This window comes from Euphorbia lathyris, chromosome 4 (genome assembly GCF_963576675.1).
Source record: "Euphorbia lathyris chromosome 4, ddEupLath1.1, whole genome shotgun sequence".
NCBI classification, from domain to species: Eukaryota; Viridiplantae; Streptophyta; class Magnoliopsida; order Malpighiales; family Euphorbiaceae; genus Euphorbia; species Euphorbia lathyris.
The window spans coordinates 16910650-16982738 of record NC_088913.1 but is presented as its reverse complement, the minus strand read 5'-3'; the positions used below and the strand labels follow the sequence as shown (position 1 = coordinate 16982738).

Genomic DNA, 72089 nt, shown 5'->3' with positions numbered 1-72089 from the left:
CTTAAATTTTCGGATATAGTTGTCATTGATACTGAAGGATTCAGTGGTGGAATTTGGTTATTCTGGAATTCAGACAAGTTGGCTATAAAAAGTTGTTGCTTGCAACAAGCAGTTTCTTCACACGTCAGTCACTTTCATTGGGGGTTCCTTGCATGATCTGACTTTTCTAGCTACTTTTGTTTATGGCCGACCGCAAATGGCTTTTAAACGAACCTTTATGTGTGATATGCCCGCTCTTCATGCCACTGTTCAGACTCATTGGGTTATATTTGGTGACTTCAATCGTATTAAAAATTTGGATGAGAAATAATAGAGTGTGTCGAGGGTCCTGGATCGATGCGCGTTCTTTGCTCAGTGGATTAATGATATGTAGCTTACTGATATGGGTTTCTAGGGCCCTGCTTACACTTTGTATAGAGGATCGTCACCGCGTGTTCTCCAGCACTTGCCCAGAAATCGATCAGATCAATACGTCTATTTTCCTTCCTTGGCTTGAAATTATAGGATACGGTTCTGATAGAGGTATTTTACCCCTATCTTTTAGCGTGATTTACGGTTTAATTTTAGAAGAAATAAATAAGTTTAATTACAAAAAAAGAGTGTTTTTAATAAAATAGCGAAATAAGAATAAAGTCTGTGCTTCTAGCTAATTTCCCTCGTTTTTTATTAGTTTAGGAAATAAAAACGTCAAGCTAACTCGGCTCTCAAGATTTGTATTTCAGGTACGAGCAAGAAGTGAAAATCTACTCAAATACGCAGGGCGTATCATCCTATACGCGGGGCGTAAAACATAGTGTCAGGAATAATTGCCTTATCCGCAGACACCACGTAGAACTGACTCAGCATACGCGGGGCGTATGACACCTTACGCGAGGCGTATGACATATGTCGGAAATGATTGGCCTAATCCTGAAAGTTAGACTGCACTGTCTCCTTGAGTCAACTCTTTTACGCGGGGCGTACTTCAACTACGCACGGCGTAAAAGCTCCAATTCAAGCAATAAAACTTCAGAGACTCAAACACGCGGGGCGTACTTTAGCTACGCAGGGCGTGTTTGAGACAACAAGACACGGAATTGGTCCACATACAGGAGATTTCTGACGGAATGGGCATATACGCGGGGCGTGCCTCACCTTACGCGGGGCGTATCATGGGATTTCTGCACCAAATAATGTTGCTCCATACTTGTACCTTGTGAAGTTACAATTCTACCCCTAGCTTGATGTATAAATAAGAGTGACTAGCACTCATTCAGACACCTTCTACCTCTACATCACTTGACACCTTGTACATAGCTATATCTTATTTCTTTTGATAGAATAGATTCAGTTTATGTAATAAAACTCTCCCACCTCGAGAGCTTGTTCGGTTATTCCGGCATTCCATCAACGTTCCGCTTCATCATTTCGTCACCAAGCTCGAGAGTTCCACCTCCAAGTCCTAAGAGACGGCCTTGAGTCCGGTTGGCTAGTTCCGAGGGCCGATTCTTCCCTCTTCGCTTGCTAATTAGCTTGCACTCTTCCTATGTACTAGGCTTGGTTGTATTCCTCATTTATGCTTTCCATATTTATAATACGTGATTTGCAATTTCCGTTTCTATATACGTGTTGATGTTTATTACTTGTTTTGATACTCGTAATTGACTATTGTGTAGGGGAACGCGATTTTCGACGCCATTCGGGCTATCTTTAGGGATTCATATAGGTGTTGCCTTACCGGAAGTGGCAAACCAGAAACCGTAGGAATTGACACACCACGGAACTTACGGGCCCTAGTTTCTGATCCCCAGCATTAGACACGCCTTGACTAGGAACCACGTAGTCTAAGTACATCACGGGTCGGTAGAACTACATGTAGTCGTCTTTGCAAGAGTAAATCGTCAATCGAATATATTTGGAGTCATTGCCTTTTACATTTATAACTTATCGTCGCCCATTTCATTCCGTGGAGTTTTCGTTACATAAATCTGTCTCGCCCATAGTTAGGAGTAGTTTGTAGTTGTGTCTTACTTTACCCAAAGTAATCACCGCTTAAATAACATACAAAACCGAGTCGTCTAATACTTGCAGTTATAAATCTCGTGGATTCGATACCCGGTCTTAACCGGATTATTACTTGATACGACGGGGTACACTTGCCCCTAAGTAGTCGTAGCGTCTAGTAGAGTTAAGAGCAATTTATAAAGATCACATCCATAGATATAGAGTCTACACTCAATACATATATATTTCGTCATAGAAACTCTACCACTAGACGTCGCGCTATCAAGTTTTTGGCACCGTTGCCGGGGATTTATAATATCTTGTAATATTAGACAAAAACGTTTTATTGTTAGTTTAAGCATTTGTAAATATTATTTTCTCTTTTTGTGAATAAATTACTTCGTTCTATGTTGTTACTAATGATTTGTTTCAGGGTATGATGCTTCATAGTCGTCATCGGTGGGACGACCGCATGGATGACGAATGCCCACACTCAACCTCACAATTCGATGTTGTAAACTCTTTGCTTAAAGATATTTATGAAGGATTATCTAACACTGAGACATATTTCAGGGAAATAGGAAATCTATGGGCGAGATTGAAGTCTCCTCGTGATTCCGCCGCGGATGAATCAAGTCGAGAGTCCAATTCGGTTTGTCAAAATGGGAAGCTCGAGTTAATCGGGTTTTCTCAAAAGGATTCCCCAAAGAATAAAAGTCGTCTCAGTTGCGAGGAAACGGACATCGATGAGCCGGTTGTGTGCGAACCCATGGAAATAAATCTAAAGCTAGAAGAGTCGGAGGTTCCTTCTACCTCGGAACATTTTGCTCCTTTTGAACTACCAAAGGAGTCAAATAGGGAGCAAACTAAACTCTTCGATAATTTCTGTACATATAGTTTTTGGTTTTTGTCAAATTCATTTGAAGCGAACAATCCGTTTTGCAGGTACGGGTTGTTTATTCAAGAATTTGAATTCCTAACGCGAATGGAAGCATACACCTAGGAGGAAATTCAAAGTCGAGCTACTTCGACTCAAAACGTAGCACCGGTTTGAATTCCTCGAACCACTTGTCTATATGTATTATAAACTTTATTTCTTTTCTTTATTTTGCATTGTTGTTATTCTATTTTCATCTTCACTTTATTTTACTTTCTTCTATTTTCTTTTATTTTTATAAAACCAAAAGAAACACGTTAACCCAAAAATTTTCAGGTACGCGGGACGTATAACCCCATATGCCCCGCGTATCTTACAATTAATACTAATAAATGCCACATAGAGGACACGCGGGGCGTACCCTAGGGTACGCCGCGCGTATCCTCGGGGAGTTGTGAATTACAACTCCCCATGGCAACTCCCTTTCCCTCAAACTTTCCATCACTCATCTTCCCCATACACCTTTTCCACTTCCATACTCCACCTTCCTTTCCATCCAATCAACTTCCACCTTTTCAAATTCAAACTCCCTCCACAATAAATTTTAACTACCTCCTTAATTACAATTTAAATAATAAATAAAAATATTAAGCAATTAATAATTAAACATAAAAATCATAAAAACTCATTAAAAACTCATAAAACTTAAAATTAAAAATCAGAAAACTGATCAAAAATCGAAAAAATCTTTCCACCTCCCCCTCTTACGCGGGCCGTATCTCCATATACGTCCCGCGTCCTAGCCCGTTTTTCCACCAAAAAGGGGCAGGAGGTGCGATACGCGAGGCGTGCCCTCTTTCACGTCCTGCGTACCGCACCAATTCTTGCGAAAAATAAGCTCAGGGGGAGGGATACGCGGGGCGTGGCCCCTTCACGCCTCGCGTACCCCTCTGGGAATCCGAGCTTTGCTTAGATTTCCCACTTTTTTCCCTATTTAAACCCCTCTTCTCCCTCTCTTTCTCACTCACACAACCTACCTACACCCTCTACCCCTCACCCACTCCTCTCCTATCTTTCCCACCATGGTTAGGCGAAAACATACCGCCGACATGCGTCCCCCACGGTCCACTAGGGCCCGTTCTTCCCGTTCCGCACAAAATCAACAACCACCACCATCACCCGAGCGGGAGGGGACACCACCACTTACCCGCCTACACCGGGCTCCTTTTCATCTCCTAACCGAGGGGGAGGCCGAGCACTACCAAACACTTTCCGCCGCCCACTTTATGGAGCTCCCATACATTGAGCGGAACACTCTTGACCGTTTCGGCCTTGGCGGGGCTTTTGTGGAGCGCCTCCGTGCCCTCTCTTGGTACGATCACTTTCTTGCACGGCACCACGTTTACCCCTCCTTAGTTTTGGAGTTCTACACCACCCTCACCTCTAACAACGTCCCCGGTGCCGCCCTCTTCAATTTTCGCCTTCACAACCACCCCTTCACCATTGATACCCAATGGCTCCGCAGTCACTTCACCAAACAAGCGGAAGATGGTATCTCCCATTGGCCCGAGGATGTTTTCGCTCATGATTTTTGGACCTCCATCACCGAGTCCGAGGATTATGATGTCTCCAACCTCCGCCCTTCTCTCATTCGTGATCCAATCCTCCAACTTCTCCACCGCTTCATCTCCATCTACTTTTCGGGGAAGTCGGAATCCACCAAGGTCAACAAGGACGAACTTTTGGCACTCTATTGTTGTGTCAACAACCGTGCCTATGACCTCTCCTATCTTGTGGCCATCCAACTCCACCACATCTCCACCCGAAAGCGGGGCAAGATCGGGTTGGGCCATCTAGTCACTCTTTTCGCCACTTCCGCTCTTGGCGAGGCTACCCTTGCTCGCCTCCCAAGCCTTTTGCCTCGGCCCGTGGAGAAAAATGCCTTCAAATCCCTTAAGCGCTCCACCTCGGGCCCGGGTGAAACCTCGGGGGCGGCTCGCTCTCACGAGGAGGAAGGTTCAGATTCAGATATGGGCCTCAATTTTAGTCCTCCGCCTAACCATGACTTTAATGTCATCTATGCTCGGTTGGATATCTTAGAGGATAACCAACGTCGGGACCGGGTTCATTATGACTCACAATTCGCCACCCTCAACACCCGCTTCGACTCCATCGAAGCACAACAACGGGAGGATCGGGTTCATCTCGATGCTCGCTTTGATGCCCTCACCAACTCCTTCGCCTCATACTTCCACCTCCACGGAAATCCGCCTCCACCACAACCATAGTTTCCGTTTTTCTTTCTCTTTTCTGTTTTCTTTATGTATTTTCTTTTGTTATTTCCTATGTTATTTTTCTGTTTTAATGTACGATGTTGTTTTTAGTTGAAATTGTTAAGTTCCGTTTGTGTTTTGTGCTTTCGTTATTTTCGTTTTTATTGTTTAGAATAACACCACGCAGGGCGTACCCCATGGCACGCCCCGCGTACCCATCATTTTTATGCTTAAAAAAGTTCAGAAACTCAAACACGCGGGGCGCCCTGTTCATGCGCCCCGCGTATTTGAGTCTCTGACCCCAAATGCAATAAAAACGCCGCCCTACGCGGGACGCCCCCCTGGGCACGCCTCGCGTAGGGCACCTGACCACTAAGGGTCTTCTTTTCCTTCCTTACCTTTATTTTATTTTTGTTTTTGTTTTAACTTCTTTTTGCGACGCCCTTGGAATAGGCGTCATTTTAAATAACGCGGAGGGTCGTGCAACCCCGCACTTTTAGTTTGTTTTGCACTACCAAAAATAAAAATAAAAATTTAATAACAACAAAATAATTAAACTCATTTATTGACTCTTTAAAATTTTCCCGACACGTTATCCCTCCTTCGGAAATTAATTAAAGTTCCATTATTTGTCATCAAAAATATAAAAGCGTCGGAACATAAAGGAATGGTTCAATTAAGAGATTTTAGTCTTGATCTCAAAGTTAGGAAATTTGTGCAAAACTTAGGATTAGTACTAAACTAAGACATTGAGTCTTAACTCAAATGTCATCTCCATAATAAACTTTAAAAAGGCAATAAAAACGGGATAGTTGAGAATTTAGCGAAAACTTGATAGTACACAATTTAAACCCGAATCTTTGTGAGGTATTCTTGAGCCTAAAAGAGTTCGTACGAGAACTCTAATTCTTTCACAATTTTTCGAGAGCTTTGACTTCACTCGACTCATAGAATTTGCATCCAATACCGGGTTAAGTACACTTATTTGTGGTAAAAAGGCAATAGATGATAAACCGAACCCACTTAGGCTAATTTTTCTCGTTTTCATTGAACATTAGGAAACCCCTTCGAGCCTATTAACCAACTTTTTTGTTAATACCTTCTTAACATTTAACCCTTTTTCCTCTTGTTCAATTACCGACATAATCAAAGTGCACCCGAATTACCCGAAATAAGTCACGGCCTTAGCAAATGAGCACCGTAAGTTCTCAAAATATTGTTTTTGTGCCTCTATCAAAACAAAAGATACAATAAAAATAAAAAGGCATTCTCAAGCTCCACTCGAGCAATTTTGAAGTATATTTTATAAAATTCGCCAAGGCCGAAATAAGCAATGATACGGTGCAATCACAAAACGGTATTTTTGAACTCGAGTTTCTTTAAACTAACCACTAAAGAAGCCACCCACATTACAACCCCCCTCCGGGTTCATTTTTAATATTGCCTAACCATATTTTAGGAGGAAAAACCTAGATAAAAATGCAAATTCAACATGATCTCGAGTAAGTGCAAAGAAGAGCGCTAAAACACCGACCCATCTAAAATTGAGCGTAAGAGCGAAATCCCTTGGTGAGGTACTATTGGGTTCTCAAAAGATAATCAGCCCCCGTTAATATTGCCTATTAAATCTTGATCATGGAGGTTTCAAACAAGTTCCATACTCAATTGTCTGCGTAGGTACTTACCGAAACCTTTGCACAAAACCATAACTTTGAAATCACGCACTTGGCAAAACCAACCTTCGGTTTGTTTCTTAATTTTCTCAATCCCTTGTCTTTCGACTTCTTTTACTTGAGGACAAGTAAAACTTTAAAGTCCGAGGAGGTTTGATAGGGGTATTTTACCCCTATCTTTTAGCGTGATTTACGGTTTAATTTTAGAAGAAATAAATAAGTTTAATTACAAAAAAAGAGTGTTTTTAATAAAATAGCGAAATAAGAATAAAGTCTGTGCTTCTAGCTAATTTCCCTCGTTTTTTATTAGTTTAGGAAATAAAAATGTCAAGCTAACTCAGCTCTCAAGATTTGTATTTCAGGTACGAGCAAGGAATGAAAATCTACTCAAATACGGGGGCGTATCATCCTATACGCGGGGCGTAAAACATAGTGTCAGGAATAATTGCCTTATCCGCACACACCACGTAGAACTGACTCAGCATACGCGGGGCGTATGACACCTTACGCGAGGCGTATGACATATGTCGGAAATGATTGGCCTAATCCTGAAAGTCAGACTGCACTGTCTCCTTGAGTCAACTCTTTTACGCGGGGCGTACTTCAACTACGCACGGCGTAAAAGCTCCAATTCAAGCAATAAAACTTCAGAGACTCAAACACGCGGGGCGTACTTTAGCTACGTAGGGCGTGTTTGAGACAATAAGACACGAAATTGGTCCACATGCAGGAGATTTCTGACGGAATGGGCATATACGCGGGGCGTGCCTCACCTTACGCGGGGCGTATCATGGGATTTCTGCACCAAATAATGTTGCTCCATACTTGTACCTTGTGAAGTTACAATTCTACCCCTAGCTTGATGTATAAATAAGAGTGACTAGCACTCATTCAGACACCTTCTACCTCTACATCACTTGACACCTTGTACATAGCTACATCTTATTTCTTTTGATAGAATAGATTCAGTTTATGTAATAAAACTCTCCCACCTCGAGAGCTTGTTCGGTTATTCCGGCATTCCATCAACGTTCCGCTTCATCATTTCGTCACCAAGCTCGAGAGTTCCACCTCCAAGTCCTAAGAGACGGCCTTGAGTCCGGTTGGCTAGTTCCGAGGGCCGATTCTTCCCTCTTCGCTTGCTAATTAGCTTGCACTCTTCTTATGTACTAGGCTTGGTTGTATTCCTCATTTATGCTTTCCATATTTATAATACGTGATTTGCAATTTCCGTTTCTATATACGTGTTGATGTTTATTACTTGTTTTGATACTCGTAATTGACTATTGTGTAGGGGAACGCGATTTCCGACGCCATTCGGGCTATCTTTAGGGATTCATATAGGTGTTGCCTTACCGGAAGTGACAAACCAGAAACCGTAGGAATTGACACACCACGGAACTTACGGGCCCTAGTTTCTGATCCCCAGCATTAGACACGCCTTGACTAGGAACCACGTAGTCTAAGTACTTCACGGGTCGGTCGAACTACATATAGTCGTCTTTGCAAGAGTAAATCGTCAATCGAATATATTCGGAGTCATTGCCTTTTATATTTATAACTTATCATCGCCCATTTCATTCCGTGGAGTTTTCGTTACATAAATCTGTCTTGCCCATAGTTAGGAGTAGTTTGTAGTTGTGTCTTACTTTACCCAAAGTAATCACCGCTTAAATAACATACGAAACCGAGTCGTCTAATACTTGCAGTTATAAATCCCGTGGATTCGATACCCGGTCTTAACCGGATTATTACTTGATACGATGGGGTACACTTGCCCCTAAGTAGTCGTAGCGTCTAGTAGAGTTAAGAGCAATTTATAAAGATCACATCCATAGATATAGAGTCCGCACTCAATATATATATATTTCGTCATAGAAACTCTACCACTAGGCGTCGCGCTATCAGGTTCCTATACATAAACCATTCCGGTTTTAGGGCATGTGGCTCTAGCATACTGTGTTTAAATCGTTTTTTCAATTGAACTGGCAATAAGATGTAGGTATATCAAGCAGGCTACACGCCCTTACCCCAAACTTACAATGTTGGAACAATATTATGTTTGGGACTGGCTCGGTTAAAACAAAAGTTGATGTTGGACTTGAATAATGTCCTTCTGCAAGAGGAAACATTATGGTGGTATCAGAAAGTTATGGGTTAAGTGGTTGGGATTCGGGGACAAGAATTCTGCTTTCTTTCATACTTACACATTGATCCGTAGGCATAAAAAGATTGAGGGGCTGAAGGATAAGTCCGGGTGTGGGCTTGGGATGGTAGTGCAGTGTAGAATCATGTTTCGAACTACTTTACGAAACATTTCACGGAAGAAGTTGTTGATCATCCTCTGCTCCTTACTGACATCATGTTTCCCTCGCTTCCTCCGACTGCTCGAGTGTAAGCTGCGTTATCTAGTGTCAAGGTTCGCTCAGTTCTCTTTGAAATGATTCTGTATAAGGCACATGGCCCTAACGAGTATCAAGTGGGGCTCTTTCAACGCCTTTGGCCGATTGTTGGAAATCAGGTAACTGCCTCGGTATTAGGAGTTTTGAATTCTAGTGTGCTCCCATCGGATTGGAATAATACTTTCCTTACGCTGATCCCTAAAATTGCTCACCCGGAGACAATAACCCAATTTTGACCCATTAGCCTTTGAACTATTCTTAATAAATTAGTGACTAAATGCATTGTAAACTGCCTCAAGTCGTACCTTTGGGCTATTGTTAGTCCTACCCATAGTAGTTTTGTGCCGGGTAGGCAGATTGCAGACAACGTTATTCTTTTGCAGGAAACCATACATTCTTTTAAGCGAAAGATAGACCACAAGGGGATAATGGTTATGAAAATTGATCTCGAGAAGGCTTATGATAAGTTTTCCTGGTCTTTCCTATAGAATACACTCACTAAGGTTGGTCTACCAGAGTCATTAATTTCCCGCATTATGTCTTGTGCTTCTGGTTCTAACATGCAGGTGTTATGGAATAGAGAGCCTTTGCATTTTTTCCATCCCTCTCGGGGTCTCCAGTAAGGGGGTCCTCTATCCCTCTATCTTTTTGTTCTCTACCTGGAGCGACTAACTCATATGATTACAAATGCAGTCATTGGTGGGGATTGGAAACTTGTTCGACTTTCAAGGGGAGGGCTCACTCTATCCCATATTTTCTTTGCACATGACATTGTGCCCATAGAAGAAGCATCAATCGAGCATGCTTATCCCATCCGACAGATTTTGTGTGATTTTTTGGATTGTTCGAGGCAACGGGTAAGTCTCTCTAAATCCAAGGTTTTCTTTTTTAATAATGTCTCTGATGTTACTATCCATGCATTGGGAATTGCTAGAACTACTAATTTGGATAAATACTTGGGGATGTCAATAATTCATGAAAGGGTTACCAAAAAAACATATGGTTCTATTCTTGATAGGGTCCACGTGAAGCTTACTGGTTGGAAATCGAAGTGTTTGAATTTTACAGGTCGGTTAACACTTATGAAATCTGTTATGCTTGTTGTACCTAATTATGCTATACAAACAATGATGTTGCCCCGTAGTATTTATGATAGGTTGGATAGGTGTAATAGGGGGTTCCTTTGGGGGTCGAATGGACGTGATAGAAAAATCCATTTAGTAAACTGGAATCTGGTTTATCAAAAGAAGAGTGAGGGAGGGCTTGGTATTCGACGAATGCATGACTTTAATTTGGCAATGATCACTCGATTGAGTTGGGCGGTTTTAACCGAAACTGGCCTCTTTCGGTGCAGGTTCTCAAGGTGAAGAGTATAGAGGCCAAAGTCGTGGATTGGATGTTTTCCAATAAAACTCGACTCACTCAACTACATGGAGGAGCATCACGGCTAGTAGGGTGGTGCTAACCAATGGGGTGGCTAAAATTATTTTTAATGGGTGTGATACGCGGTTTTGGAAAGACCTTTTGGTGCGAAAATTCGTTGCTATTCGATACGGCTTCTGTTGATCCCGGGGGCTGTTGATATGTGGAGAAAATGGTTAATGCGTACTGGGATGCTAGTCGGGATTGGTAGCAACTAGATGGTCTGTTAGATTCATCATTGCTGCTCCGATTGGTAGCTTATGCAGTCTGCTCCGAAGTGCATCAGGCAGATATACAGTAAAGATGGGTTACGAGATGTTAGAAGGTGCGGTAATAGGGCAACAGTCACAGAACTGGGTTGTAGTCTGGCACCGGAGAAGATTAAGGTCTTTCTTTGGTTGGTTTTACATGGTGGAATTTTGTTCAATAGGAATCATGTAAAAAGAAGCTAGATGGACAGACCTGATTGTGTGTGATGCCGAGAAAGAGAGACAGAACTACATATTTTGTGGGATTGTGGCGTGGCTCATGGGTTTTGGGTAGCGTTTAACCCTTGGAATCTTTAGTCCGTCTTTTTTAGGGAGATTTGTCAACTTTGGTGTTCCACAACCTGAACTATACTAAATCGGCTCGTAGTGTTCCATGGCTAACAGTTTTTGCTTACGCGGTTTGGTGGTTATGGAAAGGTTGCAATGAGTTTGCATTTATAGTGATTGGCAGACTGAGTAACGGATATGCATATGTGCTTTGGTTGTGTGATGAATTTTGTGAGGCTCAAGCTCTCTTGTCTGATACTCGCATGTCTGCTCTTCGTTGCATTTGGATTCAATGGTACTTGCTTGAAGCGGGTTGGGTGAAGATTAACACTGATGGTTCTTGCAAAGGTAATCCAAGACTTGCCTTTGCTGTGGGGGGGGGGGGGGGGGGGGCTGATTCTTGACACAAATGGTGCCTGGTTAGGAGGTTTTAGGGCTAAAATTTGGTTCTACATTGTTTCTCTCATTGAGCTTTAGGGTCTTTATTTTAGGTTGTGGCTAACTTGGGAGAAGGGTTGTCAGAAGATAATTGTGGAAGTTGACTCAAGAATTACTCTTCAATTGCTAACACGCATAGTGGGGATTCATCATCGCACTCATGGTTAATTGTCAGGTCTAGGAAACTTTGGGACATAAATTGATCTACCACTTTTAAGCATACTTATAAAGAAGGTAATCATGATGCGGACTAGTTGGCGAATTTCGCAGGTTCTTGCTCCTTGAGTCTTCATGAGTTTGAAGTGCCCCTGCAGACCTCCAGGAAATCCTCATTAATGATTGTCAGGGTTTGGCTCGTAGCAGAATTGTTCGTGTTTATTTTTTTTGTACTTCTCCTTCTCCCCCTTTTATTTACACATTTTTATATATATTTGTATATATTAAATCATTTTATATTATTATTTTTTAGATAGTATAATACATATTTTAAGCATAACATCTACCATATTTTAATTATATTTATATAATAATTTATTTATTAATAAATAAAAAATATAAAAAATATAAATTCTATCCATTTCTAATTAATTTCCAAAAACCTTGTACACCGAGTGAGTAAGACTTAGAACTTTTTACAATCTTGAGATTTGCATTTTCAAGGCATAAGTGTATATTAAATATAAATACTTTAGTGTAATTAGTTATTGGATTATGTATATATAAATCTTTGACATTTTGTTCCTAACAAAAAAAATCTTTTTTTTTTTTAAAAATTGCTTCTAATTTCATTAGATTGAAAAAAAAATATAACAAGCAAAATGTAAGGAATTAAACCTCACACGATTACAGATAAATACAATATATACGAAGAGATGAAAATGACTACAAATAGCAAAAAGAATCCATAAAATGCATAAAAATATAAAACAACAATATATTCCTCGTAAATCCAAATTTGTAGAAAAACATCTGCAATCAAAACTTCATCCTTTATACCATTCCGAACATTCCTTCATCCTCCTCAAAGTAGATCAACAAAATAGAAAGATTGATAAAAAGGAGATGACAAAGGAGGAAGATGAAGATTCACAGTTTTTTCTCCTACAATAACGGGTTGTTCCAAAAAATAAATTCTTAAACTTAGTTTTTATATAAATATGAAATCAATATTATGTATAATTAAATATTTATTTAATAATAATTTGGAATTAATCAATTGAATGTAATAGAAAAGCAATCAACTAAGGTGGTGTTCTATATATATATATATATATATATATATATATATATATATAAGTGAAATGAAACTTTTTCTGGCGTTTAGAAAGTTCGTTAGCTCAATTTAGTCGATCTGATAAATTCTATTTTTATTTGTCTGGGATTTCAGCCAATTTAAGGTGTGCGTTCTAACTTCTCTTGAGGCCATATGTCGGTTTATGAACGGCGGACGTTTGCTATAATCCAAATAGTTTGCATTATGTATAAATTGTATTTTTGGATTTTCGGCGTGAACTGGGGTCCTATTTTGGAGAGGTTTATAATGTCTCTTAGTAGTCCACGTGTTGGCGGTTACTCATTTTAGCATAGTTTGATCTAAAGGTTCTCCTTACATCATACATCCTTGATTTTGGATGCTGACATGTGTACGTTCGATATATTTACATGATATCATAGGTTCCTTCCTTCGATTTGTGAAGTTCTTTAGAGCTTTGACCATTAGTGATCTAAAGAATCTTTTGAAATTTTAAAAAGGGTTCAACATTTTATCGAAGCATAGCAGGATATGTTGTTCCTCGCATTGCACCTAATTCTCTATTCCTAGTAGGTGAGACGTCTCATCGCGCTTCCTAAGAATGACATCATTTCTATGTTACGTGTTATTTCTTTTGTAAGTGTCTTTTTTACATTTTTCCATTTTCACATAAAACACAAACATGTGTCTATGGGTGCCCTACCTATGAGTAAGTAGGCATAAAAACACTCTGAGTTTCAAAAAAGTGTTGTGCATTAATTATATATATCAAATTATGCCTTAACTAAGCAATATTTTACTTGTTTTAACATAAATACAAACATTCTAACCTCAATTCTGCTACAATTACTTAATAGAAAACCAGAAGCGGCCAATTGCGGGATTTCCGCAATTTCACTATTAAATGGATAATTATGCGGAAGGCTTGGACAACTGTATTGAGCGTGCCGCGAAAGCAGCAAGATGAATTTCGTACTGTCACCTTTATGGTGGTAGTTTTGTAATAGCTAGAGAAAGTATGACGCTTTTGTGGCAATCTTTAAAATATTTAAATAAAATTTTATCCTTCCTACAGGGCAACCTTGATCCAAAAGGGAATATATATTCGATTACTCAGTGTAATGCATATAATTAGTTTTCGATAGCACCTAAAAATCACCTTTTATCATTTTTGTAGAATTACTTTTTAACATCATCCTCCTTATTTTCACGAAACTTATTTTTTGCAATCTTTTATGGTAATGAGCATTAGAGATTCATCATGCATGACTTTAATCAATAAAGCCATGTGTGAGTAGTCGTATATACATGGTGAGGTGTCAGACGATAGAAGAAGACTTTTCAATTATCATGTTCAAGTCGTGTCTTTTTGGATTCGCGTTAAAAAGAGTAAATTCAAAACTTCATTCTCATAATCGTATGAACCTATTCGGATTAGTGTCATCATATTTTCGAGTAACATATAATTTTGTTATGCACATATATCTATATTAATGATCACTTTTGAAAATAAATAAAAAATAGTACGATTTTTAAATATTTTATGTTATTTTTAGATTAGTATGTTATTATTATCAAAAAGTCCGCTAATACCATATAATGTGTTTATAATAACTTAGGACGTTGGAATTATATTTGCAAGTAATAATTATAATTTTATTATCTTTATTAATAAAGTTACATATTTTATACGATAGAATATAACAATAATTTCAAATATTCGTATTGTAACTCAACTTAAAAGTTTACATATCAGTTTCGTGTCAACTCAAAAATGACATGTTACATATTAAGCAAAATCCAAATACTAAAATTACATATGAAATTACATATCGATTTCGTATTGTGTAATCAGATCCGTGTACTTTTACCACCGCTAGTAAAAAAACAATATTGGGCAAAATGAAATTAAAAAAAATAGAAAAAAAAAAAAAAAAAGAGAAAGGCAAGTGGGGTTCCAATCCGCCATAAATGTGGATGACAGTTGACTGATTTGGTGGAAACTAACAATTAGTTGAGACTTAAATAGTTGACCTGTAATTACGCTTTTGCCACTGTAATATCTTCTACATTAAGAAATAATTATAATATATTATCTTCTCTATGAAAATTAGTTTAAGATTCCTTCTTAAATACGCTTCAATTTACGTGCACATGAATTCAGCGTCGTTGGATCAAATCCCTTATTCCAATCAAACGGTTGGAAAAATGCTTGTACATATTGCACGGACCATTATGAATATTTTATACCCCATTTGGAACTATACTGTAATAACTTGATATCAACTACTTGTCCTAACAAAAAATATAATAAACATCTAATTTTAAAAGGGAAATTGCACATATAGTCACTAGAATTTGAGGATAATTTTAAAAGTTCACTGAATTTTATTTTATTTTGATAAAATTATTAAACTTTTTATTGGATAAAGTGCATCAACGATGACTAAAGTATGAGTACGATGTTAGTTTCAAAAGTACCATTAAACTTCATTTTGTTGCAACAAAATCGCTAAATTTTATTTTAATAAAGTCATTTCATTAATTTAAACAGAAAAATTATTAAAATAGTGATGTGACAATCATATTGAAAATAATTTTATCACATATAAAATGACAGTTACGTGGTAACTGCATAATAGTTTCAAGCGACCAAATTAAGTAACAACAAATACATTTTTTGATTTTTTTTAATGTCAATAATTTTCAATATAAATATCATGACAATATTCAAATAATTTTTTTCTGTTTGAAATGGGCGTAATGACTTTATTGAAATAAAAATAAAAGTTCAATAATTTTATTGAAACAAAATAAAGTTTGATGATCTTTTCAAAACTAAGTCCAAATTTTAGCGATCATCGGTGTTATTGATCCCAATAAAATCATGCACTAAAATAATGATGTGAAACTATGCTGGAAATGAATGACTAGTCACATGACAGTAAAAATAATTTTTTTATTGACTTAAGGATCAATTTCAAATAAATGCGGTTTTACATTTTTCTTTCAGACAGGTAGTTGTGGTTGGTAAAATTTTTATTTTTTCAAGATTTGACCGATAACAACCTTAAAATGAAAATTTTCAAGAATTAAATTTATTAAGTATCATATTTATTTACTATATGAAACCACAATTTTAATGTTTCAAAAACATCATTTTTGGAGTTTTCTTTTTCTAAACATTAATTTTCTCTTTCATAACAAACAATATCTAAATGATCTAAAACTCAAAAGTTGAAAAATTAAAATTGCTTAAAATATAATTTAATTCTTAAAAATATTCATTTTGAGATCGTTATCGGTCAAATTTGAAAAAAATAATTTTTTTTACCAACCACAAGTGCTAATCTGCAAAAAATGTGAAACCGTATGGTTTTATTTGAAATTGACCTTTGACTTAATTCAACTGCTTCAAATTGCCACGTAACAACTGATTTTTTTTATACATGATATACACATAGTTACAAAAGCAAGTTTTTTCTAATGCGACGTCATTATTTCAGTGACTTCTTTTAATCCGAATAGACTAAAATAACTTAGTTGAAATAAATGAAAATTCAACGCTTTTATTAAAATTAAATTAAATTTAGTGAGCCAATGAATATTAATCCAAATGGTATCAAGATTTATAGTTTATCCTGATATTAGAAGTGGATAAATCTACCATTTCCTAAACTTTTTATAAGAAAAGAAATATATATAAAAAAAAATCTTTCACTAGTTAGAGTTGTACCCGCATATAAAGATGAAGGGATAAGAAAGGAGAAAACCCACGTTTTAATCACCCTATTTAGGGTGGTTCATGATGATTGGGGGTGTGTTGATATTTTTTATTTTTTAAATCCCTGCTCTTCTTTTTTTTACTCAAATAAAAGTTTTGTGTACCTGTATTTAGATTTACAAAATTAGAAATTTTTCTGATAATATGTTATTTTTCACCTTCAGCATCTTAAAATTTCATTCGATACTTTAGTATGTTGAATGCTTAAAAACTAAAAATAGATGAATAAAAGCATTTAATAAAGAAGTTCAAAGGTTTAAACTCATAACATTTTATATTAAAATATTTATTCTAACCAACTCAACCATTTAAAATATTAAAATTACATTAAAAAATAACAACATAAACTAAAATTAGAACAATTATAAAGTACCGAACTGATATTACTTAAAGATGGAAATGGATGGACCAAAGTCTCTAACCCCATGTTGGTTCCACTCCAATATTATATAAAATGAAGTTGAGAATTTTTATAAATAAAATGTTAGTATATTAGTTATTTTGATACATGCCATCCAATCATTTTGACACATGTTATTTTAAATTAATTTAATATCAAATTCAACTTAAAAAATTAAATTGATACCTAAACTTAATTTTTAATTAAATTAATACCAAGCTTAATTTTACGCTAAATTAATATTATTAACCGATTTAAAAAATGTATCCTTTATCCTTAATTTAATAAATTGGATAACATATAAAAATACTCATAATGTTTACAGTCAGGAGCAATTTTATTCCTAACGTCTAAAATGATGTAATTTTACCTTTTAACATTGGCAACCAAGAGTAATTTTACCTCTAACATTGTTAAATTGAGTCAATTTAAGAAATAATTCATCAAACTGTCTTTTTGGTTATGAATCTTATCATATACACTTCACATGTTAGTGATTTTTTTTATCAGTAACATATCATAATTACGCCTGATTTTTTTTCCTAAAAAAAACCTATTTTTTTAAAAAAATTATAAAAATATACCGTCTATTGAACAAATTGGATAAAAAAATTTAAAATATTTCATCGAATTTTTAAATATTAATCTCAAATTCTATAAAATATGAAACAAAATATATGTATTTTATAATAATATCTGAATTTAACATAACTTGAAAATATTTAAGGTAAAATTACTCTTAACTGCCAATGTTAAAGATAAAATTACACCGGGGTGTTTGTTAGAGGGGATAAAGACACGAAGACAGGGATAAAAAAAAAATATTATGTATATGTAGAATGAAAACTCTCATGCGATTTTAATAGAATGAAAAAATCTATCTTATCATTTAAATTAATGTTATGTGTATATATATTTTAAATAAGGTTAAAATAGTAAAATATATTATTTTATTCTTATCTCTATCCCAATAGAATATCAAACATTCCTTTATTTCTATCCTAATCTTTATCCTTATCTCTGTCCCAATAGAATGACAAACGTTATAAAAATAAAATGGGTGATTATAAAAAATGAAATGTTATTTGCATCTTATCCCTTTTAATAAATACATAAAACATGGAAAATGAAAAGAATGTATCACGGCTTGAGTGATTAACTTGGATTTAGGGACGTTGATGTTTAATACCTACTGGCGAATAAATACACAGATAAAAAAACAAACAAGTTCACGCAGTAGGAACACGAAGAAACATACAGAGCCTTCCCTATAGTACACATATACATATATACCTATTTCCTGTACAACGATCAATCTCACACGCAATTCATAACCCACTCAACAAGAAATACAAATCAATTCCACAAAAAGAACATACCCACATCTTAGATTTTCTTCATTTCCAGAATCACAATCCTAATCAGAAAATGATAACAACCCCCTTCCTCCAAATTAGTATCTTCCTTTCTTTAGCTTGATTTATTGATCCCCAAAAAGCATAACCCACCCAAGCTTTTTGCGGTTATTATTAACTGTTTTTCTCTGGAGGAGATGGAAGAGCTTGGAGGGAAGTCGGGTTTTAGTTTCTGTTTAGGGTTTTTATTTATGTGTTTGATTGTGACTAATTGTGTTGGTAGATTCGTTGTTGAGAAGAATAGCTTGAGGGTTACATCGCCTGATAAAGTCAGAGGGACTTATGATACTGCAATTGGGAATTTTGGGATACCTAAGTATGGTGGAAGTATGGCCGGCGCTGTTTTATACCCCAAAGACAATAAGAAGGGTTGTAAGGAGTTTTCTGATTTCGACATTTCGTTTAAGTCCAAACCTGGTTCTTTACCATCATTCGTCTTGCTTGATCGTGGAGGTAACGGGTTTCGTCGTTTTAGTTTGTTTGATTTGCTTCTTCTGCATTGGAATTATAATTGATTTAAATATATGCTGTCTTTGTCTTTTTTAAGCTGTTTTGATTATTTTTTATTCAGTTTTGAATCAAATTGTTTGGTTTTTTAGCCCGTTTTAGTCATCCTTACTGAGATTATCTTTTAGCCGTCCTCAGCAGTGCCTTTTCATCCTTTTGTCTGATTTGACTGATTTTCCGATGTTTTGAGCTTATGTTTTACATTATTAGTTCTGGGTAGATATGGAATATGCTTAATTTTTATGTAATAGGGGTAATTGGACATTGATTTCATTCGGATGGGTCAACCTGTGTTTTGTTAGGAATTCGCAGCTCAATCGGCTCAGTAATTCAATTGATTTTCTCTTTATTATGTGGTTCCTTGACTGGTGTTTGGTTACAAGTTACAATTATTTGTTGAATGATTGAGGAGCTAGTTCATTTTTAATTAGAGTTCAGTGCTTTTTTCTCATTTTGGTCCGAGGTATAGATGAGTTTTGTTTAGCTTTACTGGGTAGTCACCTTCTTTCTTCACAATTGAAGAAACTTCCTTTGGTTTTGATTTTAGTTGATCAGAGACACCTTAAATTTTTAAGTTTGATCTATCTGAATCATTGCTCGGGTTCACCTTTAGTTTCTTGAGGCATAAGTGGTATCCTTTTGAGTTGTTCTAAGTTCCTCACCCTTGGCTCGTGAAATATTTAAGCGTCATCGCTACAATTTGGAGTCTGCGCTGTTTTTCATTGCAATTTTCAACTGCTTTCTCTGCTTTTTGTAAGATTTTGTATGCGTTAAACATACTCATATAGTGTGTTTTATTTTGGATCGAACCAAAGGCTGGATTGAGTAGATTTCTCTTTTTCCTTATCACCATAATCTTTGACGCGATTTAATTGAGTTGTGAATGCAACTGTTCTGCTAATGAGCTACTTTTTGGTCCTTTCAGACTGCTTCTTTGCTTTGAAGGTTTGGAATGCGCAGAAGGCAGGAGCTTCTGCTGTACTTGTTGCAGACGACATTGAGGAACCATTGATAACAATGGACACACCTGAAGAGGAAAGTTCATCAGCAAAATATTTAGTGAACATAACAATACCATCTGCACTTATTGAGAAAAGCTTTGGCGAGTTGTTGAAAAAAGCAATAAACAGTGGGGAAATGGTAAATGTGAATCTTGATTGGAGAGAAGCTGTTCCACACCCTGATGATCGTGTAGAATATGAACTATGGACAAACAGCAATGACGAATGTGGTGTTAAATGCAATATGCTGATGGAATTTGTGAAGGAGTTTAGGGGTCCGGCACAAATACTCGAGAAAGGTGGTTATACACAGTTCACACCACACTACATAACGTGGTACTGTCCTCAGGCATTTACATTGAGCAAGCAGTGCAAGTCACAGTGCATAAATCACGGAAGATATTGTGCACCTGATCCTGAACAGGATTTTAGCCAAGGTTATGACGGCAAGGATGTTGTTCTCGAAAATCTAAGGCAACTCTGTGTTTTTAGAGTTGCAAATGAGAGCCAAAAATCTTGGGCGTGGTGGGACTATGTAACTGATTTTCAAATCCGATGTCCCATGAAAGACAAAAAGTACAACAAGGAATGTGCTGTTGGTGTTATCACATCCCTTGGTAAGTAATTCATTATTGTAGCTTCTTATTTTGACGATATCTTCATGAAAGTCGGAACAAAACAAGATTCGGCCATATTTTATGGCTTCTTACTATTGATTTGATATTCTGCACAGGTCTTGATGTTAAGAAGGTTGATAAATGTATGGGGGACCCTAATGCTGATTCTGATAATCATGTCTTGAAAGAAGAGCAAGATGCCCAGGTAATTCTGTCTTGTATATAGTGCGGCAGCTAAAGGTTTTACCATCTTTAAAATTTCGGATATTAGTTCAACTAGGCATAGCTCCTTGACATATACATCAAATGCAGGTTGGGAAAGGATCACGGGGTGATGTAACCATATTGCCTACCCTTGTTGTCAACAATCGACAATATAGAGGTCTTTTTACTGTTTGCTTCTCTTTACTGTATGAAGAACCATTTTTTTCCCTCTAAATTATCTTAAACCAAAGTCTTGTTCTTGCAGGGAAGTTGGCGAGAGGGGCTGTTCTGAAAGCCATCTGTGCTGGTTTCCAGGAAACGACTGAACCAAGTGTTTGTTTGAGCGGTGGTAAGTTTTCTCTCGGTATTTTGGTGGGCATTAGGAAGTGACTCCGAGCCATGATTTTGACTGGATGATGAAAGACTTACTATGTTGCACGAAAACTTCGTTAAAAGTGTTCGATGTTTGCAAAACGTTTCGGAAACAGAATCTCTCAAGAAACTTTTGGGGTGACATTCCCGTAATTTAAGAAAATTGGAAACTTGTTCCTTACAATTTGAAAAGTCGTTTTCTAGGATGTAATGTGTTTTCAGAAGTAGATCAATGTTAATCACATGTTTAATGAATCTCTAATATTTTCTAGATCATCTTCTAGACTTCTACAAGCTTTCAAATGTAAAAAGCTCTTTTTTCCCTACTTGTATTCTATCTTTTCTAATATATATATATAAAATAAATTAAATATACATCCTTATAATTTTAAAAAAATTATAGATATACCTGTTTTTATTATTTACACAATTAACCACGTTGCTGATTCCTATATTTTTTTTTTTTACAAATGCCGTTTCTCAGTGTCTGTTTTTTGTCCATTTTCGTTTCCATCTAACATAGAAGACTTAGGGTGATAGGAATTCTATATCGAGAGTGGTTGTTAAATAATATAAGTACATAACGCTGGGGAGAGATCATATGTAGATCATTGCTCTTGTGCACCATTGATTACTAGCATTTCAGACTGATTTGTTCTCCATCATTTGGGATTTTTCATTTGGCAATCTTTCTGAATCAGATGTTGAGACTAATGAGTGCTTGGACAATAACGGTGGTTGCTGGCGAGATAACATAGCCAACATTACAGCTTGCAAGGTGTGGCTTAAAACTTGCTACCTGGCTGCCATCCCTATGTGTCTTTACGCAGTCCACATGTTCGTGGGTACTGAGTTCTGTATTTACTGTGTTCCTAACATATATGGTGTCAATTAACTCAGGACACGTTCCGTGGAAGAGTATGCGAGTGTCCCATTGTTGATGGTGTTCAGTTCAAAGGAGATGGTTACAACCATTGTGAAGGTAAGTTTGATGTTTCTTGTTTTCTCAGCTCAAATTTGTGATGCGAAATTCGGTGGTGGCCTTTTCATTAAGTTAACTAGTAAAACTCTGCATGCTTATTTGAAGTTTTGTAGTGGTATGTGTGGATTTTAATGGAAAAACACTTGATTGTTGAATTTTTTTCAGTAATTATGGAAATAGTACTAACTAAAAAATGACAGAAGAAAGAAGAAACTGCAAAAAAATGCACGGTATGTACCTTTGGTACGGATCAGCAATTAAATAGAGTTCTCCATGGTTTTCATAGATCAGGTGGAAGCTGGTTTGAACTTTGGACTTTCCCAAGTTTTTAGTATAGTGTGGTTTTAAGTGATTTGTGATACGGAATAGGCATAGGTATGTACACTTAGTTACGACAGATAAGCACTCGTTTGTGCCTCCTTAACTCTTTTAAATTCATTTTCACTCAACAATGTCTGAGGTAGCTCTTACTCGGCGAGCAAAGTTGGATTATTTTTTCACTATAGTCTATAACATGTCTATGTGCATGTGATCTGCTTACTTTTTCACGTTTTTGCTTCTTCGGCTCCTTCTGAATGTAGGAGAACAAAACCAGAGTTTTGAATTCTTGAGTGGTGAAAACTTTTTAGTACCATAACGAACTTATGTTTTATGCGATTAATCTTAGGACTAGAAATTGCACTTTGGTTATGTCGTAGCTGCAAGATTCAAAATATTGAACTGTACTTCGTTGAGGAATTGCGTTTTCATGTTTGAAGCTCTGATATTGTGGATTTCTGCTATCGACTTCCGTTTCATATTACAAATTGCATCTCTACTATTTTTTGGGTTTGAACATCATATATTGGTGTTCCATGCTGATTCAACTTTTTTTTGCAGTGAGCGGACCTGGCAAGTGTAAGATAAATAATGGAGGCTGTTGGCATGAATCCCGAGATGGACACACTTACTCTGCTTGTTCGGTCAGTGATGTTTGATACTCTTCAATTCTCTCTTAGCATGTAGGTTAAGTCGGGTCAGATTCTAATTATGCCTTCATACAGGATATTGGTGATGGTAAATGCCAATGCCCTCCAGGTTTTAAAGGCGATGGTGTTAAAAGTTGCATTGGTGAGGGTTTCTTTCATTGCAATTCTCATGCTACTATAATAAAATAAAACATCAAATTAATAAAAGATAAGTACAATAGTTCAATCAAAAAGGGCGGCCCGGTGCACTACGCGTCCCCGCTTAAGCGAGGGTCCGGGGAGGGGTCCCACCACAAGGGTGTACTGGGGCAAGCCTTCCCCTACCAATTTTTTGGTAAAAGTCCGCTCCTAAGACTCGAACCCGTGACCTCTCAGTCACACGACAACAACGTTTACTGTTGCGCCAAGGCTCGCCCTCTAACTACAAATATTGAACTACAATAATTCAGTATTTTAATTAAATATAAATAGTATGTATAAGTGTTGTAGATTTTAAATTGAAAAATTAATATTTAAAGAATATATATATAATTATATTACTAATTTTGAGAACCCCTTTGATGGGGATCCCTGAGGGTGGGGAGGGCATTCCCGACCCAGTTCCAACTTTGGGGATAAAAGATTCCCTTTCCCTGCTTCTGCCCGACGGACGGGGATGGGGACGGGAAATTCTGCCCAATTGACAACCCTATCTAAGAGTGGTACCTAAAACATAAGCCTTGTTAGAGTTATAGGTGGCCTTTCATGGAATTCAACCATCCAACCTTGAAAATGCTATGTATGTATGCAGAACTCTGAAATGTTATCTCATTTTCAATAGGCCTATTCAGAGTAAATTACACCAATGGTACCTGGAATATACTCCAGTTCACACTTTGATACCTGAATTACACTTTGTCTCAAAAATATACTCGAACTATGGATGACTGGACAATTTAATAGTTTTAACCGGCATTAACTAGTAAAATCGAATTTCACTATTTGACTATTTTTAAATGTTTATATATTTACCAAAATACCCTTAAAATCTTCCTTCTTTACCAGCAACAAAATTTCATATCCTAACTTTCTCTCACACGCCCTATCTCTCCATCCCTGTTGTTGTCGGGGCTCCGATTGCTAGTTTCTTTGATTGAAGTTTCTCGGTTCGTTGTGATTTGTTGAGGGAAGATGAATTGTGGAATTCTGGTGAAAGAAAAAAAATCGAAGTGGTCGTGCCTGAAGAACAGTAACAGTAGGATTTGGCTGAAAAGCCATTAATGCCGTCGGCGGAGCGGTTAATGGCTAGGATTTTTGATTTCGTCATCTAGAACCATCCACGCCTCCTCCTACTCAATAGCAACAAATTTCGTCTTTATTTTCTTTCGCTCATCACCACGGCTTCCATTGTCTCTGTGTCTAGGTCTTCTCCTCTATGATCTCTTAATGCTTCGATTTGGATACCATTGGAATCAAATTCAAGTTTTGTTTCTTTTTTCGATTGACTGCTTTTGTGGTGGGAGAAGCCTTGAACTGAAGGGAGGAGAGATGGAGCTGGGACTAAGAATGGTTATGGTGTTTCAAGAAAATTCCCCAACTCAAAACTCAATTTTTATTTCAAATAAAGCATATGACTGATGTGTTCAAATAAAACCTATATCTGATTTATATTTAATTGATCTAGGAAAAAAATTATTTAAACAAAAATTCCAGTAGACTTTGTGGTTCCAAGTTTAGAGAGAGAAAGAGATAGATAAATGGAAGAGAACAACAATGGAAGAAACAGTATAGGAATGAAAGGGAGAGATAAGGTTGAAATGTAAATAATGCATTGTTTAAAGGTTAATGTAGTATTTTTAGGTTAATTAATATATGGTAGGTCCCTTTTTAAAAAAAAAAAATCTATTTTGACCCGTTAGTTACCTGAGAATTGTACTAAATTGTCCTGTCATCCTTATTTGAGGTATATTTTTGAGACAAAATGTAATTCATGTACCAAAGTGTGAAGAGGGGTATATTCTAGGTACCATTAGTGTAATTTACTCGGCATATTCATAAATTTAGACTTTTCTGACTGCTTGTTTTTTTTTCCCTGATGCCTATTGCACTTTCCAACTATTATCCCTTTTCACCCAGATCTAGTTTTTGATTAAAATGCATTAACGATTATTGAAGTTTTGGGCTTGTTTCGCAAAGGTCACTAAACTTCATGTTCTTTCAATAGAATCACTGAACTTCACATTTGATTTCAATCAAGTGATTTAGGTCACTAAACTTCATTTTCTTTCAATAAAATCACTGAACTTCGCATTTGATTTCAATTAAGTCATTCTGGACAATTTTTGTACAAAAACAAATTGGATTATTGACGCTATACAATAGACAATTGACAATATGTCAACTAAGCGTCACCTCAGACATCTCTGACATTTATGGTTGGTGTGGCAGCAACATGTGTCATGTGGCACTTCCTAAGCCACAATTTTTTTTTAATATCACATCATTGTCCGACGTGGCGCTTAGCATGTTGTTAATTTTCTTCTGTGTCATGTCAACATTCCATGAAGTTTTTATACGATTTTCCGGAACGACTTTATTGAAATCAAATGTGAAGTTCAATGACTTTATTGAAAGAGAGTGTAGTTTATTTAGTGACCTTAGTGAAATAGACCCCAAATTTCAGGTGACTGTTGCTAAAATTTACCCTCTAGTTTATAGGTGTCTAAATTGTCTTTACTGATTTGTGTATAGGATTGTGGACAGATCCAGATTCAGATTCAAATCAAGAATTAAATAAAAAAATCTACAGTATTTTAAAGCGAAACTGGAGTATCATTGGAATTGGATTTACTGAAGTATGAAGAACCAAATTTTTCTTGGATAATCGAGATGCTTGAACTGTCCTAATTTGTTATACACCTATTTTGGTTTTTTCAAACGCATATTATTTTTGGTATCTTCTTATTTAGGGGTGTCAAAATCGGTTATCATGTCATAATTGTGTTATGTGATTTATATATTCTATATGATTATATTTGATATAGATGACATAAAAATCCATATGCGTTTCAAACGGGTCCTATTAAGTGGATGGTCTGTAAATCATGTTGTCCTATTCTTACTGTCCTTGCAGATATTGATGAATGTAAAGAGAGGAAAGCCTGTCAATGCTCTGAATGTAAGTGCAAGAACACATGGGGAAGCTATGATTGCGGTTGCAGTGGAGATCTTCTGTACATCAGAGACCATGATACCTGCATAAGTGAGAAACAAAGGCTCCTAATTAAGCTCTGTAAAGACATTAAGTGCTATCGTTGTTTTGATTTACACCTTTTGATCTGCAGGTAAGAGAGGCACTGAAGTAAAATCAGCATGGGCTGCTTTTTGGGTCATTTTGGTAGGCTTGGGAATGGCTGGTGGTGGAGGATATCTTGTCTACAAATATAGATTGCGGGTAAGCCTTTCACCGAAAATTTGTTCCCCCTTTTTTGTTTGTTTTCGGCACTTACAAATTAGAGAGATAAGCCTATTTAAGACATTATTAAAAAATGTTGTGATATGCCTACAAGTAATGGTAGTTGGTAAATAGTTAAAGGGTCAATTTGATATTTCAACTTGGTTTAGATGATCAAGTTGCTTCAAAATTATGGGTGTCAATTTAGTCTACAACTTGGCATTTTTTTGTCAAATTAGTCCAAAAGTGACTTTTGATAATATATGAGTAGTGGTTCTTGATATGCATCAATTTTTGATGCACATTTGTAATTTTGGACTAATTTGTCAAATTAATACCAAGTTGAAGGACCAACTTGATATTCTAAGTTCATCTTTTTTGGGGGGGGGGGGGGGGGGGGGGAATTGACCCCTAAGTGCGATTGAAGTTCAAATTGACCCTTCACCGCAGTTAAACATTAGTAGTCTCGTCGATTAGAAAAAATCACAATAAAGTTCAGGAATGGAGAAAAAACTTCATTGGCTCTATATCTCTGCTGCTTGAACTGTCCTTATGATTGGCAAACTGCTTGAATCCCAACTTGTTAAACCTGTTCATGGACCTGAGTACCCATCCGGACTGCCCAGGCTTACAGCCAATGGGCTGGACTTGAAAGGAGAAAATAACATTAGGCCTGGGCAGGCCCAAGCTCAGGCCCGCCTAAGCCTGACTATTTCTGGACAGAGCTTGGGATTTATAAAAATAGGACGGCCGACTCGTCCTATTAAATATTATTTATCCAGTGGCTTGGACTGAAGTTTCAGGGTCATGGTTTACCTGATTCCATAGGTGCCTGTAATTATAGTAATACCATTTTGAGTATCTCTATTAGAGCTTATCACATGTTCATTAAAATACCAATCTGTATGTCTCAGATTTACGCAAATTTGATCTGATTGAACTTATCTCTGTTGGTATTGCAGTCTTACATGGATTCTGAGATCAGAGCTATCATGGCACAATACATGCCACTGGATAGTCAAGCAGAAATTCCCAACCACGCCAACGATGAGCGCGCGTAGAAAACAACGACGAACTCCATTATCAAACTTTCGCCATTATCGAGACCTTTCGAGGTTTTTCAGAGTGATGAATTGGTGATGTTGTTCCTACCTTCCTTCCTTCCTCCCCATACTCTTATGAAATTGAGAATTTTGAACCTAAAACTTTATCTGTAATATGTACATGGACAATAAAACAAAACAAAACAGAAAAAAAATTGCATAGTAGAAATTGTCCTGTTTAGTTGAAACCATAAGTAGGGATGGATGATGGGAATGGTGGCAGATAGAAAAAGGGAAGTGGCTGTAATGTGTTTGATTTTTTGTTCCCTTAAATCTGACCACTTCATTTATCATGGTGATTCTGTAATTCATTATTGCTTTCTCATTACAGGATTCCTTTTTTTTTTTTTTTAATTAAATATTGGTTTTGATTATATCTTATGTTCTGATTCTAGTTGCACTTTTGGAAAAATACTTTGGATCGGGCTTGGTCAAACATTTAGATAGTTAACAGTTCGTACTAAATTCGAGATAGCTCAAGCTAAGCGAACTAAGTTCAATCCGCCCAATTAATATATTTATATTAAAGAAATAACTTGAAATTAGAATTGAACTATAATTTTGAAAGATAAAAATACATTAAACTAATAGTTTTTTTTCATGAAGAAAACAATTCACTTTATTGGAAATAATAGGAAGCATCCTAGTTTAGAATGCTTCGAATGAATACAGGACTAGACCAATGAATAAAAGAATTAGCATAGGAACGGGCATTACGTGCCAGCGCATGAGCCGCCTCGTTCACTAACCTTGGAACAAACTTTACCATAATTCTTGGGTGATAAAGAAGAATCTCTCTAATATCTTGTGTAATCTGGCCATACTCAGTAAGATCTCTACGTTGTGTTTGGGTCGAATCCAAAACAGCTTTTGCGTCGCTTTCTATTATGACTGAGCTATAGCCTAATGATAAGATCCATCCCATACTTTCCTTGATCATCATGGCTTCCGCCATTTTGACAGAGACTGTACCCGACATATGTGTACTGTATCCTTGAATGAACCTGCCCATACAGTCGCGTAAGATAGCTCCTGCACCGATAGCTTCATCACTCTGAAAAATTGCAGCATCAACATTGCACTTTACAAAATTGCACGAAGGCGGGATCTAACGAGGAATTGTTGATTCGCGCTGCCTTTGCACTTGCTCTCCGTGTCGATTCTGATAAGGAGGGACCTGTTCAATGTCGTGATCTGCTGCTGCTGCACTCGCGATATCCAACCGCGGGCCAGATGTTCCTGCTGTATAAAGTCCGCTGTGTGTAAATGCTACTCCAGGTATTTCGGTGCCGCTTGACGAGCCTGTGGCTGCTACTGATCTGATATCGTCTTGCTGGGCTGCTGGTATAATATTCCCAGCAATGGTAGTCCTGTTCGTCCGTTGTAGATCGATCACGGCATTGCTGGACAGCACTGGACTATTGCTGCTTCTGCTTCCGGCGTCTGAATTTTGACGGCTTCGTAAGGCTCCGCCTCTGGCAGGTTCCGGTTCCTGAGTCTGCAGCGATCCAACTGGACCAGAGGGATCTGCATAATTGTTGTGTGCAGCAATTCCTCTATGGCTAGGTTCGCCAACATCATTAGCGCCCCTTCCTCTTGCTGGTATTCCTGCAAAACAGAAACAGTTAGCTCTTAAATCTCCCATTGCCGTCAATTCCTCAAAATTCCGCGGTGGCTCCGCCCTAGCCTCCCCACCTACAGTACCAGTCCTTCTACCCTCCGACCCCCCATCTTGCATTCTCAGCACTACTTGCCTATTTTTCTGAGCCTCCTCCCATTCCTCAACAAGACGAATAGCAGCTCTAGTGATCAGTTCCGGCCTACAGGTCTCCTGACCCCGTAGCTTTTTGTTTCTTGCCTGCCAAATAGCCCAGAGAACAGCAAAACTTTTCTGAAGAACATCTCTTTGGGACCCAACACATTTGTGAATGGCCCAATCCTCAATATACTTCCATTCCTCTCCAGGGGTGCTAAACCAGCAGTGATCCAACACAGTTTAGCAAAAGCACATCCAGCAAACAAGTGCCAGCCATGCTCAATGTCATTAGGGCATGATAAAGGAGACTCCCAAAACGCCTCAGTAAACTAATAGTTAATTAATTAATTTAATAAAATTCAATGAGTATAATTTTAAATAAAATTAGTAAGAAATTGATTCTAAATAAAAAAATTACATAAAGTATAGAGGTAGACTGGGTTTGGATCGGGCTTTCGAAATAAATTCAAAAGTTCAACCTTGAGTGGGTGTGGGCCGGGGTGGTTTAAATATTGAAGGGTTAGTTACATAATATTCACATCGAACTTAAATAAATACAAGTTTTGTTTACTTGTAAATTTAATTTGTATTTGTATTTGATATGATATGATATGATGATTATTATTTTTTTATATTTATTTCATATGTAATCATATAGAATGCATAAATAATATAACATAATTATAATTATGATATAATAATTTAAATTGTGGATAAAAAGCTGTTTTAATAATTGATGGAGCCTTATCGAAAAAAAAACTTGCATATAGTTTCATTGACTTGGAGAAGATATATGGTAAAGTATCAAAGGAAGTACTTTGGTGGGCTTTAATAAGGAAAGACATGTTGCGGAAATATATTGACATCATAAAGGACATATATGAGAACGTATCGGTGTTGGGAAGACTGAAGAGTTCCCTATTATGATTGGAGTACATCAAGGTTTTGCATTTAGTCCATTTTTTTGCCGTCGTTATGGATGAATTAATGAATTCACTTCAAGACGGTATACTATGTTGCATGTTGTTTGCAGATGATATAATGTTAGTTGATGAGACGAAAGAAGACGTGGAGAGGAAGTTGGAACTATAGAGACAAACTTTGAAATCTAGAGGCTTTACATTGAGCCGAAGTAAGACAAAATATTTGGAGTGTAAGTTTAGCGGTGATAGAAGTAGGGAGGCAGAGACAATCACCCTGGATGAGAGGGTTGTCCAGAGCTCGGATTGCTTAGGATCTATTATTCAAATGGATGGAGAAGTGGATGGAGATGTTGCTCATAGGATTAAATCTGTTTGGTCGAAGCGGAAGAGTGCTACGGGTTTCCTTTGCGACCCCGGCATGCCTAATAGATTGAAGGAAAAATTCTACCACACAACAATTAGACTTGCATTATTATATGGTACAGAGTGTTGGGTAGTGAAACATTATCACATTCCTAAGATGTCGGTGGCGGAGATGCGTATGTTGTGATGGATGTGTCGTCATACAAGAAAAAATCGGGTGAATAATGAAATAATTAGGATACAAGTAGGGGTTACATCTATTGAGAATAAAAATGAGGAAAACCGACTAAGGTGGTTTGACCTTGTAAGACAAGGAGCGCTTGATGCGTCGGTTAGAATGATTGAAGAGTGGTAAAGAGATGCAATGGTGAGGGGTAGAGGAAGATCTAAGCAAACTTGAAAGAAGGTGATTGAGAGTGATATGAGTTTATTGAGGATTGAGGAAAATATGGTAGTAGATAGGACGGAGTGGAGGGAGGGAATTTATGTCGCCGACACGACTTGATTTTACGGTTTTATATTATGGTTCATGTTAGTTGATCCCGAATCATTCCGGAACTAAGACTTTGTTGTTGTTGTTGTTGTAGTATCCGCAACAGCTAAAGCAATTTTGGAAGGAAAAACTTAAAACCGGTTTAGTTCAACTACCGTTGTATCATGTTTATTGTTGTTAACTGTTGATATTTATTGTATCAACAACGGTTTCTCAATTCTTATCAAACATTGTATATCTATTGTTTAGAGTAAAAAACCCTACAAAAAGGAAACCGAAACAGACACTAATCGCATTAAACCGACATAAATATTAAGATTAGCTGGTTTTATTAAAAATTCTTTCTGTTTTGATATCAGAAGGATTGCATCTGCTTTTTTTTTTTTTTCTCTCTCTTTCAGATTTCATGTTTCCATCTTATAAAAAAAGAACTTCTACACAAAAACAACACTCTGCTCAAACAATTTTCACTCAATCAAACTGATAACATGAATGATTTGATGAACCTTTCTTATGATTATTTTTCCTCTTTCTTTTTTGCTTTTCCCAAGAGGATCTGATCTCTGTATAATAAAATTACATTTTTTGTGTCATATATATATATGTTATTAACAAAAAATCAAACACATCACTTTTTTGCAACAGTTATTTCGCTGCAGTAAGTTTCAAATCAAGACCAATATCCATGCCATAAGCTATTGGAGCATACATCCACATATCATCTGAACTTAGCAGCTGCAAAAATCAACAAAACAATGATCAGACACTTGAAATCTCATCAAGAAATCACATTCTAGATCTTGTTTTTTTCAACTGTTTACCTTGATTTGGAGTTGCAGAAACTTTACATAGTGAACTGCTTCTTCAAGCATTGTACTAATATCAACCTGCAATCATTGGAAGAGAATGAAATGAGTTTTAAGAGAATGGTTCATAAAAACTCGAAAACTAGCCTTAGGCTTAATTAACCCTCAAAAGGGGGTGTTTAAAGAGTCAGAATGGAAAGTTTGAGCAAAAAAAGCCCAAAAAGATGGTAATGGAGTAAAAATGAATCGAATTCCACATAAAAAATGGAGAGGTAGGGATTAGGATGCATTAGTAAAGTGTATTTCAAATGTTTGTAGACACGTTTTTAATGTCGTGAGACCAAAGAAATAAGGTTTGGACAAAAGCGGACAATATCTACATGGTATTAGACCAGACTGCTCATAAGCCACAGGTTCTATGATCAAAATTTGGTTCTGATACCAATTGTAACAATTTGATCCAATATCATTTTATACTGTCGGCTTTGGCCAATTCTCATTCTTTTAAAACGCGTCTACATGTATTACAAACACATCTTACTAATATAGCCTAATTAGCGCTATTCAGTTCATTCTAGCCCCTGTTGCCATTTTTTAGAGCCACTCTGTGCTCAAGCCTTCAATTTCGGGACTAATCCTTCAGGACCGAGTGACACATTTTCTTAGTTGATTATTTCATGTTTACCGACGGATTATATTCCGTCAGATTCTGGCAGTAAACATGAATTTTACTTAGCAGCTAGGAATCGAACTCGAGAACTAGAGAGCATTGATATCAACCATAACATAATTACCTTTGTTCCATTGGGGACAAGTTTCTGCAGAATTCTTAGCCTCTCATTTATCCTTTCTCTTCTTTTCTGCAACATCACAAACAAAAATCCATCAATTTCTGTTACATTACATAGTTCTTTTGCAACATTAAAATCATAACATCGCATAAAACCGTAGACAGAGCCAATTAATTACCCTTGCATAAAGGCTCTGTGGATCAGTTGCTGCTCCTCTACTGGCTCTTGTTTTTCCATTTAGATTAAGGGACGCATTCGAATCATCCTCCGAGCAGCAGCTGCTCGTAGCCGGCCCATTAGCCCTAACATTACATTCTTCATCATTGTTGCTGTTGCTCGGAGCAAGCTTCTGGTTTTTCTTCGATCTCACATTCCTCTTCGTCTTTTCAACCTACATTGTCCAAATAAACACGCGTCACATCAATGTCGGAGCCAGAACAAAATACTCAAAAGCTACGAATATTTTTGGGATTAAGAATCAGTGACGAATATATCCGTCGCCAATTCCACAACAAAGGAAAAACATTCTGACGGAAATTTCCGTCGGTAAAGATAGGTCAATAGAACATTTTTGTAAGAAAGCATTGCAACAGAACATCAAAAACTTGTATCTTTTACTCACATTATCTGCGCTTCGCGATCTTTTCTTCGGAATCCCAGATGGAGTATTGCTTTTATTGTCTGTGATCAACATCTGATCCGATTCGCTCTTGGTCAGATAATTCTTATCAGGTTCAACAGATTCATGCTGTTTTTTCCTACCACATTCTTCCATATTTTCATTTCTGATCATTTCCTGATTCGGACACTCGACGAGATACGATCCTGTATTAGCATTCGTATAATCATCCATATAAAAATCGACATTCGACATTATAATTGATCTATCGTTGTTAACGAAACCCGGATTAGAATCACTCAAGTAGTAGCTATCTTGGCTAGAGCTTGGAAAAAGAAAACTGCTTCCACCACTACTACTACTACTCACATTAGTACTATTATTAGATGATGAAGATGATGATGAAACCCCGAAACCGGAGCTCGAATCGAGGCAATTTCCGAGCAGTTGTGACATGAAATTAGCCTCTTCATCTGTAAAAATTCCACTGAGACAACTCCATTCTCCTTCCATGGTTGCAGAAATAGGCTCCATAAAAAAAGAAGAAGAGTTTTTTTTTTTTTTTGTTTGTATGAATATTAATTATGGTAATGAGAAGTTAATTTTTAGTTAGGAGAAGCTTGATGCTTGAGAAGAAAAAGAGATGAAAAAGAGGTATTTATAGGAAATAGAGAATGTAGAAGAAAGCATAATTAATTTGACTAATCTAATTGTGTTTAACAATATCTGAATTAATAATTAGCAATTATTAGTACGTGAAAAGGTCTAGCTAATTTGGACAATTCCGTAATGGGGCCAAGTACAACTCATCCATAGACTTAGATATTAACAAATTATGGAGTTAAATTATTCAATTAAAATATAACTTTTCACATAACTAACTTCTTATTTCTATTGCATACTCTTGTTAGAGATAATTACCTTTATTTTTTGGGATTATCATTAGGCTTACTTGTTAGTTAGAGCCCGTTTGTTTTTGTTTGCTGTTTGTTGTTGATAATAGACAGTAGATATTAAGAAGTGTTTAGTTGCTTCTTTTCATGCTCCTGTTTGCTTTTTCATTTTAAAAGTGAGAATTTTAGGTGTTTGGTTACTAGATAGTCCTAGGGTAAGTTGCAGTATTTGTCTCTCTCTTAGTCACAGTATTTGTCTCTCTCTTAGTCAGATATTTCCTTTGCTGTCAATAAATTGGCTCAATTTATTATACATGCGCCTATTGATATATCATGACATTTTCTTTCATTGCACGCTGTCTCTCTATTTACAAGGATTCACTGATGCAGATTGGCTAGGTAGTCTTGATGATAGAAAATCTACCGCATGTTATGCTATTTATCTTCGACGAAATTTAATTTCTTAGAACTCAAAGAAACAAAAACCGGTCGCTCAGTTATCCATTGAAGTTAAATATAGGACTCTCGCCAATGGGGCATATGTCATTGGATGGCTACTGATTTTACTCCATGGGATTGGTTGGCTACAGCTTTTACTCCATGAGATTGGTATTCCATGTTCTCGACTACCTAGACTCTTGTGTGACAACTTATCTTCCACATTTCTCATAGTGAATCCAACTTTTTATCAACAGAATAAGCATATTGAGCTCGATTTTTTTTTTTGTGTGTGATCGTGTTTCCCGACATCTTCTTCATGTGCATTATGTGCCCACTTTTGATCAGGTTGCCGATGTTCTTACTAAGCCACTTTTAAAGCTTGGTTTCATGAATTACGTGGCAAGTTAGCGGTTTTGCCAAACCCACTCAATTTGAGAGAGGGTAATAGATAAACATACATGATACATGTTTAATGATAGACAATTGTATATAGTAAATGGATAATGGACAATAGACAATTCTGATTTTGATCACATGGACCTTAATATCCATATAGTATTTGGTCTCCATCCTAGGATTCTAATAAGTCTAAATCTAACGATGAATGATAAATACTATATAGTGAATATTATTGTAGGTAATTCTCTTCTATATAAGAAAGTCAATAGTAAATGTATAACAAGTAATTCTCTTTCCAACCAATACTATTACCTATTCAATCAATCAAAATTGTACATTGTTTTCTAAAAAAAATTGTACATTGTCTTTAATAATTCATTCACTTGATTATATATATATATTCTAATTTATTTACATAAATTTAGCTTAATTCATTCTAAAGAAATAAAAATAATAGATACCTCTATGATATGCAAATGAGATACTAAAAAGAGAAACAGTATACTCCACACAAAAAGGAGATGGTAGATAAAATATATAATTTACAGGTAATTGAGTCATATAATGATTAAATATTTACATTTACGTAAACTATACAAATTAAAAAATAATAAAGTATATACTATAATAATAAAGTATATACTATAATCATGATTGCATACATCATTGTATCGAATATAATCTTAGTTTTCAGTTTAAGGGATCGAAAACTCGTCAATATTAATTAACTTCAGACGTGGGCTTTCTTGTTTAATATTATTATTATGCTTATATTTTATATATACTCTTATGTTTATATTTTCTATCCATTGAGTTCTCTATTAATTATACTTATAAATATTAAGTGTTTGTTTGTTTCTATTTTTCGGAACTGTCTTTTGCTTTTCAATACTAAATAGATGATAGAAAGTGTTTGGTAAAATTCTGAAACAACTGTTTTTTTTTTTTTACAGAAAAAACAATTAATATCTACTTCCTATCAGCAACAACAAACAACAAACAACTAACAATAACATCAAACATCAAACAGGAACAAAATAGTTAGCCATTGTAGATTGAAGATGAATTATCTATGTATTATTTATTTTATTTGCGTCTTATATTTTTAATAATTTTAAAACAATTTTTTTATACATTTGATATAGATAAAGTTTTTTTAATCACATTAAGCTCATATTTATTAAATTAGTTATATGTGAACATATCTGTTTGTAATTGTATTTTTTTACAGTTCAAAATAAGATTTTTACAGTTTCTCTATAAATACATTTTATATGTTATAGATCCTCTAAATTAAAGACATGGGTTCAAATGGGCCTTAGACTTTTAATAGGTCCATCACTCTAGACTCAAAAAGCCCTTTCTCCTTATACCAATTTATATCCACCGTTTTACTTAGGGTAGCCAGATAATTTCACCATTTGAGACTCCTATATATATATATATATAAAAAAAGTACTTTCATTTCTTTTTAGGACAGATTTCATATTCCATTTTTAGTACTTTGTGACCATCTTATTGATTTTAACATTAGAGTATACCTAAAGGACTCAACCTAGTGCAGGTCAACATTTAAAGACAAGTCGCTAATTGAATTCTTAAGTCAGATCCAATAACATATATGAATGTTGATTTCGATCTATTAAAATTGTGAAATTAGAAAGCAAAAGAAATATTCTGTTAATCGAGTTTTATATCAAAAGTTGACTAATTTAGCAGTCATAAGCTTAATATGACATTTTTTTAATGTATGGAAATGGAAAAAATAGAGACAATGATGATGACATAAAAAAGAATCGTGGAGAGATGAGATGAGATTAGAGTAGTTTGACATTGTGATGATAAATAAGAACACCAGACACTACATTTATTTATTAGATTCTTTTGTCTCCTTGGCTTTTCATAACCTACCAAGTGTTTCTTCAACTTAGATTTTATCTTCTCCTCTTTCCATATCTTATATATATATATATATATATTTTTTAATTAATTGCTAATTTTTACACGATCACAATCTTCTGTCCCTAAATCTCTGTCGTCCACACGAAAAAGTCTTCAATACGTAGATCTTCCTGACGTCACAATATATTATTTTAAATAAATTATGACATTTTTTTAATGTGAGAAACATGAATACAGATAGAGGATTGCAATTTTCTGTTCCCAAATCTCTGTCATTCACACGAAAAAGTCTTCAATACGTAGATCCTCCTGACGTCACAATATATTATTTTAAATAAATGATGACATTTTTTCATGTGAGAGACATGAATGCGGATAGAGGATCACAATCTTCTGTCCCCAAATCTCTGTCATTCACACAAAAAAGTCTTCAATACATAGATCCTCCTGACATCACAATATATTATTTTAAATAAATGATGACATTTTTTCATGTGAGAGACATGAATGCGGATAGAAGATTGCAATTCTGTTTGTTTACCGGAAAAATATTATTCTTTGAAAATATTAGGTAGAGAATTTTCTATTTGAAAAATAAAATATTTTCGTATTTTACCTACAACACCGGAAACAAGAAAAAATAGTGGTGACTGACTACTGTTTTCAAAGGTTAAGAAAAAATAGAGTAAGGTTCTTAAAAGTTTAGTAAAATTTACTCTAAAGATAAACCATTTTCCTCCGTTTCTTTATATATTATTTAATTTTTTTTGTATATTTATTTTTCTATGCAAATAAACACTGAAAAATCAGAAAAATATTTTCGTTCACTATAAATTTCCGACAAACAAACGGGTCTAGAATTCCAATCCAGAGTATATCATTTAAAAGAATATTCCCTATTATTATTATTATTATTATTATTATTATTATTATTATTAAGCGTGGCTGTATTATATAGTTAATAAATTTAAGTTTATAACTCCACTCCCAAAATAGACTTTGAAGTCTTACATAATATATAAATAATCTTTATGTCTTTAAAACTAATTATCAATTTAGTCCTTAAAATATCAATGTAGATATGTTGATAAATTTTTACTTTAGAGCATGAAATTTACAGAACTTAACATTCATAGGATTGCATATATACCCTAGTTAATCATTCAAATTTGAGTGATTTAATTTAATTATTCAAATCAATCTTAATTAATTAATAATTCGAGTTGTAATCCAAATAATAAAGATTTAATTAGAAAAATTACAAGTTTGGAATACATTGATGTTGCATTGAGAAAATTTCACGAAATTCGATCAAATTGATTTTAAACCGAACATATCAATATAAGTATGAACAATGTTAACATTTGAGTAGTTCAGAACCAATTGATTTCCGCTGATTGCATTAATTTTGGGCAAAGATGTGTCAAATTTTTGTTGTTATTTTAGGAAATAATGGACAGTTTGTTGGACAGCAAATTATAATTTATGAAATGGTAGGAATCTGGATGGGATAAACTAGTTTAATGGTTGCACATTCCAGATCTCTAATCCATTGAATCCCACTTTTGCCAACTTAATTCTATTCCAAAGATCTCTCCTATAGTGATTCCCGCTATATACTCATGGCTAGTTTTTGAAAAAATCCTTTTTTTTTCGACATATTATTGTTTTATATACAATTTATTTTTTTAATCCAAATGTACTTGTGTAGTAGTTTCAAATAGCAATCAAGATAAAGGAAAGAATTAGGTAGAGGTGAAGACAAGGTGTCACGGGGTCAGAGTTTCCACGCAGAGGCAACTCCCGTGCGGCACCCGCATCGTCTGCGCGTCACGAATTCGGGTCGTGACAAAGGGCATAGGAGTCCCGTGATACAGATCGGTTTGGACGAGTTGATTTTAATCCTAAATCAATAAAAATGGTTCTTCGCTAGCTAAACTAGGAGTTAGTCTCGGATTTCACGGACAAAATTAGTAGGAAATGGAAATTCCCCATTGTTGAAGGTATAAAAGCCCTAACAAGCTTCAAGAACAAGACTAAAATATTTTTTATTGATTAAAAGTTAATTGGTTACAAAGAAAGAGATGAATTTTTATCATCGCAAAACCTAAGGATGAAATTACAATAAAGGGAAAATGCATACAATTAAATAAATAAAGCATAAATGTGTAAAATGAGGTAAAGGTGAAGGGGTGACATGGGTTGTAAAGAAGGGATGACATGAGTTGTAAATAAAGGATGGTAAAATTGTAATTAGAGTGGAGCTGGATTGAGGGACAATGCTGATTTGTAAGTATTTTTAAAGAGTCCACACGACAAGTGAGATTCATTTCGAAATTCCACAGGGCAATAGTGAGATGTATGTTGAAACTTCCCATTTTAATGATCCACACGACGAGTGGGAATAGCCACAAGCCGAGTGAGATCTATTTCTCACCCAAAGGCCTCATCTTTGGCTCCTGTGCGTTGCCCTTTTGATCTGGCTTCTTCCACCACTTGTCTCCTCTCATCTAGTCGACTAGATGGCCGCATCACACACTCCATTTTGAAAAGAACTTGACCTCAAGTTACCTGTTGAGCATGGAAGAAACTCGTTAATCTTGAGTGGACTCAAAGCTCTCAAATCAAACCAAGATGTTGTTCGAAAAGAGTTCAAGAAGCCCATTCCACAAGCTTTCAGATTCACCTTCTTCAAACGAACTTCATCCCATATTTCAACTTGTGACTTGCCCCGGTTCTCATCCTCCTTTTAGCATCAAATGGAATATCTCGACGAAGCTTATCGAACCACTCCCCAACAATTTCTTGGATGCTCTTCCAAATCCCCACATTATATCGAACGGACCAGCCCCGAACCTCCTTAGTCTCCACTCCACTAACCTGAAGACTAGTCACTATCTTCTTCCGCTCATAGCCTACCTTAAATGGAATGTCCCGATGGCACATATCGACCCAGTTCAGAGCGATCCCATCAACACTCTTCAAATCCCCAACATGACCTTGAGTTGGATATGTACGGACTTCTCTATCACCCGCTTCACTAACCCGACTAATATGAGCAACCTCTACTCGCCCATTGCCGACATCAAATGGAATATCTCGGCGGCACTTATCAACCCACTTCACAATGATCCTAAGAACTCTCATATTAGCTCTTCCATTGTCTTGGGCTAACACTCTCGGGACTTCTAGACTCGTCTGTTCACTAACTTGACCACTATCCCGTAACTCTAAAAACCCTCTTATCTTCTCTATACCACCCCAATCACTAAATACTCCGTGAAGCTCACACTCTTAACAAGGTTATACCTTATAGAGTCTTCATAGGGCTTATTCTCCCTCAACAAACGCAACATATATCCCCACACATACATTTCAACACAGCACACAAGAACAAGTTCAGATTTGATCGATTGTGAGACTTGATTCTTTCGCATCATGCATGTGCTAGGAGTTGCGGGTCTCCTTAGATGTGTCACAAGGTACCCTTTCTCCTTCTCATTAGAGCTTAATATACCATGTGGAAGATTAAGTATACCATCTCCGGGATCCCATTCCATGTCACGTGGTATCCTTCCCAAAAGTGGAAGCCCTTGAGGTGGCTCTTTGAAAGACTCGTACTTATCACCTTCAAACATTTGCTTAACTTCCCCACTTTCAACATTGCTATTTCCCTTCTCAACCTCATTCTTCCCTTTGGATCCGACTTGATTATAAGAGAGGCTAGGTAAACCATCTACAGAACCCACGTTAATGTGATGCGATGTTTTTTCCCAAGGTGACAGCTCTTGAGGTTCCTCTTGTAAGGTAACCTCATTGATATACAGTCAAACCTTCATAAATTAATACTCGATAAATTAATAACCTCTTTAAAATAATAATTTCGTCTGGTCCCGACTTGGGCCAGACCACTGATATTACACTCGATAAATTAATAACCTCTATAAATTAATAAAATTTCATGGTCCCAACATTATTAATTTACAGAGGTTTTACTGTATTGAGATATTGGTGCAACTCGCATTGGATTAGTCTCCCCCTTCTACCGATGCACCCATTGACATTCAACTTCCAAGTTGGACAAGCACTGACGGTTGCCTTCTTTTACTCCCTAGACGAAATCTTCAAATGGGTAAGGATGTACTTGATTCCATTTTTGCATATGGTGTAGGTGTTGCTTCTTCCCGCATGTGAGGCATCACAATCAAATTATCATGGCCTACCTAATAGATCGTGGCAAGCATCCATCTCTACAACATCACACATAGCTTCTCCACCTTATTGACCCAACCAATGCGATAAGGTCTAGGATGTGGCTCAAGAACCAAACCAAACCTACCCAATACAAACCGACTAATGATATTCAATTGGCTTCCTCTGTCGATTACCACCTCACATTTCCTCCCAAGAACTAAGCACCGAGTTCTAAATAATTGATGTCGTGGGTCATGCTCTTCTTCACTAGACATGATCACCTCTTCACAAAATACACATTGCGCTCATCGCCATCGTCATCACCTTCATAAGTATCTTCATTTTGGCTCCACTCAATGCTCCCTAACTCATCTTCATAATGGAACCGATCTTCACCATCCTCATAAGTATCTTCGTTTTGGTTCCACTCAACATCCTCCAACTTATCATCGTAATGGAATCTATCTTCCTCATCTTCATAGGTAGCCTCACTTTGGTTCCACTTAAAGATCTGATTCTCACTCTCATCATGATAGACCCCATCTTCGTCATCTTCATAAATGATCATGTAATGGTCCCACCTAACTTTCCGACGCTCATTCTCATCATGGTAAACTCCCATCATCTTCATCATAATCATTTTCATTCATATAGAGATAGAATTCACCATCCTCACATATTTTATTCTCGGAAGTGTTCTCTCTCTCTCTCTCTTCAACGCCAACCTCGAATTCACTATAATAATAATCAAGTTCATAATTTCTTTTTAGCTTATTCTCGGATTGGTTCTCCTCTTCATCGATCTCCTCTTCTAGCTCATCTTCTTCATGATCATACTCAAATTTGTTTCCCTCTTCATCAACAATTCGTTCTTTCCCATGACCTCTCATTTCCATTCACTCTTCCCCATAATTCAAACCGATTAGTTCACTTGCCAAGTTGCCCGACTCAAGTAACATGCTACATCCCAACATGGTCGAACCACGAACATCTCTCCCATCACCATAGCCATCAATCTTCATACATAAGGGAATTTTATCATTCTCCTCAAAGAGATTAACAAGCCCTAACTCACTCTACCCCACTTCAAGATAATTAGCCTTATCTTTTTTAAGCACACAAATGTAGCTATGTCTAAAGGGCATTTCATCAAACGCATGGTGCGCCTCTTTGTAGACACCATGCACTTCTTCTCCATTCGGCGCAATGACTCATTTTCCTTCATCCCCCCTGAAGCAACAAACATCAACTCCAACCAAAGAAACGATGGTGATCACTTAAGCTGCAGCATGTAAGCCCTTTCAAATCATAACAAGTAGGGGAGCCACGTCCTATGGAGCACTTTGAAGTGGGGGTTCAGGAGCGGCAGCCTCTTGAGCTTGTTGCATCACCTCTTTTACATGATCTAACAAGGCTTGAAGGTTCGAAGCTGAACTAGAAGTTGAACATAAAGAGGAAGATAACTCAATAACACAAAGGGTCCTTGACCCTTGGGGGTGTTTGGGGTAGAGGCCCTGCGAAGAGCTGATAGTAAGCCTTTCAGGGTAGAGGGAGAAACAATAGTGTTCGGGTTCCTTGACCCTTGGGAGGTGTTTGTGGCATCAGACCCTTGAGAGAGACTTTGGGTCCTTGTCTTCTCATAGGCTTCCTTAGCCGTAACATGTCGAACTAACATAGTTTAGCAAACATAATTCATTTTAGGCCCTCCACAAACAGGGAAAGGAAATCAATGAAAAGGATTGTCCAAAATAGGAAAATTAACTACAAGCAACTTATTATAGGGAGCCATCCCTTTGGGAGGAACTCTCTCCCCTTCTCCATCCGGAGGATGAAGGGATATCCTCTTGTAGATGCTTAAAAAATCATTTGGTGTGAAGGACAAATCAATGGACATCAAGCATCAGCAAATTTGTTCCTCCTCATCAGTAAGTTCTATTAGTTCCGATTAGGAAAGACTTCTGGGTGGGTTCATTATTCCACGAGGTACGAAAAGGAAAACCCTCGGGGTACAAGGCCCCTTCTAATGGCCTCCCGAATACAGTTTAAAATCCTTAACTTGAGCTCTTATTATTAATAAAAGGCTTTTGGCCAGACATGGATTTGCTAAACCAAATAGCAGCATCCTGATCGCGCATGGTCGGAGTCCATATGTGATGAAAAAGGGCACCCATCAAAACCACATCCAAATTTTCATAGAGTTTGATTAAAGACAACAAATCAAGCCAACCATTTGGAGAAATTTGGGCAAGATAAAGGTCAAACACATTGAGTACGTTTAATATTCCATCAGAAAAGGTAGTCTCAACCCTTATTTTAGAAAGTCTTATAACAACCTACATAGGCTTCGGGAGCCCGCGTGATCACTTTGTCTAGGGTGAGCATCACGACCTTTTACCGCCCAAATTTAGGGTATTTGGCGGTCAGTTGGGCAAGAGTAAACTCATCCATGAGGGAAGTCTGCTAAAAAATTTAGGTTTTGGGTAGGATCCTTTTTGGGCTTGCTAGTCGAGGGGTTAGTGGAAACTATTTTCTTCTTAGGAGTCATAATAGCAGAAAATAACACAAGGAAAGTAGGATGTCAAGGTATTTACTTGAACGAAAATGTAACGACCCGGTCCGGAATGGGTGGCACCGGGATAGAAGGCCTGAGAAAGGAGCGACCCTAAGGGATGGCGATGGGGGCAGGAATGAACCGAATCCCACATCGGAAATGGAGAGGGAGTGATTGGGGCTTATTAGTAAGATGTGAATCCAATACATGCAGACGCGTTTTAAAGTCGTGAGGCCCAATGTGTTGGAATTGGGCCAATGTGGACAATATCTACATGGTATTGGACCAGAGTGTTACAATTGGTATCAGAGCCGACTCTCCACGTATGATGTGTGGTTCGGGGACGAACCAAGAGGAAGCTGGTGGGCCTGTAATGACCTGGTCCGGAGTGGGTGGCGCCAGGGTAGAAGGTGTTGGTCCCTTATAACGTAACGAATTAGTTCCAAGGGGGGGATAGGAACTATTTAAAATTTTAGTACGTTAAGGCTGACTTCTTTTTCTTTGAAAAAGGATTACACAGCGCGCTGAGTAAATCAAGACACTAGCTTAGTCAACTGGTGACTAAGTCAGCTTCTTTTTTTGAGTCAGGAGATAGCACTTGAGTCTATTCCTGAACTCAGATACTCAATACACACAACTCGGCGTGACCTCTTTACTTGGTCAGTTTTGTTTAAGCAAGCAATATATATATTAAGGAGTTTAAGGTTAAAAAGATGTTACTCAGCAGATTTATCCAGGTTCGGCCTCTAAGCCTACGTCCTGTCCCCGGAACACGTTCTGAGCTTTCGAATTCTCTACTGAGCTCTTTAATGGTAGAGCATAAAACCTTTTACAACTTAGAAGCTGAGTATAACAAGAGTACCTTCCTCTATACCTCTACTCACTCCTAATCTCTCGCTGAGTACTATAACCGAGTACTCAGCCTCTCCTTTCTAATCTCTAGAAATGATAAAGATTTGTCCTAAACAACAATTGCTAAGACACCTTAGATGATTGAATAATCACTCTAGACTTTTACACGAAAGATATAGAATTTGGTGTAAGTATTTGCTTTGCTTTTTCTCACAGAACTTTGAGTAGAATTTTGGTCAGCGTAATGGCTTGATAAAGTTCTGCATCGAATGAAGCAACTGAAAGGCCCTATTTATAGAGACGTCTGAGGCATCAGTCATTTCGAATTTCGAAATGACCGTTGGAGGGAAACGGCTTCCTGTCATTGTCACTCAGTCCTGCTCAGTGCTCTTGGCCTATCAGATTCAAGTATCTTCTGTCTTCGATCAGAGCTGAGCAGCTTTTAGTCAGTCCTGCAGAATGTCTCTCCATTTATGGTAAGGTCAACTAGACAGCTTTCTGTGTCTTCTGAACTTTACCCAAAGTAGAAATACTTTGTCTGGAAATTTTAATCTTGCTCAGCTGCTGTCTTGTACTCTTTGTCGATACAACTCAGCAGCTTCGTTCCGAAGTTGTTCAACGAAGGTCTTCTCGATCCTTCTTTCGCTGAGCTGCGTTTTGTACACAATAACAACGTTTTGCATACACGGGCCGAGTGGTCTTGATCTGTTTGACTTGGGCTTTGACTTCCGTATTGGGCTTTAAGCCTTTTAGTCTTTATGTCTTATAAACAATTTAACTCAACATTGAACAAACACATTAGTATAATAAATCAAAGCATTTAAACTTAGTGTGTTTAGAATATATTTAATTTTACTTAAATAATTTTGTCAAATCAAAATCATGTGGAAAGGTGTTTCAACAAACTCCCCCATTTTGATGTTGGCAAAACTATTCAGCGAAGAACTCAGTGTTGAGCTCCCCCATGATAGTTGACCTAATATTACTTAGCAGACTCCCCCGTCAGGGTTGAGCTACTGACTTAGTTTTACTCTAAACATTTTAAGGTTTAATCGAGTAAGTCTAAGGTCAGTTTTCAGATATAGGTCAGCTCATGGAATATATTCTATTTTACCCAGTGTTAAGCGGAAGATTTATCATTCAGAGAGCGCTGAGTATTTTATTGTTCAATGGGTCTTATGAGACAGTGTTTAATAAACATACAAGATAATGTCAGACATTTTATCAGCATAGCATACAATCAACAAGTATTATAAACAGTAAACACAGTTGATGTATTTGAAGATACATGGTAGCATAATACTCAGCATCATATGAAATAACTCAAGTTTGGATAAAAGATGCAAGTATTGTATTGAAATAAAGTAGTCAGCATATACAGCAAAAAGATAAGCAAAAAGAAACATAGAAACTACAAAGTAAACAACAAGACTGTGTTAGCCTATTTCTATTTCTTCTTCTTTTGCTTAGACTGACTACTTCTAGCAGCCTCCTGCTGAGTTCTAGCTTGTTCTTTCTCCCCCGTTTTGTCAGCATCGGGAGGAGGAGGAATTCTAAAGGAGTCGGTTAAGACTGCGTTGGTCAGTGTGGCGGACAACTCCTTAAGCTTGTCGGCACTTTCATTGATGCCGTCGAAGACAACAACGCCTTCATCCAAGACCTCTTGAGGTATACCGAGTTCAGCTGCGCTGAGCATGCTCAGTATGTAGGCTTAAGACTTACCCGCCCAAGTAATTGTATCTGACAGTGCAGCAAAAACTTGATGAAATGTCTTCAGCAGGGCTGAGTCATAATATTGACGTTGGATATTGTAATGACGCACATGGGTGAAAGTCTTTTGGGTAGTGACCAGTATCTCATTCTGCTTCATTTGGTCAGTGTTCATTTCTTGCTTATTCAAGTTCAGTAAACGAACTGCTTCGCTAATTTGCTCCACCGATCATTGAGAGTAAGAAGCCAGATGATCGTTGGTCTTGTTTTGCTCAGTGTGAAGCTGGGCAAAGAGCATCTTAACTTCAGCAGAAGTTGCATATTGAGTGTTCGCAGCTGACAAGGTCTGGAATTGTCATTGAAGAGTGTTGAGATGTTGAACCGTTGTCAGTTGGAGCTCAGCCAGCTTCATTATTGAGTCCTGCTTGGGTTGTTGTGATTGAATTGAGATCATATCACTTAGCTGATCCTTCAGTCCTTTAACTTCATTTAAAAGCTGAGTGACTTGGGACAGCTGAGTTGACTCATTGTTGGTAGACCCAGCAGAGGGTTCAGCATTTTGATGAAGATTTTTGATTAATGACTGCACCGAGTTGATGAGTTGTCTACCAGACTCGGTGGCATGCAAATAGCTGAGTGATCCGTCATCAGGTTGCCGAGTTTCCTCAGTGTGACCAGTTGATGGAGGAGTTGAATTTTTTTCCGTGATGACATGGTCAGTGACTAGAAGAGGGTTTTCAATCTGCACTTGGTTCTCTTGTAGAGATGATTGATCGGCAGGAATGATTGTTGGTGCAGAAGTAAGCGGAATGGGTTTAGTGCTGACAGGGGCAGAGATTTCCTGAGTCAGCACAGTGCTTGGAGCAGCAACATTATCGAGAACTTGCTCGGTTTGGCGTGGAGGGTTGGTAGAAGCATTCAAGTCGGCTTGCTTTTCAAGAGAAGTTGGCAGAGAAGAAGAAGTTTGTTTGCTAAAAAAATTTAGCTTAAGTGTAGAAGGGTCTTTGGTCGGCTTCTGGACAGGAAGGTCAATGACAGTTGTCTGACTTGCCTTTACTAGTCTTCTTCTTCGAGGAGGTGTAGTGTCAGCTGGGATAGACTCTACTGAGTGAGGAGGATTAATTTCTTCTTGATCAGCATTGAGCTGGTCAGTTTATTCTTGTTCTTCATCTGTAGCCAACTCAGTATTAGTTGGGTTAACAGTTTCCTCTTCACTGGCAGTCTCCTCAGTGTCATCCTGACCACTTTCTTCTTCCTCCTGTTGATCATTCCCTTCGTCTTCTTCTAGCTCTTCTTCAATCTGTGTGATGAAGTGATCATCCAGTTGCACATCGTCTTCTTGACTCAGCTTCAGTTCCCTGACATTGTGTGAAGTGAGAATCACCAGGAACAAGGAAGTCAGTGGGGATAGCATCAATAGGGGTCAGTTCTGAAGACTTCTTCTTCTTCAGAGGTTGCTCATCAGTATCCATTCTTTCTTCTATATCAGGCTCATCTTGCCTGCTTCTCTTCTCAGCTGACTTAGGTCTCTCATGACCTTTTTGAGCAACTGACTTCAGCTTCTTGGCCGGAGACTCAGCATCTTTTGAAGGAGTCCCAACAGCTTTCCTTTTGCGGGCAGCTGGAGCCTTTGTTCTTATGTCCTTCTTTGGGACAGTCTCCTCAACAGGCTGATCACCACCTTTGGCTTTCTTAATCGGTTGGTTAAACTTCAGGGCACGCAGCGCAGCAGCTGCGATCTCAGAGCCTTGGGCCTTAGTTTCCTCGGATAGGTCAATCTGATGGTCTATGAGGATTCTGGTAATGAGTGAGCCCAGCCTTAGAGTTCCAGTGCTCCTTTGGAAGCCGGTAATGAAGAATACTAGCATGTTGATGGGCTTGTAGGTCAGCATATGCCATATGAAGCATTGCTCAAAGTTTGTTGCTGAGCTGGTGCAATTTATCTTCGAGAAGATATAATTGGTCAGCAGGTAGTGTGCCATCTTTTGGTGCTCGCCCATTGAGGAACTGGAGATTTCTCTAGAATGGCCAGCGGGCTTGCAGAAGGTGGCAGAGTACCCAGTTCCTTCATGATCACCAGTCCTCCTCAGTTTTGTTCCTTCATTCTTCAGTTTCAGCAAGTTGGCAAGGTAGGTAGGGTTGACAAAAAATGTTTTCTCTTTTACCACAGTTGCTAAGTGGTCCTGGTTATCGTCAGCAACCCACAGATTATGGTAGAATTCCCTTACTAAGTCAGGGTAAGTTGGATCTCTGATTGAGAATAGCTCGGTCCAGCCATTCTTCGATATCCATTCACAGAATGGTTGCTCGGTTTCTACGAAGGCCTCAGAGAACCACCTTGAGTGGTCAATCTTCCACTCTCTAACGTTTTCGAAGACCTTAGAATAGGTTCTGACTTTGGTCGGCTTTCCTTTAGAGGAGGTGGCTTGGACAGCTTTGCCTTTGCTTGGTGTAGTGGCCTCAGTCGTTCCAGGCGGAGTAGAATGCCTGGAAGGTTCATCGGAACTGGTCTTAGGGTGACCGGCACCGGAGATGTTCACTGAAATCTTAGTCATAGTTTCAGAGAGGGGTTTGGAAGTTTTGAGAGTTTTTAGAGAGAAAGTGCTGATGCGAGAGAATTCGGTAAGTGTAAAGAGATAAAAATGGGGATTTGCCCATTATTTATAGCTGTGAAAGGTGGATCTTATCGAATCCATGTGTCAGTTTTGCCTTGGGATTGTCAATCGACAATGATCCAGGCTTTTATGACACATTCGGCGCATACGTCATCCTATGTGGCTATTCGCGTGCTTTAGCATTAAATGCAACGGATCTTATACTCAGCGTTTAGAATTCTAAACGTTTTATATTCTGAGTGGTCAGTTTTTCACAAACAGATGAATTATGTAATTGATTTCTTGGTTTGAGATAACTACTTGGTGCCAATATTTGCTCAGTATGTGATATTCATTCATTTAGCATTAAATACTCAGCATACTTCTATCCACTCATCAAGTAATAGCATAAGTCATTCAGCATGGTAATTCACTCAGCATGAATATATATTAAAAGCTGGAATTTACTGAAGAGGGTTAAACATACCAATTGCTTCTCTCAGTATGCTGAACTGCTCACGAGCCAGTGGCTTCGTGAAGATATCCGCAAGCTGCTCATCCATTGGGACATAGGTCAGCTTGATCTCACCTTTGAGTACATGATCTCTAATGAAGTGATGTCTGATGCTGACATGCTTCATCCTGCTGTGCTGAATTGGGTTCTTTGATAGATCAATTGCACTTTTGTTGTCACATTTGACCTCAATTGTCTTTGTTTGAACACCATAGTCTTCAAGTTGTTGCTTAATCCAAAGGACTTGAGCAACATAGTATCCAACAGCAATGTACTCAGCTTCAGTGGTAGATAAGGCTACTGACGCCTGCTTCTTGCTGAACCAGGATACAAGACAGCTTCCTAGGAAGTGGCATCTGACGCGGCCTCGCGCGGTTGTGGAGCGAGGCCGATCTTAAGGATAAGTGTACCCCATCGTTATCAAGTAATAAATTTCTGGTTAAGTCCAGGTTATCGTCCATAGGATTTATTTCTGCAAGTATCGAGTTACTTGGTTTCAGGTGTTATCTAGGCTTAGGGGGTTTTGAGTTGGTTTCTCTAAGTTAATCTACTCCTAGGTCGAATTATACTATTCCTAACTAGGTTATCTGATTCTAACTAAGTTATTCTACGCCTAATTAAGTTACTCTACCCCTAAGTGATCTTTTACCAATGCAATTATCCGAAGGAACATGAAGGGATACGATGATAATGAAAATAGATTGTTTAAGCAATTGAATTAAAACCTAAGTCACTTGTGTCCGAGGCGATTAACCCGACCTATCCTCCTAAAGTCCCTAGTTCGTGATTCCCTTGTAAGGCCGAAACTAGCTCTAAGGCTCAGCAATTTGGGCTTAATCTTCTATAGGGTCGTCAATCCTATAGGCACTGACTAGGTCAGATTCAGCTCGCAATATGTGCCAACTTGATTTTGGGATTATCGAATGATTTAAACCAATCAGACAAAGCGTAAGACAAAGATTAAAGCATTAAAACAATTGAATGAACAAGAACTATAATATATATCAAAGGTGAAAGTATTGTCACGAAGTTACAATGAGCCTAGGATTCATAACATGTATCAGAGGCTAGACAGAATATAAAAGAAGAAAAATCCCTTTCAGGGAACCTGTCTACCAATGCAGGCGTCTTCCTAAGACTTAAGGATGGAGCTTGAGCAATCCTCGATGAACGGAGCTTCGGAGGTGTCTTCAATGGAGGTTTGAAGGATATGGAGGAGGTGGAGAGGATTTCTCAAGATGAAAAACTAAGAAAATTACAAAGATAAAAGATACTAATTTACATTGGAAATACTCTATTTATAGGCATGGCTCGGCCCTCTTTTTGACCTATTTTCGTGTCCTTATACAGGTAGGAAGTCGTGGGGTCCATCGTGGCATCGTGGGGGCAGAATTGGTCTTTTTGACCAATTCCCGCAGGTCTGCTTGCCGAGCAGGGCGAGCTGCTCAGCGAGCAAGCGCTGCTCGCGGCGAGCAGCGCCCTGCTCGGCGAGCAGGCCTCTGGCGGCCTGCTCGGCGAGCAGGCATCCTGCTCGCCCGAGCAGCCATCCTGCTCGCCCGAGCAGGCCTCTAGTGGCCTGCTCGGCGAGCAGGCATGGCCTACGGAGGCCCGCTCGTCGAGCATTCTTGCCCGGTATGCCCCCGCGTGCTTGCCGACTGCCATCGATGCCTTTTTCGTCCGAACTTATACCTGCGCATGTACAGAAACTCCAGATAACATTAGTCCAAAGGCTAAATTGACCCGCCAATCGCTTATTTTGAGCAAACGCTTCGTTTGGTGCGACTTTTGACGGACCAATTAGCTTCAAAAGATAACGGAATTATACTATGCATGCTATTTTGGCCGTAATTGCCTAAATTGGTCATAAAACGAGCCTAAACAACGAAAAATAAATAAAACGTTTCCAATTCCTAACTAACTCACACAAAAGCATTTAAATGCGAGAAATGCTCGCTTATTAACTAAATAACGCTAAAAACTGTACCCAAAGATAGGGGTTTTTTACCCCTATCAGCATCCTCTAGAGGTGCTTTTTCGTTCAAGCTTGTCTCGTCCATAGTCAGCGTCAGTGTATCCAACGAGTGTAAAATCATGAGTGTTGGGATACCATAAACCTGCGTTCACTGAGCTTTGCAAATATCTAAGGATTCTTTTTACAGCTATGTAATGAGATTCCTTAGGGTTAGATTGATATCTAGCACAGTAGCATACTGAGAACTGAATGTCCGGTCTACTCGCTGTTAAGTAAAGTAGAGAGCCTATCATACCTCGATACAATTTGCTGTCTACCGACTTACCATTCTCGTCAGCACAAAGGACAGTGTCAGTGCCCATAGGAGTAGATATTGGCTTGCAATTTTCAAGATCATATTTCTTCAATATCTCCTTGGCATATTTAGCTTGACTGATGAAGATGCCATTTTTCCCTTGTTTGATTTGAAGTCCAAGGAAGAAGGAGTTCTCCCATCATTGACATTTCAAACTCAGTCTGCATTTGCTTGCTAAATTCCTTGCACATTGACTCATTAGTAGCACCGAAAATAATATCATCAACATATATTTGAGCCAGCAGGGTATCTTTACCCTTTCTCTTAATGAATAAGGTTGTATCAGCTTTGCCTCTGACATAGTTTCTAGTCAGTAGGAAACTGGTCAGCCTCTCATACCAAGCACGTGGTGCTTGCTTGAGGCCGTACAGAGCCTTTTTGAGTTTATAAACGTGGTTTGGGAATTTAGGATCCTCAAACCCTAGAGGTTGATTAACATAAACTTCCTCGTTTATAACTCCATTAAGGAATGCACTTTTAACATCCATTTGAAACAGCTTAAAGTTCATATAACTTGCATAAGCGCATAAAATTCTAATAGCCTCTAGCCTTGCCACTGGGGCAAAGGTCTCACCGTAGTCAATACCTTCTTGCTGACTGTAGCCCTGAGCTACAAGCCTTGCTTTGTTCCTGACTACATTTCCTTGTTCATCCAGCTTGTTGCGGAAGACCCATCTTGTTCCAATGGTCTTCTGACTCCTTGGATGTGGCACTAATTCCCATACATCGTTTCTTCCTGAACTGAGATGAAGGCTACGTTGCTGAGGTATCTCCTGAGTTGGTTTCTTGTCATCAGGGTATTCTCAGCGACATCAAGAATAGCACTCTCTGAGTGTCCTCTTGGTATCCTTATCTCCTTTGGTAGATTGATGTCTTGTGCTGTCTGTGTTTCAACAATCTCTGCAGGTGTAGACTGGTCAGTGAAAACAATTTGAGGTTCACTTTTACCTTTGGCCAGCCCTTGAGGGAATGACTCAGCGGCTGTATCTTGATCAGTGGGTACTGAGTGTGGATCATCCTCGGTCAGCGGCAGATATCTTCCTACAGGGTTAGTTTCGTCGAACTCAACATGTACTGACTCTTCTAAGACTTGAGTTTGTTTATTGAAAACTCTGTATGCTTTGCTGTTTGTTGAGTAGCCTAAAAAGATAGCCTCATCAGCTTTTGAGTCAAACTTAGCTAAGCTATCTTTGGTGTTTAAAATAAAAGATTTACAGCCAAAGGCTCGAAAGTATCCAATGTTGGGCTTTCGTCCTTTCCAAAGTTCGTAGGGGGTTTTCTTTAGTATAGGTCTAACAAGAGCCCTATTAAGAATATAGCACGTTGTGTTAACAGCTTCTCCCCAAAAGTACTTTGGAAGCCTATGCTCACTCAGCATTGTCCTGGCTATTTCAACCAAGGTTATGTTCTTCCTTTCAACAACCCCATTTTGTTGAGGCGTCCTAGGAGCAGAAAAATTATGGTCAATGCCGCTGGCTTCACAGAATTTAACAAACTGTTGGTTTTTGAATTCTCCACCATTATCACTTCGGATGTGAGCCAATTTTAGGTCTTTATCATTTTCAAGTTTTCTAACCAAATTTGAAAATGTCTCAAAGGTCTCATCCTTGCTACTCAACAAGATGATCCAAGTGTACCGAGAAAAGTCATCTACAATGACCAAGGAAAATCTTCTTCCACCCAGACTCAGCGGCTGGACTGGACCAAAGAGATCCAAGTGTAGTAACTCTAATGGACGCTTAGTTGAGACAATGTTTTTGCTATGAAAAGATTGTTTGGTTTTTTTTCCAGCTTGGCAAGCGTGGCATAGTTGATCTTTTTCAAATTTAAGTTCTGGCAGTCCCTCAACCAATTGCTTTCTTGCTAATTTGGCCAGGAGGTCCATGCTTACATGACCAAGTCTCATGTGCCATAGCCAGGAATTTTCTTCCTTTGATACTAAGCATACAGTTTTTGAAAACTTTTTCTCTAAGTTCAGCATGAAGACATTATCAATGCGAGGGGCAGTTAAAATTAAATCATTAGTTTTACCCTCGAGTATTTTACATCCAGTGTCATCAAATATAAATTTTCTCCCATTGTCACATAGTTGAGCTACGCTGAGTAAGTTATATTTGAGTCCGCTGACTAGGGAGACAGACTCAATAGTAGGATTACCTCCAATGGTTCCTGACCCTGCTATCTTACCCTTTTTGTTGTCTCCAAAACTTACGCTTCCTCCTCGTTTACGCTCAAATGTGATGAACTGAGTTTCATCACCAGTCATATGCCTCGAGCATGCGCTGTCAATATACCACATTTTTGACTTCTCAGCACACCTCAGGCTTACCTGCAATGTAACTAGTTGCTTTTAGGTACCCAATTCTTTTTGAGTCCTGTTAGGTTCAACAGGTAAAGCATCATATTTTATTTTATGGCGACATACTTGGACAGTATGGCCATTCTTTCCACAAAAGTCACAGCTGACTTTCCGTTTAGGATATCTCACTGACTGGTCAGCACCCCAGTGCTGAGCATGCCAGCACACCTTTGTGGTGTGTCCTTTCTTCCCACAAAAGTCACACTGGACATTCCGCTGAGGATTCCATCTCTGCTGACCAGTACTTCGGTACTGAGTATTCAGAGGAATATTTCTTTTGTTTGGAACCTTTAGTTGGTTCTGAATAGATGTGACGTCCTTTCTCAGTTTCTTAGAATCTGATTGGACCTCAGAAACAAGCTTTTGCATAATTCCAATGTTACTATGCAAATCTGAGTTGTCCTGAAGAAGATATCGAAGGTCACTCAGTTTGACCTCCTCAACCTCGTCACATCGCCTGTTGAGTGCTCTAAGCTTTTTATTACACTTTTTGACAAGTGTGTAGAGATCACTCAGGGCATTAACCATTTCATTTCTGAGCAAGGGTAGTGATATTACCTCAGTTGAATGTTCCTCATCGTCAGATGCAATGGAAGGGTCAGCATGCTCAGAAACACATGGCTCAGCAAGTTCATCAGCCATGAAACAAATTTTTGCTGACTCAGTGGCATCAGCTTCAGATGATGATGAATCATCACTATCACTCCAGGTTTCCACCATTGCCTTCTTGCCGTTCTTTCTTTCTTTCCTCAGCGAGGGATAGCTTGACTTGATATGGCCAGTTTGATGACATTCAAAGCAAGTTATGGGCTTTGAGCTGTCCTTCGTGTACTTGCTGTTGCTGGAGTCAGCTTTGTACTTATCAAACTTCTTATAAGGCTTCTTAGAATATTTGTCATTCTTTTTGAATAGCCTTTTCATCTTTCTGGTAAACATAGCCATCTCTGCATCGTCTGTTGAGCTCTCATTAGTGGAGTTAGCTTTCATGACAAGAGACTTTTGCTTCTTGTCTTCAGACTTTTCCTTCACCTCGAAATTCTTCATCGAGATCTCATGGGTCAGCAGTGAGCCGATGAGTCCATCATACTTATAGGTGGTTAAGTCTTGATCTTCCTCAACAGCGGTCTTCTTTGCTTGCCAGCTTTTAGGAAGACTCCTAAGAATCTTCTTGACTTGTTCTTCCTCAGTGAAGATCTTCCCAAGTCTCTTGAGCTCGTTGATGATGTTTGTGAATCTTGCATTCATGTCTGAGATCCCTTCATCATCATTCATTTCGAAAAGCTCGTACAATCTCATATGCTGGTTCACCTTGGATTCTTTCACCTTGTTGGTTCCTTCGTAGGTGACCTCCAGCTTCTTCCAGATCTCTTGCGCCGACTCACAACCTGAAATCTTGTTATATTCTGCAGCATCTAGTGCACAATGAAGCATGTTTATAGCCGAAGCGTGATTTTGTAGCTTCTTGAGATCATCTTCTGTCCATTTGGCCTCAGCTTTGACAACTGTTTGGCCATCAACAGTTTCAACAGGAACAAATGGGCCTTGGAGTATAGATAGCCAGGCATTCATATTTGTAGCCTAAATGAAATTTTTCATCCTATTCTTCCAGAAGGTATAGTTAGACCCGAAGAATAGGGGAGGCCGAGTTATGGACAGACCCTCAGGTAGAATCTGAGTTGTCAGATTTCCTGAGAGAAACCGAGTGCTGTTTTCAGCCATAGTGGGGATCAGCTCAAGGTAGTTAAACCTTTCACAGTGAGCTTTTAAGCTCTGATACCACTTGTTGGTCCCTTATAACGTAACGAATTAGTTCCAAGGGGGGGATAAGAACTATTTAAAATTTTAGTACGTTAAGGCTGACTTCTTTTTCTTTGAAAAAGGATTACATAGCGCGCTGAGTAAATTAAGACACTAGCTTAGTCAACTGGTGACTAAGTCAGCTTCTTTCTTTGAGTCAGGAGATAGCACTTGAGTTTATTCCTGAACTCAGATACTCAATACACACAACTCGGCGTGACCTCTTTACTTGGTCAGTTTTGTTTAACCAAGCAATATATATATATTAAGGAGTTTAAGGTTAGAAAGATGTTACTCAGCAGATTTATCCAGGTTCGGCCTCTAAGCCTACGTCCTGTCCCCGGAACACGTTCTGAGCTTTCGAATTCTCTACTGAGCTCTTTAACGGTAGAGCATCAAACCTTTTACAACTTAGAAGCTGAGTATAACAAGAATACCTTCCTCTATACCTCTACTCACTCCTAATCTCTCGCTGAGTACTATAACCGAGTACTCAGCCTCTCCTTTCTAATCTCTAGAAATGATAAAGATTTGTCCTAAACAACAATTGCTAAGACACCTTAGATGATTGAATAATCACTCTAGACTTTTACACGAAAGATATAGAATTTGGTGTAAGTATTTGCTTTGCTTTTTCTCACAGAACTTTGAGTAGAATTTTGGTCAGCGTAATGGCTTGATAAAGTTCTGCATCGAATGAAGCAACTGAAAGGACCTATTTATAGAGACGTCTGAGGCATCAGTCATTTCGAATTTCGAAATAACCGTTGCAGGGAAACGGCTTCCTGTCGTTGTCACTCAGTCCTGCTCAGTGCTCTTGGCCAATCAGATTCAAGTATCTTCTGTCTTCGATCAGAGCTGAGCAGCTTTTAGTCAGTCCTGCAGAATGTCTCTCCATTTATGGTAAGGTCAACTAGACAGCTTTCTGTGTCTTCTGAACTTTACCCAAAGTAGAAATACTTTGTCTGGAAGTTGTTCTTGCTCAGCTGATGTCTTGTACTCTTTGTCGATACAACTCAGCAGCTTCGTTCCGAAGTTGTTCAATGAAGGTCTTCTCGATCCTTCTTTCGCTGAGCTGTGTTTTGTACACAACGACAACGTTTTGCATACGCGGGCCGAGTGGTATTGATCTGTTTGACTTGGGCTTTGACTTCCATATTGGGCTTTAAGCATTTTAGTCTTTATGTCTTATAAACAATGTAACTCAACATTGAACAAACACATTAGTATAATAAATCAAAGCATTTAAACTTAGTGTGTTTAGAATATATTTAATTTTACTTAAATAATTTTGTCAAATCAAAATCATGTGGAAAGGTGTTTCAACAGAAGGCCTGAGCAAGGAGCGGCCCTAAGGGATGGCGATGGGGGAAGGAATGAACTGAATCCCACATCAAAAATGGAGAGGGAGTGATTGGGGCTTATTAGTAAGATGTGAATCCAATACATGCAGAGGCGTTTTAAAGCCGTGAGGCCCAATGTGTTGGAATTGGGCCAGAGCGGACAATATCTACATGGTATTGGACCAGGGTGTTACAATTGGTATCAGAGCCGACTCTCCACGTACGATGTGTGGTTCGAGGATGAACCAGGCGGAAGCTGGTGGGCCTGTAACGACTTGGTCCGGAATGGGTGGCGCCGGGGTAGAAGGCCTAAGCAAGGAGCGGCTCTAAGGGATGGCGATGGGGGTAGGAATGAACCGAATCCCACATCGGAAATGGAGAGGGAGTGATTGGGGCTTATTAGTAAGATGTGAATCCAATACATGCAGACGCGTTTTAAAACCGTGAGGGCCAATGTGTTGGAATTGGGCCAAAGCGGACAATCTACATGGTTTTGGACCAGAGTGTTACAATTGGTATCAGAGCCGACTCTCCACATACGATGTGTGGTTTGGGGACGAACCAGGCGGAAGCTGGTGGGCCTGTAATGACCCGGTCCAGAGTGGGTGGCACCGGGGTAGAAGGCCTGAGCAAGGAGCGATCCTACGGGATGGCGATGGGGGCAGGAATGAACTGAATCCCACATCGGAAATGGAGAGGGAGTGATTGGGGCTTATTAGTAAGATGTGAATCCAATACATGCAGACACGTTTTAAAGTCGTGAGGCCGAATGTGTTGGAATTGGGCCAGAGCGGACAATATCTACATGGTATTGGACCAGGGTGTTACAGAAAATGCTAGGTCTTCGGAGAAGATGGAAGTAGCAAGAGAATACAGCAGAGGTTTGAGAGGAAAAGTGAGCACAAGAAAAAGATGAGCACCAAGCTAGAGGTACTTATAGGCAGCCTCAATGAGTTCAAAACGACGATGATGATTAGACTATCTGTATTTAATTTAGGTAATGATGGTGAACAGTAACCGAAGAGTCCTAACCAATGGAGTGGATAGGGAGAGCGGCGTGATTGACATTTTGCATGGCATGCACAAATGTAATGGTGCAAGTTCCCAAGCCAACAACTATACGCTGCCTGAGGCCTAAAGGTCCAAAGGACGCATGCCCAATGAAACCTTAACACCTGTCAAAACGCTTGCTACATGGCAGGGTGCACCACTTGACAACGTCACAGTCTGAGCTTGACAAGGCCAATCGAAGGTTGACACGTGTCCGATGGCTCATGAGGGCACATTCTTAGAACAAAGATTACCTTGGGTAGCCACTATAAATAGAAAAGGTATATGACCTAGATAAGGTGCTTGAATACACACATTATCAATACTCTGATTATCTTCAACCTTCCTTCTACTTTTGCTAATTTAAGCATTAGAGCGGGTTCGACGGACGTCATTCCCTCTCTGACCTATTGTTATTCTTATCTCAGACCAAAAAAAGAAGGATGTAGAAGACTGTTCAACTAGAACGATATTATTATTATTAATTTTAATTTTAATTTTAATTATACAAAATTGATGATTCAACTATCCAAACCAACAAATAATGCTATACATATTCCAATAAATTAAGATTCCATCCATTTGAGGTTTATTAGTTGCCTCTCAAATCAAAACGAACACGTAGCAGATTTCGAATAGAGTTCTGTTTTAAGAACGATTCTATAGTTTTAAGGTTTGTTGCACCTTACTGCTAATCAATATATAATATAAAACAGTAACGATGGAGCTGAAGTGTCACTTCCTCCTTTTTTACTGATAAAATATATAATATAATATATAATATATTATTATATTTATCTAGGGTTAATTATAAAAAACTACCCTGTGGTTTGGCCGATTTGCGATGTGGTACCTGTGGTATTTTTTGTTGCAAACAGGACATCGTGGTTGTCACCGTTAGCAAAATCAAGGAAACGGCAGTTTGACTGTTAAATCGCATGGGTATTTTCGGAAACAATTTTTTTTTTACTTTTTTTGACTTTTTTGTTGACTTTTCTCTCTCTCCTCCTCCCCTCTTCTTCTTCCTCACTATCGATTTTCTCTCTCTCTTCTTTTCTTCTTCTCTCTTCAATATCCATTTCACCATGTCCACTTCTTCTTCATCTTCCTGCATCTTCTTCTTCCTTTCTTCTCTTCTTCCCCATTTCTTTTTCTTTTTCTTCTTCTTCTTCTTCCCCATTTCTTCTTCTTCCTTTCTTCTCTTCTTCCCCATCTTCTTCTTTTTTTGTTTTTAATTTCTGGTAAATTCCAGAATTCTGGAATTTCTGGAAATTCTAGAATTCTGGAATTTACCAGAAATAAAAAACAAAGAGGAGAAGAAGAAGAAGAGAGGAGGAAGAAGAAGAAGAAAAGAAAAGAAAGGAGAAGAAGAAAAGAAAGAAGAAGAAAGGAGAAGAAGAAGAAGAAAGGAGAAGACGAAGAAGAAGAGATCGATGGAGAAGAGAGAAGGAGAGAGAGAGAGAAAGAAAAAATAAAAAAAAATTGAAAAATCAAATTTCCTAAATTACCCCTGTGCCACGTCAGCTTTTTTAACAGAATTCTGACCGTCTCCTTGATTTTGCTAACGGTGGCAACCACGAGGTCCTGTTTGCAATAAAAAATACCACAGGTACCACATCGCAAATCGGCCAAACCACAGGGTAGTTTTTTGTAATTAACCCATTTATCTATAAAACGATTATTTTATCCGTACCATATCTAAGAGTTCTACAGAACTTAAATTAATCTCTAAAATCTCTCTAATTATCTGCATATTTATATCTAAAAGATCTACAAAACTTAAATTAATTCCTAAAATCTCTCTAATTCTCTGCATCTATATATCTATATATAATATAAAACAGTAACGATGGAGCTGAGATGTCACTTCCTTCTTTTTTACTGATAAAATATATAATATAATATATAGTATATTGATTTTAATTATATTATATTTATCTATAAAAAGATTATTTTATCCGTACTATATCTAAGAGTTCTACATAACTTAAATTAATCCCTAAAATCTCTCTAATTCTATGTGTAATATAATATATAATATTGAAATTAATTCCTAAAAATATAATATAATATATAATATATTGATTTTAATTATATTATTATATTTATCTATAAAAATATTATTTAAAGTAAATGTGAAAATAAAATAATAATATTTAATTTATATAGCACCTTTATATAATTAATTGTAATTATTAGATTATATTTTTATTAATATTTATATGTTAAGATGAATCCGTGCATCGCACGGGTTAAAAACTAGTAAAGTATAATTAGTATACTTGTTTGTTTGTTTTGGAAGAGATCATTAGTAAACTTTTTCATTATTGTTTTTAACACTAATTATTTCTTATAGAAAACATGCTAACTTTTTTTAATTGATTCTGTCTATTGGATTGATCCGTTTTTATCAGAAATACTACTAAAATTATTTGTAGACCTTGTGTTTCAAATAATTTCTTAATATGTTCTCAGAAACTCTTACATTAAATGTTCAATAAATAAATTCCTAACAAGTTTATTTTACTAATTAATATTCAATTTATGATAAGATAAACATATGTGTGGTACATGTTTCAAGTAAAAAAAAACATTATGATAATGATATTGATTAGTTTAGGTATTATTCTTGTTAATAGTTTATTATATATTTAACTTAGTGTATATAGCAACTAAAGGAGCATGTAACACCATGTTCGAATACCATGTAGATATTGTCCGCTCTGGCCCAATTCCAATACATTGGGCCTCACGGCTTTAAAATGCATCTGCATGTATTGGATTCACATCTTACTAATAAGCTCCAATCACTAGCTCCCTCTCCATTTCCGATGTGGGATCTAATTCATTCCTGCCCCCATCACCATCCCTTAAGGTCGCTCCTTGCTCAGGCCTTCTAACCCGGTACCACCCACTCCGGATCGGGTCGTTACAGAGCATATCTCAGTTAGTATACTCTTAAATTACTGGCAAAAAGTTGTGGGTTCGAACCATACAAAAAAAACTTAGTATGTATAGTTTGTAATTCAAACTTGTATACAATTGTAACAACTTATTTTGTATTAGCTATTTAAGTTAGCTCTATCAATACAAACTCTTATCGTAGATCATATCATTTCATGGTATTAGAGCTTAAAGAGATTTAACAACCCTAAAATTCTTTTTTCTCTCTCATCCGCCTCCTATGTCTCCATGTCGTTGTTGAGCGATTTCCGCAAGTGCACGATTTCGCTTGTAGTAATAAAAAGATATCGATCCCACAAGGAACGTTTTTTTCACAAAAACTTATTTTAATATAGTTTAAATACGACTTAAGGTTTATTTAATAGATAATCGTTAATTGAATTTGGTTTTGAGATTTAATTAATAAGAATCAGATTGGAAAATATGTAGAATGTTAGAAATCAATTCTGTTTTGAATATGAATTACAAAACAGAAACGTTTAGTGTTTAGACCAAGTGAATAATTGTACTCGTTTGTATTAAGCAAAGAAAACAACTTTAAACTTTGTAAAAATTATAAATGTGTAATAACGTAAACTCCTTCAATTAAAAGGCTTTGAACCGCAGACGATCTTCCTATGGTCGGACAAGATCGCTACCTTAATCAAATTAATACTTATTTTCGATAAGCCGACTTAACGATCACATCGTCCGTAAGAATGAATTTGCCTAAGTGTTCAACAAAGTTTCCTTGTAAAGATTTTGAATTTAACTATGTTTTAATGAAAACACCAGAACTCACTTCGGATCATTTACCAAAGTGCTACATAAAAATATATTGAATTGCATAAACTTTTATTAGATGAAGTGTGAATTGATACAAGTTTACAGAGAATAAAAAGCATGGAAGCATTCAAAACGATATTGGAGTTCCGGGTCGTCAATCCTTTCCTCAAACCTCGTTAGAGTTTGTCAGGCTCCGGGGTTGAATCCGCTACTTAATCTTCTCGATGAATCTTCGGAATAGAGATGGTATTTCTACTACCAAAATGTAAACTAGTCTTCGAACAAATCTTAATCTAAATCTAATTGCTACTGTGTTTGTAATTAATTAATAAACAATGTGTGTATATCCTATTGCTTTTACAAAATCGAACTTCTAACTCTGAATCGTTTCTGACTCAGAATTTCTGCATAAATTCTGTACTAATCTTAAAAATCTAACTCTCTACAACTCTGAATTCAACTCTCTATTTATAGATGTTGAAGAGTCGTGTTTAGGGGTCGTGTCCGCTGTGAAGAGACGTTTTTATCCACTCGAATGGACGCGTTTCTTTGATTTGAACATGTGAAGGATGTGCTGCCAGATTTTCTGATGTTACCGAGATCTCAGAATCTCTACCGATATGAGGGGAGTAAAATTTCAGCCTTCGGAACGCAAATGAGGACGTCTGCAAGACGCGTGTCGCGACCGAGATTAGGGAATCTCGGTCGCGACACGGGTGATTTTTCCCGGCATCGACTTTGTTTCCCCTCTTCGATTGGTCGTTTGAATTCCCTCGTCTTTTGCTCGTAACTTAGGGTTTTTTCGTCGTTTTTGACCTCTTTTCGTCCCTATTTGGATTTTACCAAATATTTAGGTACCTTGCATGAAAGAAACATATTCGAACGTAAAAGTACTCTAAATAGATATAAACAGCACAAATTGATAGCAAAACTGATGTAAATATTGATGATATATTTTGGGCTTAATAGTCGTCGCTTCCTACTCTAAACATATCTACATAGTTAGCTATCAAACTGAATCGAACCATCTTTCTCTTGGGGAAAACTCAGTTAATGCCTCTGTTGAAAGGATGGAAATTGGCACATCATATTAATGGAACTACTACTCCTACTCGATCTTTGCTCTCAGAAGCTGTCAATCCAACGTATGGAATCTAGGAACAATTGGACCAACAAGTCCTAAGTTGGATTATTTCTTCTGGTTCTGAGGTTGTATTACCTCAAATTGGTGGAGCTGACACTGCCAGACCTGCTTGGAAGAAACTTGTGAAGGCTTATTGAACCGTTCTAAAGTATCAAACTCGAGAACTAAAATATCGTCTTCATAATCTAAAGTGGGAGTATGACAATATCTCATCTTATATTTAGAATGCTACGTTATTAGCAATCAATTAGCCAGTTTACAAAATCTTATGTATGATGATGATCTTGTTGAAGTTGTTCTTGATAGCTTTGGTCCGACCTACAAACCCTTTATTAGTGCTCTTGAAGCACATTTGGAACTAACTTCCTTTAATGATTTAACCAGACTCTTTCTTAGTGAGGAAGAAAAATTGTCAAATGAGAACGTTTAACCTTTGTTCTCTCCATCAGTTAATTATTCAGCCCGTAGCAATGGTTGAGGCCGTGATAAGGATATGGTGGATTTAATGGCTATAATTACAATTGAGTGAATACTAATGTGTTCGCACCTCTTAATGTTACTTCTCTCCCTTGTCACAATTGCAAAGGCAATGGCATATTTCTCATCAATGTCCTTCTCCAAAGTTCAGTCGTAACAAACAAAGGCTTTGTCTACCCGTCCTCTAATCTTGCTACTACATCCAATAACACCTCTACTAATTAGTTAGTTGATTATGGTGTGACTCACATCTAAATGTTGATCTTGGAAATTTACATATTCATTATGATGGCCCAAAAGAGGTTACTATAGGAAATGGAAATCTATCCTTATCTTTTATGTTGGAACATCTCAATTTCAAGTTTCCAATTATCCCTTGAATTTTCGCAATATACTACGTCACTCAAATAGTGAATAATTTATTTTGTGTGTCTTTTTTAAATCGCTTTGTTTTGAAGGATTTGAAGAAAAAGAAGGCGATTCATCAAGAAGAATGAGAATGGTCTCTATACCATGTCTCAGTCGTCCTCCACGTCTCATCAAGTTTAAGCCTATCACATTTCACTTATGTTATGTCATGCTTATTTCGGACATTTTAATTTTTCTATTGTTAAACATACTATTGAAATTAATAAAATTCCTTTTGTTAAATACAAAAACTTTTGGTTTCTGTGACTCATGTTGTGTTAGTAAAGCTCATTGCCTACCTTTTCCCAAATCTAATTTTGTTGCTTCAAGTTGTTTAGATTTGGTTTGTTAAGATGCATGGGCTCCTATACCTATTGATTCTCATGATAAATGTCGTTACTACATTTTGTTTTATGACCATTTAAGAAAATTTTCCTTGTTATATTTTGTGTGATTCAAGTCTAAAGTATTTAAGTGTTTTCATTAAATTTCGCACTCTTGTTACGAAAAACACTTCAGTCGACAAATTAAGGCCTTTCAAGAGGATTGAGTGGTGAGTTTCAAACATTAACATAATACTTGCCTTCTAATGGTATTGTCCAATATGTTTCATGTCCCTATACATCAAAACAAAATGGGTGCATCGAAAGAAACCATAAACATGTAGTTGAAACCGGGTTATCTCTTTTTCATTACTCGCATTTACCATCTTATTTTGGACTTATGCGTTTGATTGTGCTCTTTCTGCAATTAATGCTTTACTGGTTTCAACACTTAACTATTCCACACCTTATGACAAATTATTTCGTGTTTCTCCTAACTATTTTATGTTGCCTGCCTTTGCTTGTCCGTGCTATCCATCGCTTCGTCCCTACAGTCCTAATAAACTATATTCTCATTCTAAGAAATGCATTTTCTAGGGTATAGTAAAGTTCATAAAGGGTATATATGCAATAATGTACTCAGTAATAAACACTTTTATCTCCATCAACTAACTGTTAGTTCAACCCGCCACTTGATGTTACCTTTCCTACATCCCGAGAACATTTTACTGCCATTGCATTAACCATACAACCTTCACTTACCAATAAAATATCATATATATACAACCTCTGCCTACACAAATCGTGCCTTGTGGATGGAGCCTGTTTCAGAAGGGATTTCACTCGTGGGAGGTCCGTAATTGATCTCTCAATGTACAATATTTCTAGGACTTAAACTCCTCTAAACACAGTCAACCCACCAATTAGTTCCTAACCTCCAACAACAACCAAAACACATCTTGTGACCACCCAAAGCCAAATTAGAAATCTAAATCTAAAGCACATAAGGCAATAGTAATTTCAACTCCTGGTTGTTATACTAAGGCACTTAAACACTCACAGTGGCGTAAGGTCATCTGACTTGAATATAATGCATTAATTAAGAATGGTATATGGGAATTGGTGCCATCTATGCATCAAATGTTACTGGTCGTTATAATGCAAGGCTTGTTGTAAAAGGACGTGTAGGTGATTTTCTATAGGAGATTCTCCAACATAATGTTATTTCTGTAGGGGATAATCTCCTACTACATTCCACTATAGATTTGTATTTGTAGGAGATCCGTAGCTAACCATTATCTGCTATAAAACTTTGTCATTCTGCTATAAAATTTTCTGTAATAGATCATCGTTTTTCTTATAGTGCTAATTTGAACTAACATATAGTCCAGTGATCAAACCTACTACAATTCGTCTTCTCCTTTCTACTATTATCTCAAATGGTTGGTCTATTACTCTATTGAATGTGTCCAATTCCTTCCAACATGACACGTGGTTGGTTTATTACACAACTCGATGTGTCCAATAGCACACTTGATGAACTTGTGTTTGTGGAACAACTGTCGGGTTTTATTCATCCTCTATTCTACCCATGTTTATAAGCTTCATAAAAGCTTGTACCAACTTAAATAGGTTGTCGTATATGGCTTAGGTGTCTTATTTTGGATCTATGTGATCTTGGTTTTATTTTCTCAAAGGTTGACTCATCTCTTTATTGTTTTGCAGCAAAAAGTGTGCAATTTTTTTCTTTCTATATGTGGTTGGTATTCTTGTCATGGGCAATGAGAATGTGGCTATCTCTTATCATGTTGCTCAGTTACAAACCAAATTTACAATAAAAGACATGGGTTGTTTGAAATAATTTATTGTCTTATAAGCTCCTTAGTCTTCTAATGCTCTTACACTTAATCAACATTCATGATCTTTTGCCCAAATGGGTGATGAGTGGCGCTAAAGCAATTTCCACTCCATCTTGCATCTCGACCAAGCTTAGTCATCAAACTAGGGAACATTTTGATGATCTCGATCTTTATCATAACATTTTTGGTGGACTTCAATATGTCATCATTACCTGGTTTGATATTGCTTATTTAGTAAACAAGGTTATTAGACAATTTATGCACAAGCCTACTTTAGACTATTGGAAAGTAGTGAAATGAATTCTCCGTTACCTACAATCTACACCTTCTCATGGTCTTGACATTCATCGTAGTCGATCTTTTGATATCAATGGGTTTGCTTATGCGGATTGAGGTGGAAATTTGGATGATCATAAGTCCACTTTTAGATATGCAGTCTTTGTTGGTCCTAATTTGGGTTCATGGCGTTTACGGAAACAATTATCTGTTTCTCACTAATCCACCAAAGCGGAGTACCGCACACTTTCATCCCTTGCGTTTGAAGTTATATTGTTGCACATGCTTATAAGTGATATTGGGTATCATTCGGCTCGTTCACTCGTTTTGTGGTGTGATAATTCGGGTGACTGGTCCAAAAGCTTAGAATTTGATTTTCATTTCGTTTAGGATAGAAAGAGCCTCATGTTTTCTATATCCCTACATTAGACTAAATCGCGACGTTATCACCAAACTATTGTCCAAAGCTCGAGTTCTTCAGTTAAGGGACAATTTAATGGTTCACCCAACAAAAAACTTAAGAAGAATTAATAATGATATTAAATATTTTAGATCTTATTCTTATTAATATCTTGTTGATATTTGATTTAGTCTATATAGTTTGTAATTCAAACTTATACACCGTTGTAATAACTTATCTTGTATTAGCTATTTAAGATAGTTGTATCAATGCAAACTCACATGGTAGATCATATCGTTTTCCATTCGTATGCAAAACATATCAAAGATAATAACAAAATCTATTTGCTCAAATAGTTCCATGAGAGGTATATAGCAAGGTCGTAAACATTTTTTTGGGTTCTATGCCAAATGAAAAAATTGGGCCATAATTATTAAAAAAAAAAATTAATACTTTTATATAATAATAATGTTGCTACAAAATGAAACGCCAGAATACAATAAAAAAATAATTTAATTAGATATTGTATAATAAAAAAATTAGCCTCCTTAAGACGCTTAGGCATTTAAACTCTAGAAATTTCCTAGTTAAATTAATATTCACTTAATTTTTGAGATAATAAATAATAATAATAATAATTTTAGTTAGATATTGTATAATTATAAAAAATATTGGGCTCCTTAAATATGGAACTCTTTGCAAATGAGTTGTTTGTACTCTCTCCTCCTACTGACCTGGTCTATGGTAATTAAATCTTAATTATAATTTGTCTTATATATATAAAATAAAATATTGTTAGATAAAGTTGTAAAAAACGATAGGTGCTAGTCGGGCGGATATGATCCTCACAGATTAATTGGGGATTAGTCGGAGATTAATCAGATTTATATTTTTGTATTTTTATTTATCAATCAACAAATTGTTATATAAATTGAATTAAAAATATGTATTATATTATCTAAAAATAATAATATAAAATTATTTAATATAGAAAAACACGTATATTTATGATAGGGTAAACAATTATAAGGTCCCCGTGGTTTTACCTAATATACTACTTAATCCCTATGTTTTTAGAAATAATTATATAGTCCCTCAGTTTTTGTTTTTTTTAACTCCTTAGTCCTTATACTTGGGTCAATGGTCAAATTATACTAAATAAATTTTAAAATATCAAAATTACCCTTTACTTTATCTATTTTTCCTATTTTATATTTTTTTCTCTTTTTTTTTACATAATCACAATCTCTCCAATATAAACTCCAATATAAAGTAATTGATTTATTAATTTTTATATAATTATAGAACTTCAATTTAATAATGTAAAATTTATTGACTAAAAAATGAATGAAAAATATTTTAAAAATTATTAAAATAGAAGTAAGACTATCATTGTAAAAAAGTTTTTACAATTCTAATAAATTTTACGAATGAAGAAAAAAAATATATGATTTTAAAAAAATTATAAAAAAATTATAATAATATTTAATGTTAGTTTAAAGATATTATATTAAAAAATAAAGAAAAAAGTGGGATGGAGAAAGAGAGACCGGAAGAGCGCGAGCGGCGGAAGGCAAGAGCGGCTACGGCAATTGGCGGTACAGGCAGCCGTTCGGACTAGGAGTGGGGGGATCGGGTTGCGGTGAGGTCGCTGGTTGCGGATCCGGGACCGGATGGGGAGGGAGCGGTGGGCGAAGGGAGATCGGCTCAGATGTTGAATGTTAGGCGGGGGAGTGGCGAGCGGGTTAGGGACCGCTCGACTAAGAGGGAGCGGTCGGCCCGCATAGGGGTGGAGAGGTCGGATCCGGCCGCGATTCTGACTGATGCAGGGGACGCTGAGGTTGGGTGGTCCATGGAGAGGTTAGCAAGGGAGGCGGAGCACGCGTCTGCTGGGAGTGGGGTGCCGGCGCCTGCTGTGGCAGAGCCGGATTGGGTCTCCGGAGCCAGGGATCTTGTCTCTCGGCCCCTTGGACCTAGGGAGACAGTGTCCCGCGTTGCGGTGGAAACTGATTCGGCTGGGGAGCTTGGCAGTAAGTGGCCTGTTTCTGATGTATTGATGGGCAATTACACCGTGGAAGTGCCGGTAGAGGGGGAGGCTGCCCAAGAGAAGGGGCCGGATGTGGCCAAACTTTCTAAGTTTGTTAGGGATGTTGTTACAGGCCCGGTGGGAGGATCAGGGATCCAGGGGGCTGCAGACCATAATGGTATGTCTACTGTTGCTATTCCGGGCCCACAAAAAGGAGGGGATACGGTTGATAATATTAAATTTGAGAAAGGATTGGGGAATTCATCCTAGAGAGATAAGGTGATGGGGGTGATCGAGGAAGAACCTATGTTGGAGGATGACATTATCGAGTATGAGTCGAAGGAAGTCTATTCCGACTCTGATGTGGAGGATGGTGTTCAAGAGGACCCGCCGTGTCCTGTGATCCGTCTCTCCTCTGAGGATAAGCGCGTGCTCAGGTCAAAATGGAAATTAGCCTTAATTGTCAAGGTGCTTGGGAAAAGGATTAGCTTTAATTACTTTGCTCAGAGGATCCAAGCACAATGGGCTAAGAAAGGGAAGGTTACCATTACGGATCTGGAGAATGACTATTATGTCATTAAATTTACAAGGGCAGAGGATTTTAATGCTGTAGTTAATGGTGGCCCTTATATCATATCCAATCATGTGTTGGCTTTGAGGCCTTGGGTCCCTAATTTTAAGCCCCATGACTGTTCTTTGAATAGGATCCTTACTTAGGTTAGATTCCTAGGACTGCCTATTGAATACTATAATGAGAGATTTCTTAACAAGATTGGTGGCCTTGTAGGGAAAGTTCACCATGTAGACAAAACTATCGTTGGGGCAGTGAGAGGCAAGTTTGCCAGGGTGTGTATTGACATTGATCTTGCTAAGCCTCTTCTGTCCAAATTCAGTGTTCAGAATAAAGTTTTTCATATTGAATATGAAGGGATTCACAATATCTGCTATGAATGTGGCATGTTTGGCCATACTTATGATGGCTGTCCAAAGAGAAGGCAGGCGGTTGAAGAGGTGGTGGTGCCTAATATAGGTAGAGCTGAGGAGAGTCAAAGTGAAGGGAAGAATTTTGGCCCTTGGATGTTGGCCAAAAGGTCGGTCAGACGGAAGCCACAAGCATTTGTTGCTCGGAATCAATATCCAGATTTCAGTAAGGAGTTGAATTCTCTGCAAATTGCTCCTGAGATCAAGGTCAGGCCCCCTGATGTCAAGATTGGTGCTGATGTTGCTTCAACATCCGGGTCAGGGTCGAGATTTGGAGTCCTGTCTGTTGAAGATGGACAGGATCCAGAATTATCTAATGAGCATATGGAGTTAAGCATGCCGGGCCTGGAATCAGCTGAGCCTGCTTCCATCATAGGTGATTCTATTAATCCTCTTTTCGATTCTAATGCTGTTGCCAAGGGGAAATCCCAGATCGTTGGCTCAACGGGAAGAATGATGACCAAAGAGGTTAGTAATTTGAAAACTCTTGTTGATGTCCCAACCGCAAAAACTATGGGAGTCAATAAGTTGAATATGAAGAAACCAAAAGCTAACCCTAAAAAGAACCATAGTTCTTTGGATTCTTGGGATAAAAAGGGGCCTGCTGGCACCTCTTTGAGGCTCTCAGGAGCCCCGAACAAATACCTTACATAGGGTGTGGGCCTGTGATCAGTAGTCTTCTTTTCTGATGGACTTTTTTGTTTAGAATGTTAGAGGTACGGCTAGTAAGGCTACCCGCATTCATGTTAAAGATCTTATTAAGCAATTTAATCCTTCTTGTTTTGCTCTTCTTGAAACCAAGTTTAGTGGTTCCAAAGCAGATGAGGTGGTTAGAAAGTTTAAGAATTGGAGTTGTGTCAGATCTGAGGCTACTGGTCGGGCAGGGGGGATTTGGCTTTTTTGGAAGCCAGATCGTGTTAGTATCGATATTATTAGTATGGATAATCAATTCATTCATAGTAAGGTTTGTTACCCTGGTAACAAACCTTTCTTTGTCACCTTTGTTTATGCCGACCCGGTTTTGACTAACCGAAAAAGGCTGTGGGAGCTCCTGTATTCTATAAGTACAAGCATGGTGGATGCTTGGATGGTTGCTGGGGACTTTAATGATATTGCCCTCATGAGTGATCAGAGAGGGGGGGGGGGGGTAATCATTATGTGAACCATTGCCTTAATCATAAGCAGAATATGGATTTATGCGGGCTGTCTGACCTGGGAGCTGCTGGTCATAAGTTCACTTGATAAAGAAATAGCGTGTTTGTTCGGTTGGACAAAGTTTATGCGAATGTGGCTGCGATTTACAGATTTCCCGAGGTGAACGTGCTGAATCTACCTTTTCGTCATTCTGACCATTGTCCTATACTCGTTAAGCTGGTTAAAGGTCATCGGCTCAAAGGGAATAGACCTTTTAGGTACCTTGTTGCTTGGGATACCCATCCAGAGTTCAGGAATTTTGTTAAGGACAATTGGCAACCTCATTCTAATGTTCTCCTTGCTGCTGAGGAGTTTAGAAGAAATGTGGTGGGATGGAATAAAAACATCTTTGGCCATATTATCCGAAGGAAAAATAAACTTTTAAGGAGAATGGAAGGTATTCAACGCTGTTTGGAGATCCGTTTTGACCACAGTCTGAATTGTCATCTTAGATCTCTCCAGAACGAGTTGGAAGCGGTGCTTAGACAGGAAGAGCTCCTTTGGTTCCAGAAGTCTAGAAAGGCTTGGATTAAGGACGGTGACCGGAATACCAGATTTTTCCACCTCTATACTATTATTAGGAGGCAAAGGAATCAGATCGATGCTATTAAAGACTCCAATGGTGATTGGATTTATGAGGAGGAAGATATTCGTCGGCTTCCCCCTGATTTCTATAAAGACCTCTTTAAAGAGGAAGAGGTGGATCTGGACAAAGCCCATTCTGAGATCTCCTTTCCTAGGCTGGAGGAGGAGGCTATTAAAGAAGCTTTTCATCCTATCGACCAGAAAGAAATTGATCTGGCCTTCACCAATATTGGTGCTACTAAGGCTCCAGGGATCGATGGTATTCCTGCTAGTTTTTACCATAAACACTGGGATACGGTGAAGGAAGGCATTTACAGTTTTATTATAGGTGTTTTCGGCGGATCCAACGATATTAGGCTGGTGAACAA

At 37.6% G+C, this 72089-nt stretch overlaps 2 protein-coding genes across 2 annotated transcripts; one reads left to right on the top strand and one right to left on the bottom strand.

Moving 5' to 3' along the window:
- The first annotated feature begins 18257 nt into the window (after positions 1 to 18257).
- LOC136226415 (vacuolar-sorting receptor 3-like) lies at positions 18258 to 27970 on the top strand. The gene is made up of 12 exons (XM_066014884.1): positions 18258 to 18908; positions 19888 to 20580; positions 20697 to 20785; positions 20893 to 20962; positions 21050 to 21133; positions 21858 to 21934; positions 22057 to 22138; positions 23018 to 23100; positions 23182 to 23248; positions 26219 to 26347; positions 26430 to 26539; positions 27502 to 27970. Exons 1-12 carry the CDS (start codon positions 18593 to 18595, stop codon positions 27598 to 27600), a joined length of 1899 nt encoding a protein of 632 aa, XP_065870956.1. The 5' UTR covers positions 18258 to 18592; the 3' UTR covers positions 27601 to 27970.
- A 3508-nt stretch (positions 27971 to 31478) lies between these two features.
- On the bottom strand, positions 31479 to 33927 carry LOC136226417 (transcription factor bHLH139). The gene is made up of 5 exons (XM_066014885.1): positions 33397 to 33927; positions 32953 to 33165; positions 32778 to 32843; positions 31999 to 32064; positions 31479 to 31912 (listed from the first exon to the last, which is right to left on the bottom strand). The coding sequence occupies exons 1-5, from the start codon at positions 33925 to 33927 to the stop codon at positions 31823 to 31825; spliced, it is 966 nt and encodes a 321-aa protein (XP_065870957.1). The 3' UTR covers positions 31479 to 31822.
- Positions 33928 to 72089: the final 38162 nt, after the last annotated feature.

What these genes read in the sequence shown, in the direction of transcription:
- LOC136226415 (XM_066014884.1), top strand. Translation starts at nt 18,593, where the DNA reads ATGGAAGAGCTTGGAGGGAAGTCGGGTTTTAGTTTCTGTTTAGGGTTT. An exon ending in CGTCTTGCTTGATCGTGGAG is followed by an intron (nt 18,909 to 19,887) that starts GTAACGGGTTTC and finishes TGGTCCTTTCAG; the next exon opens with ACTGCTTCTTTGCTTTGAAG. An exon ending in TGGTGTTAAAAGTTGCATTG is followed by an intron (nt 23,249 to 26,218) that starts GTGAGGGTTTCT and finishes CTGTCCTTGCAG; the next exon opens with ATATTGATGAATGTAAAGAG.
- LOC136226417 (XM_066014885.1), bottom strand. Translation starts at nt 33,927, where the DNA reads ATGGAGCCTATTTCTGCAACCATGGAAGGAGAATGGAGTTGTCTCAGT. An exon ending in TTGTCCCCAATGGAACAAAG is followed by an intron (nt 32,065 to 32,777) that starts GTAATTATGTTA and finishes CAATGATTGCAG; the next exon opens with GTTGATATTAGTACAATGCT. An exon ending in TTCTGCAACTCCAAATCAAG is followed by an intron (nt 31,913 to 31,998) that starts GTAAACAGTTGA and finishes TGATTTTTGCAG; the next exon opens with CTGCTAAGTTCAGATGATAT.